General features: G+C 44.1%; 2 protein-coding genes across 2 annotated transcripts; both read left to right on the forward strand.

Moving 5' to 3' along the window:
- Positions 1 to 33,750: 33,750 nt before the first annotated feature.
- On the forward strand, positions 33,751 to 42,162 carry ppp2r2ab (protein phosphatase 2, regulatory subunit B, alpha b). The gene is made up of 10 exons (XM_083669846.1): positions 33,751 to 33,971; positions 36,085 to 36,162; positions 37,606 to 37,703; positions 37,903 to 38,068; positions 38,342 to 38,454; positions 38,772 to 38,949; positions 39,071 to 39,235; positions 39,496 to 39,665; positions 40,037 to 40,128; positions 40,314 to 42,162. Exons 1-10 carry the CDS (start codon positions 33,965 to 33,967, stop codon positions 40,591 to 40,593), a joined length of 1,347 nt encoding a protein of 448 aa, XP_083525972.1. The 5' UTR covers positions 33,751 to 33,964; the 3' UTR covers positions 40,594 to 42,162.
- Positions 42,163 to 42,787: 625 nt separating this feature from the next.
- Positions 42,788 to 52,687, forward strand: bnip3lb (BCL2 interacting protein 3 like b). Its single transcript, XM_083669530.1, is given in 7 exon segments — positions 42,788 to 42,941; positions 45,464 to 45,512; positions 45,514 to 45,711; positions 46,325 to 46,433; positions 47,038 to 47,141; positions 48,626 to 48,775; positions 49,673 to 52,687. Coding segments are annotated over 7 exon segments (735 nt in total). The 5' UTR covers positions 42,788 to 42,865; the 3' UTR covers positions 49,722 to 52,687.
- The last annotated feature ends 9,813 nt before the right edge of the window (positions 52,688 to 62,500 follow it).

The following is a 62,500-nucleotide window of genomic DNA, read 5'->3' on the forward strand; positions in this document are numbered from 1 at the left end:
GCATGCAGCCGACTCTGAGAGACTTCCTCCTGACAGTGAAGGGAAGTCTCCAGTGACTCCCTGTCCACTGATGTGTTTGCTGAGATCATCATGAGTAACAGTGCTGAATTTCCATGTTTTGACATCAGTGGAGACATTTGATAAATAGTTGAGGACCTGAGCACATAAATGAGGCATAAATAATGCATAAATTAAGTGCCATTTTATGGAGATATGTCAGTGTGTTTCTCCAGTAAAAGGAAGATTAATTACCTGACTGTGGAGGGGAGATACCGAATTTCTGAGCAGGAGAAGATCAAAGGATGTATCCCTAACGCCAAATGTATTCAGTCAATATGTCTCTATATTTACAAGCTGCAGATGGATTGCCTCGTTGAAGGGGTCATCTTTCTTTAGCTGCACTTTCTAAAGTATAAATAAAAGCAAGCACCAAAGACCTAATCCTTTTCTCTAACGCAATGTAGTAGGGGTGGGCCAAGTACTCGGAAAAAACTTAATTGTTACAGATTTTGGGCATTTTACGGATACGATCGTCATCCAATCTGTTACCAACTCCACTAGCCAGCCACCTGAGGTGGAATAGTGACAGGCGCTCCTAATGTCGGTTCTGACCGACTGGCACAGCTCGACTTGTGCGGCCCCATGATTTGAAGCATTTGAATCGCACTCCCAGTTGTCCGGTCTATCATCTGGATATGAGAATGAAGTCCTCATAAACAGATATGGATACGAGTATGACAAGGACTGCACAGCCATAGAGAGGCAATTATGTTACATTGTGCACAACATGTCCCTGTGATGCAACATCTAACATCTGCAACGTTCCTGTGATCGAACATCGTTTCTACTCCATGTCTGTCGTTGCATCACTTCTGAAGGCCTATAGGTGCTATATGTGACTCTGAGCCCCTTCTCTTTTCGGTGCTATTCCCACTCTGACATGCAGATGTGTGTCTGTGTGACTGTGGGGGTGGTGAGACTGTCACTCCTGCTAATATCAGTCGACAGTTGTGTGTGTCTCTTTGCCATTTCCTGTGTACCAGAGCATCTAGACATCGGCAGCTGTCCACTTTGGTTTCTGTCCCGGAAGCGTCTGGTGGGATCTGACACTTCCCCTCTCTGACAGACACAAAACAAAAACCCATCCTCCTCCTCCTCCTCCTCCTCCTCATCGGACTCCTCTCTGGTACAGAGGAAGTGATACGGTGTGTATTGCGTTGTGAGGTGTACGCCCGACCATTACTCATAACGGATGTAGCGATCACTGTAGCATAACTAATGACATGTCTAATCGACACTGCATAACTAATCATACACATCCCACAGAGGCCACAGAGGGTAGACTACTGTATGCCAGCAGATCTTGCTAAACACTTTGGGAAGTCTAAATGCACACAGCGAAAGGTGACCCATGGCTCATCTCATCTAAATAGGAGAATGGCACTTAAAATTCAGAAGGATATTCCCTGTAGTGAAATCCACTCAAAGTCCTTCCAATACACCAAGGAGAAAGGGATGGCAAATTGAAAATAATTGCAGTGATTATGGCAACAGCTGTAGTGTTTGATAAATGTAGGTCAAGAGCATATATCATCACTCTCAATAGTGTAATCAATGGCTTTCCACACTGTCCTCACTAACTTACACATTTGATTATTAGTGTACCATTACATCTATTTCATATGTTGTCTAAACAGCGTAAGGAAATGTATTTGACAATCAACTTTGACGATCCTCCAAAAGCCAGGGATCTATCTTAGTTAGAGATTGGCAAGAATATATTACATATATATATATATATATCATCATCATCATAATCATCATCATCATATATATATATATATATATATAAACATATATATATATATTGTAGTACGTCTCACCCACCAGTGATAAAATATGATTTATTATGTGAAAATGGGAGTCTGGAAAGTTTCTTGGTTGCATCATTGCTTTTGTGTTTACAATCTCAAAAAATAACTGCCTAGAACCCTCTGAGCAAAAACTGTTTTCATTGATTCCTAGTTTATAAAGGGCATCTTTTCCTCCCACTTTAGAAGGATCGATATTTGACCAGCTAAATGATCTGCCAAGGTCAAATGAAATAGAAGATATCTATAAGTATGTTTTGTTTTTGTTTTTTTTGTTTTTTTACAAACCGCTAACAGTTTATGGCAGCTGCTGTTTCATGTGAAATCCATAAATAACTCATCCAGACATTCTTGAAGATCATTCAAAGAGTAGAGGAAAACACATATAGGTGTAATGGCCGGAAAATACATAGAATACATGTACACAAACACAGCTGAAACATCGTAACATTTGTGGATCTTATCTCTTTGTTGTGCATAATGAAAAACTAACTGCTTGGAAAAAGCCACTACAAGAGGTTCAGAAGAGTTCACAGCAGCAGACTGTGCCAGACAGAAGACTAGAGAGACCAGTCTGCGGCGGGGGCACCAAGCCCTCCTCAAGGATAAAGTGTTTAATGCCCATCCCCAGACAGGCCAGGCCAGGCCAGGTTGCTGCTGTGTTTGGCACCTGGGAGTTAGTTGTGTCTCTCTGTAGGACTTGGCGTTGGGCCTGCAGCCTCTCTCAGAGACAGGTGTTGTTTTATTTATCTGAGAACAGAAGTGACCTTTATATCAGAGAGCTGCAGAGTGCCTAGCCTCCTAGGAGGTGTCTGTTCTCGCCCTTCTCTCACATCCCCCTCAGTGAAGGGCGAGACGGAGGGCCATCAAAAGCATCCATTTCTTAACTGTCAGAAAGACCCTACATTATCTATGACTGTGACAGCCTAGTGCTCGTGTTGAGTGTTTCTTTAGTTTCTGAGTGAGTCTCCCCAGGCCAGACAATGACCTCTATGTTCTCTGTTTTCACTGTGCACTGTGTTTATTCTACTCCATCAGGTGAACACTCATTCATTAATTTGGTCTAAAACTGTTTTCTGAATAGTTATGTCAACCCTCAGAATCACCCTGCAGCCATATGGAAAACAACCTAAGAGTCATGTCTAAATGGATATAGCTAGGCTGACGCTTAAGGGCTCATATCCTACTTCCTTAAATTTACATTTACATTTTTGCAATTTGTTGATGCTTTTATCCAAAGCAACTTACAACTAGTACATGTGTCTAAAGTGAGTGAATCATCTATACATCAGTCATCATAAAAACACATCTATGCTAGGACCAGGTGCCATTGACAGTCTCAATGCTAGAAGAAGGAAGAAGAAGAAGAAGAAGGAAGGATTACTTTTTATTTAATTTTATTAGATTTTAGATAGGGGGAATGGGAGCAGAGACCATAGTATTCTATAGTTTGGGAAAAGAAGATCTTTTCATTATGAGTGCACTGTTTTAAAATGAATTTGAGTGAGGGAGAGAGTTTCTATTGTGACATTAAAAGTGTCCTTATGTTCCTTAGCCTGAAGAATAAGCCATGTTTGCTAAAAGTGTTCATACAGAGAAGGTTATTCAGAAAGGAACTTCACAGTTTTAATCAGTTTATTGTTCTCTTAAGAAAATAGAAATAACATTGACGCACACACGCCCACACGCAGGCACCCACACGCACACACACACATGCACACCCACCCACACACGCACACACCCACCCACACACGCACACACCCACCCACACACAATAACGTTTCTTTCCTTTTCAAAGGTTATCCTCCAGAATTCTATTCAACGAACCTATCCACTGTTTAAACATGGTCACATTGCTTATTGTTCTCTGGGTCTCTATCACTCCATCAGAGATTCATCTACAGAAACCTTATTCTGTCCAAAGAGGAAGGATATCTGATGTCCCACTATCAGTCATCTTGGTACGCCTAGACAAATAGCTGCAAAAGCAGCAAGCAGGAGGTTAACCTCTTAAACTCCATGCCCTATTTGACTAAATTCCACCTAAACAGACCCACACAGTGTGTGTGTGTGTGTGTGTGTGTGTGTGTGTGTGTGTGTGTGCGCGTGTGTGCGTGTGTGCGTGCGTGTGTGTGTGCGCGTGTGTGCGTGTGTGCGTGCGTGTGTCCGTGGAGCTTAAGAGGTTAAATTGAAGTGTTACAAAAAAGTGAGAGAAAACTAGAAGAAGTGAGGGCATGAGGGGGGTAGTGTAGAGTTCATGAAGTAAAGCCAGAAATAAACAACTTTAGATGTTAAAGCTGAGTGCCTTGATGCAGCAAACAAGACACAACTGTAGTGTTTCAGACTACTTAAGTGTCCCATTTGTACGTCTTCTGCAACACTGCACGCTCACTTTCAAATCAAGACGAGTTAGCTGTGTTACAGCCAGTAAACATTGTGTTGAGTTAAACGCAAAACTTAAAAGTCTGTTATAATGAGACACAGTGTTACTCTACAGTACAGACAGTATATACTGTATGTTATATGTCCTGTACCCTGTGTCCACAGTGTTGGTTTGATTGAATTCCAGTCTCATTTTAACCAATGTGAGAGAGGAGGAATGTTCTAATGGCCCCATGCTTTACTCATTTAATGAAACAAAAAAGTCAGTGGAAGCTTACTTAACATCGGTTAAAAGTTGGTTATAGCGAAATAGCTATTACATTGTAGTGGCTTTTTAATACATGCTTTTATCTCCAACCATGGACACCTACTAATAGATGTGTGCTGTGCTTATTATTCACATTGTTGCCATGAATTGTCACTGTTAAAGAACCCCATATGCGCTCAGCAGAGGTAATTACTGTTAGTTTATGCTCCAAATTGGCAATATAAAACACATATTTTGGTAACTAGGAGGTGAAATGTATCAAATGAAAAATGTACCTCTATCATTGGGCGTACATTATCCTCATCAAGAGCAGATGTGAGTAGCGTTCAAAACATACTGCAATGTTTACTGAAGTGTTATATGAGGATGAAAAATAATAATAATAATTAAAGAGTGCGTTCATCCTTGGTGATTGACGTACACCACTTTATGACAATATGCATGTTGTCTATTCTGACGAGGATGTGATGTCCCTGCAGGAAGAGGAGAAAAGTGCCTGAGGGCTAGAAACACTGTGAAGAGCTCAATCCTGTTATGTGGGCTGTGCGTAACAGTCCATGGCACCATTCATCTGGAAGCCTAGGTCGAGTAGATGTGACAACAGTACTGCTCTGTGATCCGTTTCCTGTGCCTCGGAGTCCTCATGTAAGAGCCAGTGGTTGATATGCGTGAGAATGCCTCTCCCCAGAAGGGGAGCTGTCGCGGCTTCAACACACGTTGTGAATGTCCTTGGGGGAAGGGACGAACCGAATGGCAGAGTAAGGTATTCCTAAGACACTCCCAAGTGGCCGAATCTCTGAAACCTCCTGTGTGTCTGACAAACCTTGATGTGGAAATACACGTCTTTGAGGTTGACCGTTGTGAACCAATCGTTTGGGGAAATGGCTTCAAACAGGACACTGTGCATGCGAAACTGAAAGGTTTGCACGTGGCTGATGAAGTGCAGTGGAACCACAAAGTGACGGCGGTCGAAACCCATCTGGTCACCCATTGGGCTTGAGGTGTAGTTGTACTGTTTTTTGCACAAACTCTCTTGACCTTTGGTCCATGCTGCATCAAGTGCAGGTGAGGTGCCAGCCAATTCCAGCCGGGACATACTGGGCTGATGGGGCCGTGTGCTACCGCACGGTCAGGTAGGGGATAGGCCCCCACACCTCCTGGTGCTTACACCACCTGTGCTTTCCAGTAAAGGTGGTGCTGAGGGTTGTTTTGGTGAGGTCACTAGTCTGGGCTGGACCACTCCCTCGCCTGGTTTTGGCTGGGCTGAAGTGCACATCCTCGGGATCTTAAAGTGAGGAGGAGGGGGCCTTATGGTCACCACCCGGTTCAGAAAGAGCCACTTCTCTGACCTGGGCTTGTCCCTGAGGGGAAGGACTATCCTTCTTCCTCAACTAAAAAAGATCAACCAACCAAGGCAACACAAAACAGCCCAGCCACCTGTCCCCTGCTTCTTGGGAGTAGACAGGTTGCGCGCAAGCTCCGCCATGTAGATTGACAGGATAGCGTCCTGACAGCTTCCAGGATGGACATGTCCAACCTAGAGGGTGCTTCATCCTTCACCTCCTATGTCCCTATAAGGGGCTGGGCAGAAGGAAAGGGATGCAGTTCAGAGTCATCATCTCCAATGTCAAGTGTTGGAGGCGCAGCCAGATAGCTCACTAACTTCACAAACTTCAGCAGAGCCCATAGCTCATAGTACGAGGAGTCAAGAAAGGCAGTCCGTGTGTGGATTAAACCAAGGCATGGTGAACAGATTTTGTGTAACTCTGACTTCCACAAGGCATGACCACATCCATTTGTAGGACTTTGTACCTGAATCTGGTAGAAACCAGAGCCATGTTTTCTGTGGGAGAAAACAGGAGACACAGTGGTAATTAGGGAAGTTGATACACACACTACACAACAGTGGAAAAGATTCTCCCGAGAGAGAAAGTACTCGCCCACACACCAACAATAGTGCCTAAATTAAGCTGTACTAAGATGGCAGAAGATAGCTAGCGTGCCAATTGCCTGAGCGCAATAGGCGCTAGCCTTGTTCACACGAGGCGAAAGAAAGTAGCAACTGTCAGATTAGCCATCATTTAATAATGACGAACCCGTGAGCTAGCCAACCGTCCCAGTGGTTAGCTGAAGCTCACTAGGGACCTAGCTAATGTTACACAAGGTAACCAGCTAGGCATTACGTTGAACTAGTAAGGGCTCAAGTAGTCAACTAAAAGAAAACTATGAACACTTGACTAGCCAACCTTGGTGCTATCAGGGTGTTAATATTCTGGTAAATGGTGCGAAAACCTTGAGTCACTCAAGCTAGCTGACTGTCCAAGTGCTAGCCATAGCCTACATGAGGGACCTAGCAAGTTATAAGCCTATCGTTTGAGGAATTATCTTTGAGCGAGCTATGGTTCAAACAATTCCAAAGAATTGCAAGCACCAAGTTAGCTAATGACCCTCCTGCGTAAGCACACAAGGGAGAAAAAAGTAGAACTTGGCTTACCAGATTTGGCGAGCTCTTCCGTGATTGTCGAGCTGAAGCCGTCAAGACAACCGTAGAGACAACCTAACGCCCCGGGAGAATCATAGGATGTGGAACAATTAACCTAATTAAGTTGTAGCTAGTTATGAAAACATACGAAAGCATGCTTCAGACAGTCAGCGAGTGAAGAGTGGATATAATAAATGAGCACCCTATGCATAAGTCTTTATTAGGCCAATTACAGTAACCACCCCTATCTTGTTGCACGCAAAGCCCACTCAACAGGATCCAAACGGCAGCAGATGTTCTGAGCCACCATTGAAATCCCAAGTACATTTGACGATTCAGGGTTGTTTCACGGGCAGAAGTGTTTATATTAGTTGCCCACTCTGATTATCCACATGACAGGCTTTACTATTACATTAGATGGATAGTCATATCATTTTCTGGTAACACTTTATTTTAAGTGCTTCTAAACGTCATAGCTATAAAGTTACTTACATATTTTTATGTGTAGAATTATTCATGTGTACAAACACAATTGTCAGAGTTGTGAATTCTAACTGCCTCTCTTCCAGTTGGAGTCCATGAAATGAGTGTGCTTGGGCATGAAATGGAGAGGGTTATTTGCCACTATTTTTTGTTTTGTTTTTCGTTCTAAGAGGTTCTCATGTAAACCCTCAATTGGAATAACACCTGCAAACCACTGCCAAACTCCCTTAAGTTGGACATTTTACTGACTGTTTTGTGAACATCGTGTTTACAGGATTTTCCTCTTTTTAATGTGTAAATTGAAGCAGCTGTTGCGATCCCTGAGATGATAAAGAACTATAATCTTCACTGCTGTGAGTGCCTTCGCACTCGAGGTGTTAAGACTGATTTTCTCAAAATGGATGAAGTGCAACCCACGGATTTGCTCTCCTGTGTACGTGTGTGTGTGTGTGTGTGTGTGTGTGTGTGTGTGTGTGTGTGTGTGTGTGTGTGTGTGTGTGTGTGTGTGTGTGTATGTGTATGTGTATGTGTGTGTGTGTTGAGCAAATTAGCAGATGAGCAGCTCAACATGTATTGACAACGTTGGCCCTTTGAAACCTCAGGACCCACCACAGGCTCTGGGAGAGAGCATTAAGCCCAGGGCTTCATATCAGACAAAACAACATCTCTCTCACACACACTCATATAATCAAGCACACACAGTCTTAAGTTTTACATTTCAAAATTGCCGTGCCTTGGGATGAAAAACAGCGATGGAAACCCTCTCCTTATGTAATCATACAATAACTCTTCATGAAATCAACTTAACAGCCAATGCGGGACTCTTACTTTGTCTTGTCAACCTATTGCTTAACTAAGTGAATTGATAGATTTACTGTTCTATTTATATTTGGGTCAATAGAGAGTGGAAGAATTGGGTCCTCATACACACACCTCCTCTCACACACACCTCCTCTCCACTTCGACAGCAACCGGAGTGTGAAATATAACATACGAAGACACAGGACCTGTTCCATTTGCAGATGAGCTCACACCAAAAAAACTGTCACACTGCCGATCTAGTGGAGATTGTATTGGGGAAACCATGGAAAACCGTCCAATTTGCACGGTGAGTTTTCCCTCTGTTTTGGTAATGAAGTGTTGATTGCAAGTGTTGGCAATAATATGAGCTGTTTTGAGAGAGGATGGGCCTGCTGGTAGAGCGGGTTGTGTTGAATTCCCATCATCCCCGTGGTGTGGAACAAGCCCTGCCCCTGGGGATGATCTCCACGGGCTAGTGTTCACAGCAACCTCTCCATCTTCACTTCATTAACGGGAAATGGAATCACACATAAAAACGCACTTTCTTCCCTTCAGGAAATGTCTGATGTTCCTCAATGACAGACATCAAGGCTTGTTCGGGCCTCATACTGTATGTTTCATGGGATAAGTCCATTATTAGCAACCACTTGATATTTTGCATAGATATAAGAAGAGGAAATATATCAATGCATATTTTATATTGAATAGAAAAGGACACTAAATGATGAATAATAATATAATGTATTGTACAGGATGTTCTGTGACTTGAAATATGCATGTGTTACTTGAACCCTCATGTAAATCATGAATTTATGTCAAGGAGACGCTTGTTAGTCATCATATTGGGACCTATGTCTCGCCGACATCTCCTCTTACAAGCCCCCTAGTAGTTGTCAAAGTTAAAGGGATGTTAGGGGAGTGCAAAGTCATTTTTCAGCGCTGCTGGCTCCTTGTGGGCTTAATGAAGATTTCGTTCCCTCTTTAAATCCCTCTTCCAGGGGTTCATTCTCTCCTCTGTCTCATAATTAAGTCAGTATATGAGCCGTAAAGACTGAACTCTCCAGAAATAAACCCTGAGAATTCAAGACCATCTGCTCCTCCAGTCCTCTTCTCCACTGCATCCTCCCACCATAATAATTCTCCTTCTCCCCACTGCTCACTGCTACATGCTCAAACACACACACACACACACACACACACACACACACACACACACACACACACACACACACACACACACACACACACACCATACCTTATTGAACAATGAAGGATGCTCAGCCAACTGCCCTCATTAGGAATATAACCCACAAACAACTCCAGTGCAAAGCTTCTCTTACTTGCCCTATACCCCCCCACCCCCCACCCCCACCCCCCTCGTGGCTCTGTCTAATGCATAATTGGGAGCATTCATTGATTAATGATTTTGTGCATGCAAGTGTTCCCTCTGAGGGGGAGGACTGTGTATAATCAGCTGAATTTAGTGTCATTCTCATCTTTTAAAAAGGCGGTTGCCAGAATACAGTGAACTCACATTGGCAAATTGAATGCAATCATTTATCCCCGGAGACAAATGCAAATGTTTCATGAACCCAATCTAACCTCTTGCAAGATAAATGTGCAGTTTTCCTTATTTGCGTGTCGATGTTTGAAACCCACACAGACCCCCTGGGGGCACAGGAGCAGTTAAATGTTGAGTTTTGCTTGTTTTTTCTCGACCATATTTACCAATTCAACATCTAGCTACAGCAAAATCTGCTCTGTCATGATTAAGACAAATGCTTTGTTTTGTTGTACTCCTTACCCTTTACCTTAAAATAAATCATTTATCTCTTTTTCTTTTTCCAAAGACGGTGTAGACAGCATTGTTCTCTGGATGGATCAGCCACAATACCACATTCAGTCGAGTGATCAATAATGGAAAGGGGAAGTAGTATTTACATGACCAACAACATGACCCAGTAACAAAAGCATTTGACACAAATAATAGTTCATTAATGAGATCATGGCTGTTCCTGTGGACGCTTTAAGTGCTCTGATGAGAACGACCCAATGAATCAAGTGAAATAGAATAGCTCTGGTTGTGTTCAGTATTGTGGCCCAGAGTCACACAATGAGGTAGTGTTAAGTCCAGTATTGTGGCCCAGAGTCACACAGTGAGGTAGTGTTAAGTCTATTATAGGGGCCCAAAGCTGCACAGTGAGGTAGTGTTAAGTCCAGTATGGGGCCTCAGAGGTATACTGTGAGGTAGTGTTAAGTCCAGTATGGTGGCCCAGAGCTACACAGTGAGGTAGGGCTGTTTTCCTCTTCACGGTCCTGCTCTCAGTGAAGCAGCCATGTCCATGTGAAATATATCAATATCTGTGGGCTGACGGCCGTGTAAGCCTGTTCGATCTCTAGCCTCCCTGATCCAATCCCTCACCTTTATTCACCTCCCCGGCCTTCATCTGCTGCTGCCTGAGCAGCACCATTAATTACCCTGCAGCTGGAACCAGGCTACAGAAACAACAAGGAGCTCAGATAAAACACAAATGGAAATGGATGAGGACTTGCCAGACCTAGTGTTTTACTGGGATTCCATTGCCAGGCTTGTCAGGGGTTTTGTGTTTTCTCATACATCTAGTGCAAGATGCTGCTACTCCTCCAGCTACAATGTGAATCCTGGCTAATCAGTATTTACTCTCCTGGGTTGAAAGGCAAAGTGCATTGTTTGTGTATAGTTTACCAGAGGATGTACTAGCGGATAGAGTGCTAGTGGAAGAAGAAGAAAAAAAGGACTAAAAAGAATTTAAATGAAGTTACAGAACAAAGTAATGACATACTTTCTCTCAGTCCAAGGATAGCTTTCCATCTGATACATTTTTTTTCTCTCTGTGCACATTGCAGCCTTGGGTTTCGAAATGATTGTGCAAGGTGACTTTCACAATGTGCACACATTCTTTCCAGGTCAGTAAACAATCATAGCTTGACAATGGAGCTTACGGTACCCAATATAATGGTTATATCAGAGTAAGAGTACTGCTGTAAATATATAGTTTCAGGAGTGTGTGACACTGCAGTAGCATTACAGGTTCTGTGTGAGTAATGCTGGCTAGCATCCAGCATGTTCTTCCCTGCTGCCTCTCCCTGGGGTGTGAAGGGGCTGTTATAGTCAACGGATACTTAGTCATCCTAGTCTTCTTAGTCATATCCTCTCTGTCCTTTGTAAAAGTTTGCATGAGGCCAACACGACACAGTGGACATAGACTCATTCCAAGAAAGTAAACAGGTGTTTGTAGAGTGAGGGAGTGAGTGAGTGAGTGAGTGAGTGAGTGAGTGAGTGAGTCACACCGTGCCCCATGCACTGACACGTTATCCTACATGGTGCAGCTACTACCTGCCTTTGTCCACTCAAAGTAAAAATTGAGCATCTACATGCCGCTGTGGAAAACCATTGGTGCTCTGTTTAGATTGACCTAATGTTCTGAATGTACTGTAATTCAGTAAATGAACGCATTGTTTCTCCCACGTACGCTCTTTCAATAATTAACCTTGTTGTTTTTTTCTCTCATATGAATACATCAGCACAACCTTTGTTTATTAAAGATGTGATTGTGATGGTGAATGATAATGAGAGGAAGGTAATTGGGGCGCACTGCAGTAGGCTCTGGAGACATAAGGCCAGTCCTTTGAATAGGACCTTTTCTGACCCCCTTCATATCAACGGCATGTATTCTGTGTGGTCCTGAGTCTCCTCTGTTTGATATACACTACATCCACAACAGATGAAACACACTTGCGTTATAGCTGAGGTTTTTCTACAGGACGTTGGATTGTTATGTGTAAGTGAGGAGCTTTGATATGGAATCACTGGATGAGTTTAGTGATGAATGTCATTACCTTGTTCTTGGAATTACTCCCATAGTTCCCATGGTTAATGGTTGTGTTTGTGGCCTGTGCATGTCACTGCCTGCCCTGTGGCCTGGTGGACAGGGCAGACAGGTTTATTAGTCATTAATTACTGTATATACAGGCCTTAGTGTTGATGGTTCTTAGTGTCCTTTTCATCATGACCTGTTCCAGCATACCATGTTGATATGCGACTGATCTGATGATGTTGAGCTGTGATATACGCTTCTGCATTGAATCCACCAATCACATTCACTTTCAACAGATTAAAGAAGATATCTCCTTTCACTGCTTTTTAGGGCAATTATTTGTTCATACGGTTGGAGCACTGTGCTGTATCCCCTTCAAACTGGCTTCTCTCACCGTCAACCAAGCTTGTGTGTTGCTCCTTGACAAATAACAAAGCATATGTGGGTTTTCTCGCAGGGAAGAGTTGTGTTTGGCTTGTTTGTTGATGGTAGCACTGCCAATCAATGTTGCCCTGGCAAGGTTGTATATTTACAAAATGGTGTGTGTGAAGTGCTGTTTTCATATTTACAAAGACTGTGCCAGATTATTAAAACAGAACTCTTGAGGATACAGAACCTCTTCTGAGAGATCTGACAGATCAATAGATTCACAGTGGCAGAACACTGTCAACTGTTTCTGAGAGGGTTCGCTCTCAGGTTGCTCAGGGTGAATAGCAAAATAGGGCTTATAAAGTATCACAAACATGTAATTAACTATAGTGATTTTGGTGTTTTTCTATAAATATTCCCGCTTGTTCCTATTTCTATTCAAATAAGGCTAAACTAGTTTGCAGGCAGATTAGTCTAATGAAATATATGCTAATTCCATGGTTGTTATAAATAATACATTGAAGAACGTTAGCAAAGATAACCTCGTACTGTAGAACAGGTCAAAACAGGTTAAAACAATATAGAAACGTTTCCCATGGTCTTGTCTAGCTTTGATAGTGGTGGTTTTATTTTTTTTATTAAACTTGTGTGTCTGTCAAGTGCCATGGGTGTTTCCCCTCTCACATATCATTCTTATTCTAAAGTGTATGCGGACCACTAGTCATGCATTTCTCTAAAGTACAGTTCCTTTCACTTATTCAGCATTCTGTCAGAGAGAGCTGCATGCTGGAATTCAATTTACTGCTCTGCACAGGCTGCTGAAGGCAAAGAATGTCGCCTGTCACCAATAAATATGGATTTGGTCCACAAACTGCAATCAGAGCACTCGCAAAGCTCCAGTCTTTCCTCTTTCTTCTACAAGTTCAAATCCTCATGTGTGTTTATTCAGACGATGTTGGCACGTGTGAGCACATTTGAAAGGCAGGTGTGAGCGAGTAACAAACCTCAAACCTGTTTTAACAATAATATTGGTCACACGCTCACCCATACCGGTCATATACTGTGTTTTCCTCTTCACTCCAACCACATACCCCCTCACCAGAGCTGAGGTCCCAGCCAGCTTGGCAGACCACAGCAGATGGGACTGGAGGTTTCCATAGACACACTCCTGCTGAGTTCCTGAAAGCACCATGCGTCAGAAACAACAGGTCGTAGCACGATGAAGCAGTCTCGGAGAAGGTCTCCACACAGGAAGATTGTGGGTACGGAAGGTCAAAGGGTCATGGTAGTTTATGGTGTTGGAGGGCTTGGAGGGCCAGGTGGAGACAGAGGGGATGTCATGCTGATGCAGACAGGTCATTTCCCATCCATGCAGGGGGCCTGGACTGCAGACTCAGCAATCCTGGATTCAGATGATGATGACAGCTATGGATACACATGACCAGCTCCTCCACAAGGCCATTCCTCCTCATCAGCCTCTCAGAGGGAGATTTCAGCTGAATCAGCACAACACTGACAAAAATGTCCCTGTGTGGCCTCCCTTTTGGTTTACTCCTCCATTCTTCACTGTGGAAGAAGCAGAGAGACGGTCTATCGTCCGTCCTATAGAAACCACCTTAATCCCCCCCCCCCCTTCCCCGCCCTCTCCTACGTCTCTGCCATATCTCCCCGCCCCCCATCTCTCATGAAAATGCACTGTATAAATGTATGAGACTGAAATCTATTTGAATCTATTCAAGAATGAACTCAGTGATGGAAGACACCCTGCCTGGTCTGCTGTAGATATTATCATTTGCTGTGCTCCTGTATTTGTTTACCTTGCTTTTCTAAAAGAGATACTGTGGAGGCACCTGTTGTCTTCCCGTTGTGACATAAATCATACATTATAAGTAGCGGCAGCACTGTGGGTGTCATCTCGGAGCAGAGTCAATACAGGCGCAATAAACAGCGGTTGCATTGTATCACTGTATGCAGGCTACAGAGCGAGGCACTGTGTTAAAAGGTCGCAGTGTGTTTGTTTTTGAGTGGTCTTCCTTGTGTCTAAATTGTTTATTTGTCCTTCATTAGACACAACACATTTTTTCGTGTGATACCAGCTGAACTGGCTTTGTCACCTTAGGAATCCACAGAGAAAACCGGGGGGGAAAAGAACGGGCCCCTTGAGTTTTCTTGAGATATATGTACCACAATATCATGCCTCTAGTTCTGTGGTTGTTGATTAATGATCTGAACACACAGACTCTCTATGCTTAATAAAGGAGGAGGTGTATCTGGCTCCTCTCCAAACGCCCTGGGGACTGTGAATGCAGTGTCCTCCCTGGAACTTCTCTATATATATGATCTCCTTGGCCCACTCAGATAGGACAAATCTAATATCTCTGATTAGATCACTAATATCCCGTCTTATGAAGTACGAGAATGATAAAGAACCAACAGGGCGAGGATCCAATTGTTTGAGGAGAAGACAAATCTGTCCATAACACACTATTAAATGAATGAGAGAATCCGCCTTGATTTGACATGTGATATGAATGACAAGTTGATTAGCTGTCAGCGGAGAGCGTGTCTCTCATTCTGTGCATTGGGCTCCAGCTCCTCTGTCCCGGATCCTGGATCTGATTAATGAGAGGAAATGGCCAATCAGAGAGCATCGTCAGCTCTCTCAGAGCAGTGCTTGTGTTAGTAGAACAGGACTGAGCCCTTCACTGAGCCCACTCCTCCAGAGTGATGGAGCAGGATCACTGACGTCCATATTTGATCCAGTCTGATTACAGGACTGGAGTCAGAGAACAGGCTTCACCCGTTTGAGCTGAGTGATGCTGCGCCAATATCGACTGGGCCTGTCACGCACTCTGACGACTCATGTTGAAGGGCTTTTTGACTAACAGGATATATCAAAGCCGTGTCACTCTGAGAGAGCTTTTTGCCGACTCTATTCCCAGCAATGGGTCCCTCTAGATGAGAACAGTGAAACGATTATCTCTCCACACTTGACTTATTGACAGGGTCCTGAAATCACAGGATTGTAAAGGCATGCTAAATGGTTGTGGATGAGGGGTAAATGGAGGTTAGAGAATCAAAGCTTTTCAAGTCATTTGAAACAGTATGCTTCTGTGGGGCAAGTGAGATGTAGAAGTGAATGGAGTGTGGAATTGGAAAATGTGACTTATCGGTGCTGTGACAAGAGATAAAATTAGAGACATTATGAATGAAGACTGATTAACTCTTACTAGTCAGCTGAACTATTATAAATATGTTATAAATAAATAGATAGACAGACAGACACACAGACAGACAGACGGACGGACGGACGGACGGACGGACGGACAGACACCAGGAGGTTACATTTGCTGACTTTACACAATAGCCAAGAGTGTTTATCATAATAATTGAAGATGTAAACATATGGCATGTTTAAAAACAAAACTATACCCCTCAACCAGATGAAATGAACAGATGTTTGGTTGTAGTAACACTGCTGTCACTCTCACACACATTGCCATACGACGCCCTCTGACTCTGGCTGCCATCTTGGATTAGTGATGGGCTAATGCGCAGAAGGCCTTCCTGTCTCCCTGTCATCTCCAATGGAGACGGAGGAAGTGGATATTGCCAACAGCTTGTGCCCACATTTCACATCCTATCTGCCTCATCCCACACTATCCCTGGGTTGACGATACTGGAGTCACACTCTACATATGAAGTCAAGCTGAGTTAATAAACTTGATCAACCTCCCATTGCTCCTCATGAAACATTTAAAGTATTCACAAGGTCTGGGTGTGTATTCGGGGGTCGGAGCTTTGCTGACGCAAAGCTATAAATTGCTGTTTAATTGCTAGCGAGCACATTTACAGTCCAATTTTACAGTAGTGCCCTAAATATCTCCTAAGCTGCTATCTAGAGCACTGTGAATGTAGATGAGTTAACAGAGATAATAAATGTGATTTGTTTGGCCCTTCCACTGTTCACAGTGCAGTTCTTTGAGTGGGGGTAGAAAGAAGAATGACCTCTCATAAAATCCAAATTAAGGTCATGTATGAATGAGCATCGCGGCGCTCCATGGACAGTACAGTGATGAATGATCGTCCCCTCAAAGCTACAATGAAGGTGAAAGTTCAGTCCGACTAAAGTACTGCACTGTTTCATATCATCCCTGAAACAATGAAACAGCGGGGTTTGAGTTTGATAATACTCTCCCTGTGGAAGTACTATAAGTGTAACGTCTCGCCCTGCTCCTTAGTTTATGTTTGTCTTTGTTTCATGTCAGTCATTCATTGTTTCATGTTTTATGTTATACTGTTATACTCACCTCGTCTCTCGTTTCAGATACTTCACTTCCTGCCCTTGTGTGTTTCCTGTCTGTGTGATGTCGACCCCGCCCTGATTGGTTTCACCTGTCCCTCATCATCCTTCCCTGTGTATTTAGTCTGTGTGTTCCCCTGTCTCTGTGCCAGTTCGTCTTTGTACCTTCGTGTCATACGTCCCAGCATTTCCTAGTGATAAGTATTCCTGGTTTTTGATCTCCGAGTGTGTTTCTGACTTTGCCTTTTTGCCTACCCCTTTTTGGATTACCTGCCTGGCTTTTTGAACTGCCTACCTGTGTACCAAACCCTGCTGTGAACTACCCCCTTCTTGGATTATCTGCCTACCCATTGACTGCCTACCTGTGTACCAAACTTTTTTGAAAGTAAAGACTATTCTATTGGATTTAAGTTTGTCTCTGAATCGTGCATTTGAATCCTCTGCCTGCTTACTACAGCCATTACAATAAGTGTTTGTTATATGTATATTTCAGTGTGCGTTGGGAAAGGTATGCTGTGCTAACTATTTGATGAGATTTTGAAGAGGATTTGAAGAGTGTACTTGAGCAGTCACCTTGGCATTTCATTCCCTTAAAGACAAAAGTAATATTTCCATTCTCGCAAGAAGAAAAGGTACCATATTTGACATTTGAGCTGCGATTCCTGTGTGAAGCAACTTGTCTGTTCATATCAGGGGGGGTGAAAATGGGGTGTATCTGAGAGAAAAGTGCTCTATAATGCAGACATAGAAAGTATGTCGTAACACTAAGGCCACAAACAGAGCAGCTCCAGTAACTGTCAGGCAGATTTCCTCACTTTTCCTTACACCTCCGACAGAATGGGCTCCCTGTCCATGTTGCTGAAAGTTGAGTAAAGCTATTAAACAGCTACAATTGTTGGTGGTGACCCTGACTGCCTCTGTCCATGGTCCTGAATGTATCCACTTCACAGTGACAGCATTTCAACACCTAAGGTTTTACCAGTTTGGAGGTCCTTGTCACAGAGTTCCACTTCAACATTGATGCTGGTTGTTGAGTCAGTAACCGGTCCTAAACCTTGGTCTGACTGGAGACCTATTCACCCAGGACACTCGTCACAGTTTTGAGTGTTGATACAGGCCTACTACAGTATAAATCACCGATATAATCAGTGTCTTTCTGCTAGACAAGACACAAACTCAACATCAACAGTTCCCACAACCCCCCCCCCTCTCTTTGTGAGTTTCTAATTAACTGAGATTTTGCCTCGCTGAATCTCAAAAGGCCAACAGAGAAAACTGCTTTGTGTGGGTGGGAGTCACTCAATCTCCAATCAGAATTATGGGTTTCGAAAAGTCAAAGCGTTTTTGAGGCAGCCAAATCACAGAACTGAAATACAACAATGTGCCAATGGGGTGAAATAATGCAAAATGCATGAGTGGCGTTTGATGAAGAGGTACCTATTTTTCTTGAAATTAACTTCAAAGACTGAACTTCAAGGTGTTGGTGAAAAGCACAGTGCTTCTTATCTGATTGGCTGCATCTGTAAAGAGGGGGAAAATCACACCTCTCTTACATTGAAGCGTATGGGTGCAGATTTTCCAGCCCTTGACTTTGCACTCAATATATTCTGTACACAGAGGCAATCTCAACAGAAATCAGAAAGGTACTCTCTCTTGCAAACTTGATTTACTTTAATGGCAGAAGTGGATGCTGTATCACTAAACACCAAAACACATTGATTGGGACTTTCTAGAGTGGGACCGAATAAGTGTCATCCAGTGTGACTAAATTTTTCCCTATTATTTTGCCTCTCTCTCTCTCTCTCTCTCTCTCTGTCGGGGTGCTGTGAGATTGTAATTAAGACATTGTGATGTTCCTCACAGGCTAGGTTCGTGATTAAACGACAAACTCTAATTGTTTCCTGATTACCTCCATCATTCCTTTTCTATATTTTCCAGGTTTTTGTCACAGCTCATTAAAGGTTTACTGAGATTAGCAGACTGCTAGACAGTAGTATCAGAGATAGCTGATGGAACTATTAGCCTATGTGGTCAGAATCAAGTATTCAACTGTGTGTTTGTGCAGAGCCCATCCACTGAAATGTCATATACTGATGTAAATAAATATTGTGGGTAATACTATGCACTCTGCAAAAAGGATAAGCTATTATAATATGTCTGTATGTGATATCATGTTGTATTTTTCTTTTCACGGAATGAAGGGCAACTGATCACAGACCAAAAAGTGCACCTCAGCAAACCCACATAACCAATTCTATATCCTTGACATCTTAAACTGTTGCTTGACCTGAGCTCCACCTTCACACACTAAAGATTCAATACACCACTGCCTCTCTCAACTTCCATCCAGCCTCTGAAAGTCTGGGCTTTCACTGTGTACAAACATGTTCTTCGGTGAGGAACTCTGCACTGTCATACCTACTGGGCAAAATCAATTAATCAACTCAACAGAATCAGGTGGTAATAAAGAGATAAGCATCTGAGGGCAAAGATAAGAGAAGGTATTGTAAAGAGGTTTCCTCCCAAGCCCATTCTATCATTTCATATCAGTAAAGGACAAGGTCAAGGAGACCCAGTCACCTTTCACCAGAGATCACTGCAGGACAAAGTGTGACAGAGCAGCACCAGAACTAGCCCCGTACAGACACATTCACACCATCCAAAGTCATTCAACATTCAACACTCTTATGTCAATCAGGTGTCAGTGCATACTTACAGATGTTTCCCTGCAAGAGAGAGAGAAAGAGAGAGAGGGAGATTTTCTAATAGTGTATCTTCAGACCATACCTTTACCAACTTGTGATATACACAGGTAAAAAGTCCATGTCCATGTCCATGACATTAACATATTTATCTTGGGATCGGATGCACAGTTCAGTTTGGTTAATGCTTTGTCCATAATTATTTGTTTTCACACCACAAGCTGCTCAATTCTAATCGCTTTCTTTTTTCTGCCCGCCAGCCTGTCATCTTATCTTCTGCTGCCTCTGTGAACTGTTTTCCTCATCCTCTCTTTCCAAGCACAGCAGGGAGGGACTGAATGTCTTAGACTGGCCCTGATAAACACCAAACACTAGAGACAGGTCACACAGAGGCTGTGTGTCAGCATCACAGGCCTGGGGATGGGGCTGGGACTGGGACTGGGACTGGGACTGAGGCTGAGGCTGAGGCTGGGTCACACAGAGGCTGTGTGTCAGTATCAGAGGCCCTTGTCCTCTATCTTCCGTCCCAGCCTGGTGAAGCAGCAGAGTATGTGGGCATGTGTGTGTGTGTGTGTGTGTGTGTGTGTGTGTGTGTGTGTGTGTGTGTGTACGTGTGTGCATTCAGGTATTGCGTGTTAGTCTGTCTGGGTGCCTGTGTACACTCATGATTGCATGTGTGCAAGCGTGCCTGCATGCCCTTCTACCTGACTATGTGTATATGCTCTGTGCGTGCCTTTGCACAGGCCTGTGTGTGTACACAGTGCTATGTACTATGTATGTAAGAATGGTGTGAGATTGTAGGAAAACTGATGAGGCAACCCAGCCATGTGTCTTATAATGCACTACAGCTAAACACTATAGTACTTTCACAGTTCAGGCACAGATTGCGTTGGTCTTACATAACTCTCTATTTCCGAGGATAGAGTGTCTGTTGTTGATTAGTATATAATTTATTTCCTTTGCAATGTTCTGAACATTTCACCTTCTGAGTGTACAGCAGTACACTGTCTAGGTGCTGGCAAGGCCACATTGCCTTTCAACAAACGTTAACCATCTACATTTGCAGTCCTTGTGTGGGAGGTACATTTTGTTCTGGTTGCCTCCCACACACCAGGGCACAAAGACTCTCTGGAGTGGCATTCTGTTGTTCTCTTTCATCAGAAGTCTCATCCTGGGACAAAAGAATATTGTGATTTAGCAGGTAAACTCTCAGAGAGAGAGAGAGAGAGAGAGAGAGAGAGAGAGAGAGAGAGAGAGAGAGAGAAGGACATAGAGGCCTGTAACTGTTAATAACTGATATAAGCTGATGCACAGAGTGTCTAAATCCTTGTTTTTCTTCTTCTTCCTAGTTTTGCTTAACTACTTGTCTGTATCTCAACTTCAAAAGACGCCTTGAGAGAAGTGTTCATTAGTCTGAAGTTCACACAGTGTCTTAGTGCTGCTAACAGTCTGGGGAATGTGATACCACCTGCGGTGCTGAAGTCGTTTTGTTGCGTGATATTTACAAGAATGGTGCTAATGTATTGTTGTGATGAGTATGCATAGGATGTATAGCGTAGGTGTACGAAAACAACCATGTTCAGGCAAACATATTGTTTCATATCTGATTACATTTTTTTATTGTCTTGTCATACATAATTTGATTGTCTTGAAACTACAGTACTGTATTATGCATTTACACTTGAGGAATACACCATCAAAGGATACACATCTTGTTGAAAGATTCCTTAACTACAGCCCAGTATTATCATGTCAAAGAAATATTTTCTTTCATATTGAAGGTTCAAGTAGGGTTTTTCAGCTAGAAGTACGGGATCAGTTGACAAGTGCAGTAAATCAAGTTTTGCTCAGTGCATTTTTTTATTTATTTGGATTATTATAACTGTATTATTCGGATTCATTTCTATTATTTAGGGGGTGTTCTCTGCATTATTATTTTAAGCTGTAAAGGGAAGGGAAACTGAATGTTGTATAGAATCTTGTTTTGGCTGGGGTGGGGAGGGGGTGGCATGTGTCTTCATTCCGTTGCTTGTTTCTGTTGGTTTCTCTTCATTCTGGTTCATGTTCCTCAACTCGGGCTGTTTTTTTACAGCACACAACATGAGGAGTCTGACTGATGTTTTATTGAGTCTGTTTGCCTTTTAGATTTGTCTGACTCTTGTCTCTGTTTCCCATTGCGTTCCTTTTTGTCCTTGCATTTTCATCCCATGACGCCTCAGATCCGTCTGCCAATCACCCCTCCAGAGCATCAAACAGAGAATCTGGGCATCTGGACATCTGCCCAGTTTCCATCCTCTGATTTTCCTCTGTCACCCGCATTTTCCCTCCATCTCTGTGGATCTCTATGTATTTATTGTCAGGGATAGATAGATACATGTAGATAGATAGATACATGTTGATAGATAGATAGATAGATAGATAGATAGATAGATAGATAGATAGATAGATAGACAGACAGACAGATAGATCCCAGAGTGGAGTTGGCCATATTTAAATAGACCACCAATGAGTTCACAGGTTTTACTTTGGGTACTTTTTTTCTGTCGTTCAGAGTGTTCCATTTAGCGGATGCAGGCTGTCATGTGATCTTCCTGCCTGAGTAGATAGGCATGGCTCATGCATATCACATCTGCTCTGAACCACGGAGAGATCCTTAGAGAGACCCACCGTATCAGCATCCACAGACCTCCCACTCACCCAACTACTGTCTGGCCTGTCTGCTTTTACTCTCCAATCCCAGATTTGTAAATCTCCCAACCTCATAATCCAGACATTGTCTGATCCTATAATCAAGCCCTCATTCTGCACATTGGAGAGAGTGTAAGACAAGGCGGAAAGTAGAAAAAGCTGAAAAGGTCAAGCTTGGGACATATGTGAACAAACTTTAATTTCTTCACAAATTTAAACACACAATGGATATTAAATGACATGGCTACTGTGTATGGGGATCATTGGGATGAGTGAGATCTCAGTGATGAGGAGTATTATGATCAAATAATAACTCAAGGTCCTCGTCCTCAGAATCTCCAATAAAGCAATGAGTCTTGACAATTATATTTCACATCTGTTTTGTAGAAAAACACATAATCAATCAAAACATGATTTGAAAGTCTGGATACATAATTGTCTGAGACCACATGCATTAGGCATTTTTGGGCACTGGGCTGCTTTTTCTTGTTTAGCTTATCATCATGACTTGCCCGGGGAACATGGATGCAGGGGGTGAAAACAGACATCAAACAGACTACGCGTTGAGTCCTATCAGCCTGTGTGTTCTGCTTTGTGTCAGACTGCACTATCATGGCAATGTTTATCTCTCCGAGCACTGAGAGCTAACCTGCAGAATGAAGATAAAGAAATGGCTTCAATTTTCCCCCCCATCTAAAAAGTCTGATTGTTAGAGCAGAGAATCCATCCTCAATTTCCCTGGGAACTTTGATCTGGGATTACACTGGGAGCGTGGTGACGGGGGAGGCTCAGTGTTTGGCCTGTGAAAGCTCATGGAGGAGCCCGAGGTGGTCAGAGTCTCTGAAGTGAACAGTGCTGAGTCCAGCGTGGAACATCCTGGGCCAGAACTCACGTTAGTGGATTATTAGATGATTGCCAATTTGTGTGGGTTGGGCAAAAAAGCCAAACAGCGCATCCAAATTCTCTGGTGAGAAACTAGGCTACTGATGCAAGTAGAGATTTTGTCTGTGTTTGGGGAACCTACTCTGAAAATGAACTAAAACTAAATTACCAATGACTTCACAAAGGAAGTTCAGTCAAGACACTCACATCAGTTTAACCATGTATTGCATGAAAATGGTAATACATTTAAGCTTGGCCTAATTGGGTGGCTCCGCTCTGTAGAGCTCCCTGCCTGGAGTAAAACGACCACAATATACAAGCATACAATATGGCAGAGAGCCCATGACTTATCAACTGATCAACCCCCCCCCCCCCCCCCCCCCAGGCTACATACACAGTGACCGAGTGGGTGGAGGCTGGGGGTGGTGGATGGCTGACCACACAAAACGTACTCATTACCAGGGCAACCAGTGTCACAACTGTCGAATGTTATGGAGGAGCATAAACTCGGCTGCTTTTAAGCCTTGTCCGTTGAACATGTGATGGTGTTTCATCACATGTTCAAGGGACATGGTTTCTCTAAACTAAAGCTACAGTAAAAAAGTAGTTCACTACATTGCCCATCACACAACAGTCAGTTACTGAAAGATGACTAGTCCATATAACAGAAACTGACTGAAATGCTGTCAAATCACTGAGAAAGATAAAAACAGGTGAGGTGGAGCAAAGTGGCAAGATGGGAAACAGTGAGGAAATAAATAATTGGGACATTTGACGTTTGAGGGCTGGAATAATAGTTTAATTCCTATTTATGTTTGTTTTGAGGGGGAAATAGTGAGTAGTGACTACTACACTGCTACATGGCAAACAAGTAGTAAACTACCTAAAACACTACTTAGATTTGAATTTAGTTTAACTGCCACCAAGCTACTGGAAACGGCAGTTAAATTAATAGTTGAGCTACATGTAAGTTGATCTACTCCCCAACACTGGATTTTGTATTGCATTTCCTTGAAATCCATCAAATAAAATAGAGTTTGTTTGGCCCCTAAAACAATACAACCATATCCTTTCCCCTTACCAAGCTGTCTCTCTGTGCTCCCATGGTTGACTGCAAAAGGCAATACAACTACTGTATATCCAGGTGATGAATCCAACACAACATCTGCCATCTACAGTTTTCTCTCTCTGTTTGCAGAGATACATTTGTACTGAGCTGCCGTCATGAGACAATAGCAGAGAGCAGCATGATTGACAGATCCTGCCGGTAGACTCCCCAGTATTAGCCTGCATATCCCCAGAGAAGGCTTGTGTGCAGGCATAGTGATAAAGAGAATGTGAGTGTCTGTGAGAAGTGAGATTTAAACAGGTTAACAGGCCTTGGGAGCATTGGAGATAGATGGGTTTTTACTGGCCCTCAGCCTCTCATGGATTACAGGTATGACAGTCTAGTAAAAGCTCCAGTGTGCTTCTGTTCATATACTTTGTAATGCGTTGTTTCAAAAGTACTGAGGCAGACTGCGGTATACTTCCTGAAACAATGCGCTTAACCTTCAAAGTTTCTGTCCATTCATGTGCCAATGAATAACAGAATATAGTATATTATCTTCCTCTATCTCTCTCTCCCTCCCTCTCACTCTCTTCTCTAAGGATGCATGTTGTGGTCTTAGCGTTATAAATGGCTTCTCTGGCGGGGCTTAGATTAGATTTGTTTCTATGAGATTCATTCCAGCTCTAACTCTGGTTTCTGCGCTCTCGCGGCTTGTTTTTCTTGATGAATACCCCCTGCCCTGTCAACAGCTATTTGCTGGATCCCTTTTCATAAACTCCTCCTCAGAGAGAGGCCAAAAAAACCTCCTCTCCCCGCCAGTCTTCTTCTACCTTCTATGCCCTAACAAGGTCGCATCGACCCCCCCTGAAGCAACAGCAATAACAGGCTGCATTCATTTGAATAAGAAAAATGAAGAAGCATCGTAATTCATCATTCTACTCAATGTACATGTAGCTTGGGCGGGTATTCTGGATGCATGCTTTGATTGATATGTTTTGGACTATTTTAAAAGATCAGGAGCAGGCTTTGCAGTGTATTTAATGCCTGTTGCTTCATGTAGAGTGAAGAATCGATCGTCTGGGCCTCCATCTCATGTTCGTTGTCACAGTCCCCTATGCCTGACAACTCCCAGTGCCTGAGTAAGATGTCACCATTTCCCTTGCAGCGGAAGCCTTTTCCAAGTCATTGAGTAATATCTGTGTAGTCTGGTTTGCCCTGAGGTACATGAACATACGGGTGAGAGGCCCTGCAGGGATGTCTTCAGAGCACCATGTTCTATAACCCTAATGAGGAAACTCCAAATGGCCCCGGAAAGTGCCATAGCAGATCTCAGAGAGAAAAACATCTGTCAACAGCTGCTGCTTCACATGTTAAATTAGGTAAAAGGGAGGAATGCTTGAGCACTAAGCAGTTGTCTACAAGGTCAGGGGTTAGGGAAGGGTTGTTCAGTCCAGAACACTTTCTCATACAATGGAGAACAGTTCGAACATGCTCTGTTCTTCTCAGTGCCATGGCAACAGCTAGACAGTGAAATTGCATCATGTTCAAACACAGAACATACGATACTATACAAACATATTACACATGAAAGAGGCAATCTTACGGTCCACCTGCTTTCTATGTCTCTTGTGACTGATGAAGAGTTTGGGTTTGTGTGTGTGTGTGTGTGTGTGCGTGTATGTGTGTGTCTGTGTGTCTAGAAACAGTGTCGATAGAAATCTAGAAGATCCATTTCAGTCAAGGATTAGTCTTAATCTGTGTCTCTTGACTGATAAAGAATAAAAAAAACTAATTTGATTGTGCACACGGTGGAAAGACATTCTGTTGTATTTGGCTAAATAAAAATAGTCTGTGTATTATGTTGGCATGGAATGAGTTAAATCAATCAAACTCACGCAGCATAACATATCGGCAGTATAAAATATGCATTTTGGTGTTCCTATGTCTAACTGCATGTCATATCTGATATAAAGTGATGAGCCATATTGAGATGAATCTCCTCTTTATATTGGGAGGGGAAATTATACTAATATAAGCACTATACTAATATAAGCACAGAGGCAAATCATGTAGTTCTTAAACCATTACTGCATAGCCCCTGACACCCCTCGTCAGCAACGTGGTTAAGACTGTCAGTGATGGGCAGGAAGTAGTTGCGTGTCCAACCAGAGAACAGATCAGTAAATGAATAAGAAATAAAAAAGAAAGACACCAAAGATAGAATAGCACAACTGCAATAATTACAGAGTTCTTAATCAAACAGACTAAGAGAGCTGTGCATCTTGTTGTTATATTTCAGCCCCCCCCCCCCTTACCCCTCAAATGCTATATATCTTTGCCAGTGCTATTTGTGTGCTGGAATTTGTGTGCCACTCCACTTTCCCTTTTGAGCTAATGAGGTTAGGAGGGCTGCCTGCCAGATCTCAATGTTTCTGTAGCAATGGTAAATAGCACTTTGCAACCACACTGCCATTTTCTGAAATATAGTCTAGCTCCCAACGGGTCCCAATATTCCACCCCATATTGGATTAAACACCTCATATCATGGCTGATGGCATATAGAACACCTTATTGGAACTGCAGCATACACAGTTGGGCTTCACCCTGTGTGTCTGATCGTGTGTATTGCAGGTGTGTGTGTGTGTGTGTGTGTGTGTGTGTGTGTGTGTGTGTGTGTGTGTGTGTGTGTGTGTGTGTGTGTGTGTGTGTTCCCTTGAATGTGCATCAAGAACTAATACTAATTCTCAGAACCCCTTGTGACTGTGTATGTTTACAGATGTGCAGCACAATGTTCAATTTAGGTCATCCTCTGGGGAAAGCAGAGCCACAGTACAGCACTGTGTGTGAAACAAGCTTAAGAAGAAGGGTGTTAAAGAAACAGAAAACCCCTAAGAGGGTGAAATCATCAAGGTCTGCCATCACAGTGTCCTCAGGTCAAACCTCCACAGATGACAGAGACAGAGTGAGGTCTGAGAGACAATCACATAGGACTCCTCACCTGTAACAAACCAATTGGACAGCTGCTACCTCTGACATATTGCTTTTGACACCCTGAAAGGAATGTGTGGTAGATAAGAGAAAAATGGCTTATCTTTATACTGTAGCAGATGTACAAACATTGCATCAGAAACTATGCTAACCCTCATGGAAATGCATGTCACATAAACTACATAATCCTAGACTTGAAATGAAAACAAGAAGTAATCCCGCAAATCCGCTTCGCAGAATATTATCTGTTACCAGATCCCCGACAGTCAAGTAGCCTATTACTGTTATCACTTCCCCCCTATAAATACTTGCTATATGGAAATATGAAAGTATCCTCAAAGGAAAAGCTGCATAATGCTCCCTCTGTACATTAAGGGCTAGTTTCACAGACACATATTCAGTCTAGTCCTGGACTAAATAACATTGCCTAGAGGAAATCTAGAAGATCCATTTAAGTCAAGGATTAGTCTTTATCTGTGTCCGGGAAACCTACCCCAAGAGGTTTATCAATAATTCCTTAGTGTCTATCACATCATGCATACTCAAAACCCTGTTAATAGATACTACGCTAACCACTTAGGCATCTGTGACCATTGCTTGTATCTATGGAAAGTTTATATTGATACAAGCGCTGGCGGGACGTGTATTTTACACCTAGACCTTCAGTGCTATCCTCCCGCACTTAAACCGCCTACGAATAACCTCACCATGACACTAGGGCTATAGGCTAATGCCACTATTGTCAAAGTGGGGTACGTGGATCGATTTAGGGGGTACGCGAAATAAATCTAAATACCTTCCCAAACAGTCCTGTTGAATAGCCAACTGCAGTCTCAGTACCAAAAATAAATGCTTGCAAACTATCCAACAGAATAATATTATCACAATGTCTAATATGTAAGGGATAATGTTCATAGAATATCAATTAGGCTACAAAATAACCGACAGTGTGAATCGCGCAGGGTCGTCAAATTTAGCTGGAACGCATTTCTCGAATGTTGCCCGAACATAATCCCGCCTACACAATCCATTAATTATGTTAAATAAGAAAACAGAAATAAGAAAGAAAATAAGAAAAATCGAAAAGTGATAAATACTAACTGGAAAATCTGGTCACCACTGGTTTAATTTTTAAATGACAATTATTTTGGCGATTGAGTGCATGTAGACGCATGAGAAGGCATCTTGAGTGAGGGGTGCTGCCATGCAAAAACCCACCCAGAGTGCACATGCACACCCAGAGTGGCAACAGAAAATTATACTGGTACTACAAATGAAGCCCCTGCTGTTGGGACCAGCTGCTCAGGTCACTGGTATGACCACAAGTTCTGATGCTAGTTGTAGCTCTGCTGGTGCTGCTAGCCAAGCTGCCACCAATATGGACAGTGATGACGAAGCAGCCCAAGAGCCACAGACCCCAGCCCCAGGAAAACACCAAATTGACAGGGAGGTTGGAGTCTTAAAGAGACACAAATATAACAAAGACTATATTACTATGGGGTTCACTTACACTGGGAGTAAGGACTTCCCTCAGCCTCAGTGTGTCATATGTGCCCAGGTTCATTCTAATAATGGTTTGAAACCTTCGCTCTTGCGCAGACATTTAGAAACGAAACATGACCATTTGAAAAACAAGCCACGGGAGTTTTTTGAGCGCCAATTGAGACAACTTTCTAACACCAAGAAATGTCTAACAGCGACAGATACTATTAATAAGGCAGGTCTAAGTCAGGCAAGCCTCACACTATTGTGGAGGACCTCATTGTCCCCGCTGCTATGCACATGGCTGAGAAAATGTTGAGGGAAAAGGCCAAACTGACTTTTCGGAAGATGCCTTCATCAGACAACACTGTGTCACGACGCATCAGTGATATGTCAGCAGACGTTTTGAACTACTACTTTGCATACAAGCCAGTGAATTCTATGCATCACAGTTGGACGAGTCAATTGATGTAGCGGGCCTGGCTCAGCTATTGGTATACGTCAGGTATATTCATGGGGGGTCTATTCAAGAAGACATCCTCTTCTGCAAACCACTGGAAACCAGGACAACCGGGCAGGACATTTTTGGACTACTAGACAGCTTTATAACATCACATGGACTTTCGTGGACCAAATGTGTTGGAATCTGTACAGATGGTGCCATGACGGGGAGACACAGTTCAAATTGTCAGGTACAGTACAGTTTATGGCTATAGTCCAGTTTGTTACTGACCAGTTTTGTTGACCTTGTTATGTGTTATGTTGTGCGTGAGTTTAGGTGCTGATCACCTGTTTGTGATCCAAATAAAAAGCAGGAATTATTGGTTATTCTGTCTCATATATTTATAATTTATTTCTGTATATATATATATATATGTGTGTGTGTGTGTGTGTGTGTGTGTGTGTGTTTACTTTTTGTTTATGCAGCAGAATTACAAACAAAAAACATTGTAGTGATCTGTCCGTGGTGCTGGGGGTACTCAGTAGGATCTAGATTGTCTCAGGGGGTACATGACTGTTAAAAGTTTGGGACCCATTGGGCTAATGTCATTCGACATAACCACAGCATATTCACAGTGACAGTAACCTTTATCGAGTGGAATAAAGTGATTTAACACGAGGCTCAACACCTATGAGAGTTACAATACACTAATTGCAGAGACATGAATACACGGTGACTGAAACTATCAAGGATGTACCACTATTACACAGCATGACAAGATACTGATCACAAATAGACATCGCACAGCCCAAATCAACATCATTACCAAAGAAACAAGAACAAACTCACAACAACCAGTCACATTTACTCATACGACCACCAAGCGAGCAGAAATGCCGTACAAAAAATAACGTAGGCGGCTCGGCAAGCTGGAAGGCTCCGGCGTGTCAAAAAATACGCCCAACATGGCAAACTCGAAATCTGATTGGTTAAAGAATATGACAATCAACAACATTGTCACCATTTGCTTTAATAGCAGAGGGGATTCACTCGAAATTCTGAAGGCCTCAGGGTAAATGTTTCACCTGGAGACAGCACAGGTGGAAAATCTGATTGGATAAAAGCTCTAATTTATATGAGCTGCACTGGAAGCAGCGCAACTGAGGGAGAGAGTAGCAATGAAATTACGTTAATAGACTGATGGGAACGAACTTTGTAAAGCATTAATGAAAATATATATTAAATTATAAAAATATAATTTTCTGATTCTGACAATCTCTAGGCCAGCAGAGAAGGCCTTGCTGGCCCTGACTGGCCGCTCTTATAGAAACATTCACTACGCAATATTTTATAAGAGGGGATAACATGGGATATGGTTGTATATTTATATTTAGATATTATTTATGTGTATATATACACAAATATATATATATTTGCCCTACTTGGCACATTGGCTATTCAAACTGTAAGTAATACAGTCATTGTCTGTGGCATTTGGACTAATAAGGGGAGCAGTTATAGAATGCTTATTGTGTGTTGTGCTGTGTGTTGTGGTACATGGAAGGTGGGCTGTTTTCGTTAACCCCGTCCAGAGCCATAAACGGGTCACCACTCTGGGGAGGTGATTATCCTCTAGCCTGGTTAATGGTCCTTACTGACAGCACTTAATGAAAATTAATGGCCGTATGGCTTTAAGACTCCATACATGCAAGCAGGGGAACCACTCTCTCCATCAGGTTGTGTTTAATGGTGTTCTCACCTTATTTTTTATTTATGTTTTCCTCTTCTTCTCTTACATATTCGATGGAATCAACCCAAATATAATGATCAGATTATGGAAGCAAGTGGCAGTTCTCATATATAAAGTTCTTGCTTTGATCTTTTTTCCCCCTTTTCATCTTGAGTAAACCATTAAACCATACAGTACAGTGTAGTATAGTGAACACATTGTGCATATACTGTATTCAATTTGACTGGAGGCTGAAGAAGTGCTCTCTTTAATGTGACTGCAGTAGAGACAATAAGGGCATCTTCTACACTTCATTACTTTTCCATTATCATATTTTGCATTGGGGGATCAGCCAGAGTGAGTACTATGATCAAATTTGCTTTTTGCCGTCAGACATAAACAGACTGAAAAATGACACGATTAGGGGGTCATTTGGTTAATTGTGACTTAACTTGGCAAAAAGACTGCCAATAATTATTTTCCTTGGGAAAAAAAAAAAATGTGCCAGAGGCATAGCAATGCATATGAATCACATAAAAAGCAAGCAGAACAAGTTATGATTGTTACCTCGCCTTTTCTATTGTCTTTATCTCTATACCAGTACTTGTCTGTTGGCACTTATGCTGTGAAATTATTCCTGTGCAGTACGTGTGGGAGGAGGGAAAGCAAAGGACTTATGTAACACGTTTTCATAGCAATTGCTGGCTGGATTCGGATAAAAAACACAAAGCTAGGCAACTGGTTGAACTGATGCTAGTGTCAGGTGGCAGGGATGAGTCAACATCATTAGCTAGCACACCAGCGGGTGACACTCACAGTGTAATTAAAAGGCATTCCCTAGAAAGCCTCTCAACAAGGAAGCTGTCCAAGAGATCATGAGTGCCAGATGACAGCCCCCCCCGCCCTCCCCCACGACCACCACCCCCACCACCTCTCTTGGCCTATGTTGCATCCTTTCCTGTTCCACCCAGCTATCTTCCCCCTACTGCTCTCCTCTTCCAACCCCCTCAATCTCTGTTGTTCCCACGTTCTGTACCACTGCCTCATCCTCTCTCTCTCTCTCTGACACACCCCCAAACCTAACTGCCCTCAGCAACCCCCATATACTTTCAGTTCATTCCTCTCATTTGTTCTCCTTCACAAGCACGGTGCGACAAGACTGCCATCTCTTGTCACAAAATGTGTTTCCCTCTTTCCTCCTTCTCTCCTATCAGTCCGTCGCCTCCTCTTCCACCATCCTTAAGTGCCTTCAGATTGGCGGTGCCAACAGTGTCATGGTGGTAGACTGCCATCTACTGTCCTGGGATTCTTCTCTGTTTCTGAGCTGTGCTCTTCTGAGAGGCTGCATCTCAGCAGCAAGACAACACTGCCATCTTCTGTCTTCAATGTCAATAAGACCTCTCAGTGGATGTGTGTGTGCTGTCCCTGTGTTCAGTCTGTTCAGACACCACAATAACTGCCACAGAGCAGGTTTCAATGTCTGAAGGCATTCTTATGCGACAAGCTAAACATTAGAAATATGTAACATTGTTAGCAAAGCACATAACACCATAAAATATTATCTTGCTCAACTCCAAAGACTGTTTAAGCTAGTTCCAATGCTACTGTATTACTTGGTTGAAAAGCATACTGTAAATACAAAAAAGGACCAAAGTGGGCACAGGCATTGTTACACAAGTACTATGTATTGAAAAGTTTTGTTAGACATAGATTTAAAATTGGAGACAATATTTACAGTTTTTAGAGCAGGAAATAAGAGCAACATATTAATGTATGATAGTGATTTGAATGCTGTTACTGTTATGAAATGACATTTTTATATGAAATGAACCACTTCAATAGTATACAATTTGAAGTGTACCTGCAGCATTGTTCAATCACAAATAGAGAATATGCCCCTCTCATACTGCAGTGTACAATCTTCCTTTGACAGATTTCCTTTGACGCATTTAATTTATCTGTAGCACATTAGGTGGCATATAATGTTATTACAAATCTGTGTAAGACTGTATGTTCAGACTGTCAGTGTTGTTCCTTTCCTATCAGAGTGGAAAAGCAGCAGCTCATACAGCTCTACCTGGAGGCACGGCTCTGAGGTCGTACTCCCACACAATGGCACGGCACTTTCTCTCCAGCTCTCTCTATGGTCCTATTCTTACTCTCATAAAATAAAAACCCTCCTGCAAGGTTCTCTCCCTTCCACCCACATACACAAACACATTCACTGCCTTTTCGCATTATCACACACACACACACACACACACACACACACACACACACGCACACACAGATACATACACACACTCTCACACACACATACGCACACACAAACACACACACACACACACACTCTCACACACACATACGCACACACACAAACAGACACACACACACACACATATGCACACACAAACACACACATACACACACACACACACACACACACACACACACACACACACACACACACACACACACAGTTCATGGTTGTCCTTAAAATGCCTGCTACTGCACGCTTAGGCCACCAGATGGGAGGGAAGAGATTGTACCAAAACCTTTGTAGCTTTTGCTTTTGCCTCAAACGTGGGTGCACTAAACAAGTTACATCACTGGGTGTCAGTACACTCCACAAAAAGGATGTGCAGTGGCCACAAATTATATGGCATGCAACATTTTAGATATCCTTCCAGTGACATGTGCTCTTACAGTACCTTTCATCAGAAATGATAAGATGTCTGTTTTCACTCAAAATGAAAAGGACATACAATACAATATCTTAGAAATAAAATGAATAATAAATTGCATACAGCAGCAGAGGTGGAGATGTACTTTTGTTGGGCAAGTGCACTGTGTGTGTATGTATGTGTGTGTGTGTTCCCCCTCCTCCTCCTAAAGATGAGGCTGGTTCTGATGATGTCATTGTGGGATGGGGTAGCGCCATTTTGAATTGTATGTGGATGGTGTCGGAGAGTGGGTGGACTTGTCGGGCAGGGTGAGTGAGTGAGTAAACTAGCCGGAGAGGGAGGGAAGAGAGTGAGAGACAAGCAGGGAGGGTGGCCCGCAACGTCTCGGTTTCACGATCAAGCTAGCTCCATCATTTTAGAGAGACCGATTGCAGAAGTCCATATACCCGGCGAACAAGCCCGGGAATCGAGATCGCGACTGAGAGAATCCCTCCCTCGCCATGGCAGGTAAAGTAAAACGGGTTAGGGTGTATTTGCTATATTCGTTAGTTAAGATGCCATGAATACCTACAGTTTGCTACCTAGAGGTTTTATAAAAGTGTGTGTCCATTCAAACTTCTTTTGGCAGGTGCATTTAATAGATTTTATGATCAGATTCATTCACCAGCAACTCATGTGTCATCGGCCTTGCCGGACCCATCCTCCCTCCCTCCCTCCCAACTTTCTGTGGCGATTTTGTTGTAGCTTGCTGCTCCTAGCGCACGACTCACGCTCCTGTCAAAAAGATGCATCATAGCTGTCACTGCGCTGGGGAAAAATATATATATATATTGCAACAGAGATGGCTACAGATTGCTAGTCGTGTAGCTCCTTAGCTAGCGAAGTTGTCTAGCTAGCTAGCTAGCTAACGGTATCAGAAGCCCCGTCCATTCATTGTGAGCGTGACGTTAGCTTGTTAGCTAGCCAACTCGCAAGGCCTGAGAGCTAGCCTCAACTTTGAGCCCGACTGGCTGGGCGGCATTTGTGGCTCTCATGTCAGGCCAGTGCCGCCTGCTGCATCTGCTCTGTCAGCTAGTTTTCAATTAGCTAGGCCACCAGCACCGGTTGATTTTGTGAGTTTAGGAATGTCTGTCAGTTCCTAGGCAAAGTCGTATTTAATTTCAGGTCCAATTGAACAACAGCATCCGTTACCTAAGCCAGCATGTTGTCAGGCGGAGTGAGCGGGAGTCGTGATGGGGAAGATGGTGGGTGGGAAGCAAGCTGCGCTATTTGGCTTGCTCTTCACAATAATAGCTACCTTGCACCTGTACGCGACAATCATGTGAAATCAGCGCTTGATTTAGTCATAGTTATAGTCATGCGTCATCGTTATTATTGCCGGTTATGTGGGCACTGATTTAATAATTTCGTATTCTACGATATCTCCGCAATATTGCCTTGCTATTTTCCTCCGACTGGGATGATTGCATGGTGTGGGTCAAGTATGACTTGGCTGAAAGCAACCGAATGCACCTGTGGTGATGATGACTCAGTTTATGCATGAGGTTCAGAACCGGTAGACGGTGTTATAAAAATAGACCTGCCTGTCTTTTTGGGCTCGGCATCATTCAGGTATCACTGATCATGATGGTCCACCCAACCCAATTACCTATTGGGCAGTACTGGAGATCATGATGCGTCATTAAATGAGCTATTGTGACTTGTATTTGCACGGTGAAAGTATGACTATTGAAGCAGAGGCAGATGATAACTAACTTCATCAGATTTAACTGTGAACCATCCCAGATAGGCTATACTGGATATATACTGGCTCTAACCAGCTCCATCGCTAATCAATGTGACTTTTACAACCTCTGCATTGATGGGGAGAAACATAACATAACTGGTCCTCCTGCAAAGTTGTCATACCTAGTCCAATATATTTTAATCACCAAATCCAACCAGTTGTGTAAGAACTGGAATGATCTGATCACGTGTGGAAACGTGTAGCTCCACCTGTTCAGTTGAGCAATCAGAATTGGCAATGAAATGGAAAACCTGCTGAAGCCAGTGGAAGACTCATTCTAACCTACTAGACATTTGGATAATGACCTTTCTTATAACATATTTGGGATTTAGGCTTATACTGTTGACTTGCTTAAAATATACTCGAAACAAATCAGTTTGGGAAAGATTTTATTTTCATTGTGCATTGTAGAAGCTCCCCTGCCCTGACGTACAGTGAAATGTGGTCTTGTATGATTGGCGTGTTTGATCACTGTGACTTTTGACGTTGTCAGCTGTTGATCGTGAGCTGATTCCTGGATACATGTTGTCAAAATAAGAGACCACATCATTAAAATGGCATCTCAACACATTGTAGTTGAAGGCTAAGGGCTTATTTATGAGGCGTAGTGTGATATTACAGAGCGTTGTTGATTCAGAGTAATGATATTGAAATGGGGTAATCGCTTCATTAATATGTTGACAAGACGACTTTTCTCAACTCGTGACATTTCGATCTGCAATATCCCGTGTCATTGTACCTAATCTGAATGTTATCCAGGAGTGCATCGGTTCATCCTGACATATAAACATATATGCCTGGTCGTTTTAACTGGGTGTCATTTTGTCGTTACAGGAGCCGGAGGTGGGAGCAATGACGTGCAGTGGTGCTTCTCACAGGTGAAAGGGGCCATCGATGACGACGTAGCTGAAGGTAGGATCTCTCTCTCTCTCTCTCTCTGTGACTCTCTCTCTCTGATAGGTTGTGTGGAGGGAGGTATGCAAACATCTCTTGAGCAGAGTCAGCATACCTTCCATGTATTACACCACTAGCAACAATTAGTCATGTATAAGCTTACATTTTCAAAACAAAGCCGTAGTGCTGACTAAGTCAGTCTTGGGGGTGGGGGGGGGGGGGGGGGGGGTGGGAGGAGAGACACTCTTACCAACTTATTTCAAATTGTATCAATATTTTCCTAAACACTAACCTCAGAATCCAAGGCTACGCACAGGAGCTCCCACTAAGCAGTTTCCTGACACACTATGACTAATGCCCCGTGGCCTTGCACTCATGCTGCCGGCTAGTAGGAAAACACCCAGCAAGGTGCACTGTACTCTGTGTTCCCAAGCAGCTATCCTCTTCTACAGATCCTATACCAGTCCCTATAGCGGCATATAGGGAGCATTGTGGTTGGAATCTGCAGTTTCTCTTTCAATATCCCCTGAAGTGTGTGTGTGTGCGTGCGTACATGTGAGTGATTTACAATGAGGAAGGCCACACTGAAGGAATCTGTGGAATGGCGACAGACTGTACAGTAAGCAAGGCTGCGCTGCAGCGATGTCAGACAGTTGTCTTTTAAACACATTCCTTCAGAGGAGGAAGACCGGAGTGGCACCTCTGTTGGTGGGTTTGTGTGCACTTAGATTGATTCAAGTGCTCTCTCGCTGCTCAAGCATGGTTGTCTTGGTCTGCTGACACCTTGGTTGAGGGGGGGGGGACGGGTGGGACAGCGTATCGACAATGTAGCGTGATTCAGCTAACAAACACACACCCCCCCACCCTTTGCCCTGGGGAGTTCAGCCCAGACAAAGGCCTCCTGCTGCAACCTTTCTCTGCATTGTCTTTCTGCTCCAATGGGCCACAAAGGGTTAACTGTGTGTGTGTGTGTGTGTGTGTGTGTGTGTGCACGAGCATTCGTGCGTGTTTGCAACTGCCTCGGTCTAAAAAGCTTCCATGCTGCTGTCGGGGGAATGTGTGCTGTGGCCTGTAGAAACTAGGTTACCCATCTTTGTGTGTCTGCCTTCGATATAATGATATCCTCAGTGTGTTGCTGTGGCCTACCTACCTACCTACCTACACTGTTATCTAACCCATACAAGCTCCTAGACACCCAAACAAATCCAGGGTCAGTTCGTATTAGTTGAAAGCTGACTGACTGTCCCCTGAGGAATGTCACCAGCTGAAATTCCTCTCGAAATACCTACAGTATCCATTGGAATTTTAGATTTAGAATGTATAATCCTCCTGTACATGGTGCAATGAATGAACTTGTTTCACAACACCGATCCAGAGCCTTAAGTGTTTTTTTTGTTGTTTTTTAATGTCATAGGCTAATTGCTGCCTGTTTTTTTTTTTTTTTTTTTTTTGTCTGTGCAGCCGACATCATATCTACTGTGGAGTTCAACCACTCAGGGGAGCTGTTAGCCACAGGAGACAAAGGGGGCCGGGTCGTCATCTTTCAGCAGGAGATAGAGGTATGGCTGCCGGCCCGCAAGTTTGAATTGAAAAACCAGCATGGCGTTTGTACCGGACCACAGAGGTTGATGGGATAGAGTAGAAACTAACATGATCTCCTTTCTCTGTCTCTCTCCATCCCTTACTCCTATCTACCTCTCTCTCTATCGTTCACACTATCCCCCCCCGCCCCCCGCCCCCCGCCCCCCCACCCACTAGAATAAGAATCAGCCACAGTACCGATGCGAGTACAATGTTTACAGCACTTTCCAGAGCCATGAGCCCGAGTTTGACTACTTGAAGAGTTTGGAGATCGAGGAGAAGATCAACAAGATCCGCTGGCTGCCTCAGAAGAATGCTGCTCAGTTCCTCTTGTCCACCAACGGTTAGTCAGTCACTTCAGTCAAATGACTTCATTTTCCCATGGCAGCTAAATGACTAATCTGGAAAGGGGGTGTCGGGGAGGTTTCATTGCACTTTTTGGGGTGCCATAACCTCACATTTATACGGTCCTTATTTGACATTACTGGTCTGCTGAGGTTTGATCGGCTTTGTCATCATACATGTGTTCATTGTGTTCATACATGTGTTCATACATGTGTTCATTGTGTTCATACATGTGTTCATACATGTGTTCATTGTGTGGGGTGGTTTGCAGATAAAACCATCAAGTTGTGGAAGATCAGTGAACGAGACAAGAGACCAGAGGGGTACAACCTAAAGGAGGAGGATGGGCGCTACAGAGACCCCAATACTGTCACTACACTCAGGGTAAATGCTTACCTGCACAGGGCTATTACAGCCAAACCTTCCTACTGGTTTACCCTCTGACTTGACCCTGTATAACCGAGTTGAGATGGTAAACTCACTCCTCCAAGTTCAAATACCCCCCTCCCAAATCACCTGCGCTGTCGAATTGCTAGCTTTTCGACAGCGTAGCTGGTATACATCGGGTATTTGAGGAGACGGTCACGCGTGTTGGCAAGCCAAAGATCGCAAGTTCGAGGCTCGGTCGGAGCAAGTCGAATTGCGGGGTGACTGTTTCGCAACAACTTGACGCCTGTTGCGTCTGCCCTGTGTCCTCCTAGGTGCCAGTGTTCCGGCCCATGGACCTGATGGTGGAGGCCAGCCCTCGTAGGGTGTTTGCTAACGCCCACACCTACCACATCAACTCCATCTCTGTCAACAGCGACCACGAGACGTACCTGTCGGCAGACGACCTGCGCATTAACATGTGGAACCTGGAGATCACCGACCGCAGCTTCAGTATCCTCAAACCTCTCGTTATGGGATGGGCACAGGGGTGTGCGCGTGTCTGTGTACGTGCGTGTGTGTGTGTGTACCTTCCTCAGCAGGTTTTGTCCCCTTGACTCTACCCCCTTCTAAGACATTGTGGACATAAAGCCTGCCAACATGGAGGAGCTGACGGAGGTGATCACAGCAGCAGAGTTCCACCCCCACCAGTGCAACACTTTTGTCTACAGCAGCAGCAAGGGCACCATCCGTCTGTGTGACATGAGGGCCTCCGCGCTTTGTGACAAGCACTCCAAACGTGAGTACATACTCACTGTGTAACCATTGGTTGCTTTAGAATTTGATCATCAGAAACATACGCTCACTGTGTTTAATCGACTATTGCACTTTGTAACCAACCGCAATTGGCTAGGAAAATATTAACTCAGCCGCTACCTGATTGCAGCTGAAGTTCAGTGAGTGTGTGAAATGCTTCTAATCCGTGTTGGTGTGACAGTGAGTCACTCCTATGAACATTGCCTGTTCTAACCCATCCACACACTCCCTTGTCTCGTCCAGTATTCGAGGAGCCAGAGGACCCCAGTAACAGGTCCTTCTTCTCCGAGATCATCTCATCCATTTCGGACGTCAAGTTCAGCCACAACGGGCGCTACATGATGACCCGGGACTACCTGTCAGTCAAGATCTGGGACCTGAACATGGAGAGCAGGCCTGTGGAGACGTATCAGGTGAGACACGCAGAGGGAATCTTTAGACATGACTAGGAGGAGTGTGGAGAGATGACTGACCACACCTTTTTTATTTATTGCATGCTGTTGCAGACAATGTCCACCAGGGGGTAGTCTAAGACTAGTGTATCGCCATGCATCTGCAATGTGAAGCCATACACACACTAGCCTACTTTACTACCACTAATAAAATATTATTGTTCATGATTTCGATGGAGGCATTTGGCAATTTCATGATTTATCATCCAGTTCTTCAGGTCCATTTATTGAAATGACCCCTATGAAGTTGTTTGCATGTTTTACCTCTTGTGAACTCTGAGCTGGTTACAGAGTGTGTGACCTTTGTCATGTCCCGTCTCCCCTCACCGCAGGTCCATGAGTACCTCAGGAGTAAGCTGTGCTCGCTCTACGAGAACGACTGTATCTTCGACAAGTTTGAGTGCTGCTGGAACGGAAACGACAGGTAGGAATGGACCTCATTACCTAAATGAAGCATACAGACTAACCCTTGACCCCTCCCTCTCCCTCCATCCCCCATTTTACCCCCCCCCCCCCCCCCCCCACACACACACACACACACACACACAATTTCCACTGCAATCCTCTTCCCTCACTCCTGTTCTCTTCTCCTTCCCTCTCTGTCTCCAGTGTGGTGATGACAGGCTCCTACAACAACTTCTTCCGGATGTTTGACCGGGGCCAGCGGCGAGACGTGACCCTGGAGGCGTCCCGGGAGAGCAGCAAGCCTCGGCAGGTCCTGAAGCCGCGCAAGGTCTGCGCCGGCGGCAAGCGCAAGAAAGACGAGATCAGCGTGGACAGCCTGGACTTCAACAAGAAGATCCTCCACACCGCCTGGCACCCCCAGGACAACATCATCGCCGTGGCGACCACCAACAACCTCTACATATTCCAGGACAAAGTGAACTAGCGATGTTGTTGTCGTCGTCGTTGTCGTCGTTGTCGGTTGGTTGGTTGTCGTCGTCACGACGACATCCTCTACCCTTACAGCCTCTTAACGGAGTCCGGGAGGACCGAGTGTATCTAGCGATAACGTTGTCGCCAATAACGACTAAAAAAAATTGTCATTGGACAAAAAGAGACCATGCCATGTTCCAGATGTGGAAAACTGACAACCTCATTCTTGCCCGCCATCAGCCTCTGTGGCACAGTGACGCTCGCCTTGTTATTGTTTCGGTGATGTTGTGCCAATTTGTGTCCGCCGACCCGCCGCAGCCCCAGCCAGGGCTACGTGGGCAACAACGAGTTCCATTTATATGTATGTCTGATGACTATGTAGTAGAAAAACCAAAACACACCCAGAACCATCCCTGCCCCCCCCTCCCCCATGTTCAGTTCCCCCTCTCATTGTCTGGTGCCATTTTTTTTATTATTATGAATGAACTGCCAATCTGTTTTTGTTTTTCTGTTTTAATTCAGTTGCAAGAACCAGTGTTTGATTTCTATGTTTGTTCGTCTGTTTGTTCCTCCTACAGCAAACGTCCTTCAAACGTTTCCCGTTATTATATTCTAACACACCCAAACATACACACCCACCCACACACCCACACACACACACACACACACACACACACACACACACACACACACAAAGAGCTGAGCCACTAGGGCCTGTCTCAAAGCTGTTGCTGCTGTTTATAGACCTCTGCACCATGGAGGAACTCTAACTGGTGACTCACTGGTCCTAACTGTCCTGTGCACACACACAAACACACACACACACGATCTGAAGCCGGGCCCAGCGAGGACTACCACTGCAACTGTGCCTCTGGCTCTGGGTGGACAACTGGACAAGCAGGCTGAGGCTCTGGAGAGACTTGACCGAGTCTGGGAACCAGAATGTTCTTGTCTGGTCTTTTGGGGTTTTTCGTTCCTTCCTTTTCTGTCTGTTTTTTTCTGTTGTCAAAGAAATAGTCTGGTTATAGATATTCAAAGATGATGATGAAAATGATTGTCATATTTATAAATGGAACAAATGCCACAGCAAGTTTGTTCGTTGGTTTCTTTTAAGATAAACCTAGACCTCTGTATTATTTGGAATGATCAGAAGTAATCCCTCTCCACACAGTGCCCCATACACTGGTTTAAAATAATTTTCCTGTTGCAGAAAGGCAGTACTCCACAACAGGAAAACGCCATTCCTGTCGGTCATCCCAAGTGCTATAATTTGTCTGACAGTGGACTCAATATTGTGCCCTCAACTGACACCCTAGGGTGTGTGGCATTTTAAGATTGCTGACACGGTTCATTCATAGTCAATAGTTATCTCAGTTTAAGAGTAAAGTGAAATACACTCTTATCATACCATGCTACGATAGGATCTTGTTCATCAATAGATATGTCTACACCACTGGTGAAAATTTGACGGTTCACTATAGATCATCATGCCTCTAATCACGTTAGACAATATGACAAATACAATGCAGTTGTTGTAATCTATAATGACAATGACGGAAATAAAGAAAATACTTTTTTCTAATGTGTGATGACTTGGTTATTAATGCCTGTCCAGGTGATCAGACCAGATCATATTAAGTGAAGATGACATCCCTGATCTCACACCAACATGCACCAACATGCTGCTTTTGTTGCGCAAGGGACATGAGGTTCCTTGACACATACATGGAAACTGGGGGAAACGTGTTTTGGCAGTGCTACTTAGTTGAATATTTGTTTAAATATCTTATATGTATTTGTATAGGTGCATGTTATACACTATGCGTACACAGTTATTATACATAGAAGCCTCTGATCTAGTGTCCACATCACAATGTGTCATGGCATGTCGGGGAACGTGCAGAGGCGCACGTTCCCTAAATCAGCAATAATAACAGACAACTGAGTCAGTGAAAGTGGTGAACGCCCTTTTTTTTTGTAATAATTATTATTTATTCCGTTCTTGTTTTCTCATTGTTGGTGGTCCATTTCCAGCAGGTTACGTAATTCAGTCTGCCTTTTTTTGCATGCCTTTGTTATCAAAGAAGTAGCTCAGCCGACGTCATCACACAGCTCCAGGAAGATTGGAGCTATCCACTGGTTCTAGATCAGCGAACAAAATCAAATCCATGAACTGAAGCCTCTCCCTGCAATAAAGTAAAGGCGACTCAGGTCAGTTTATTGGTACGCGGTTGCGCGCACGTCCGAATGTGTGGCGCGTTGGCGCGGGTTGCATTGACAGTCTTATGCAAGCCACCCTGCACAGAGGCATGATGTCCGCTGCTGCTTCAGCAGACCACAACGGAGACTCTGGACTAAATGGTGAATATCGTCGAAATGCTTGATCATATTTTGCTGTCAGTCTTATGATGTATTAGAAAACTGTCCGGGTTCTATAAAAATTTGTCTTTTGATACTTTACCAAGTGGTTTTGAGAGTTAAAACAATGCAAATCTATTGAACATTGTGGTTAATTTTTTTCTATGGAGACATGGAGAAGGCTTGGGGGGTGGGCTTACGTTGGGAACTCAGTGTACTGTTTGGAAATGACAGCCAAATGGACCAATGAGCTTTCAGAAGGCGGTGGAACTGTATGACCAAAAGTAAATAAAAAAAAAAAAAAAACGAATTGCTGATCCATGCGGTGCTCAATAGGCGTGTAAAAGTGTATGTCAACAAGGCGAGATGGAAGAAGTCAGACAACTGAAAAATGGTGCTTGGGCAGCTGATTGGACAAATTAACATTTTTGTCATATTTCACATAGGCGTCATGCCCAGATGATGTAGCGTAACGATATTGGGTTTAAAATAGAGACTGTTGATGATGTAGATAATGTGTGCTCTATGCAACTGAATTGTAAACAACGTACTCATCAGACAGACAAGTACACTAATACACACATTCCAAACCGTGTGACTGTTGGCATGGATGACTTTTAATGAATGTGTATGCACTGCATGCACCAAGCTTTTTTTCTATTGTCAATTGGTATTGTAGCTTGTTTCTGAGGATCCTTGTTAGTCTTCAACAATGGTAATGCAATAATGCAGTTGTACTATGACTTGAGAAAGCCCCTACTGTTGAAGTCCACAATTTCAGCTTGTTGATCATGATGGATGGTGATACTTACTGTTGAGCCGTTTTGTTCAACTTAGTCTGTCCCCATGAGTGTCATTACTTGGAGTATGTCCTTCCGTGAGGTTTATGTTGGCATGTGTGAGCGATCAGACTTGTGTGGGGTGGTCAGAGTGTCACATGTACCATGCCATGTCTCCAGAGTAAACATGACAGCTAGTGTTGTCACTGTGTTGACCTGTGTTTATCGGGGGGGTGGGGGCTTCTGGGAATTCTGCTGGGCATTACCATGCCATGACCCAGGGAGCCTTGGTGACTGGGCATGCTGCACTATTTATGGACACAGTGATGAGGAGACAGACGTGTGGAAAGTGGAGGAAGTTTTTCAGGACACTGGGTTAAGAGGAGAGGAGGGTGGAGGGTGGTGGGGGGGGGCTGTATGGGGGAGGTTTGAGACTAGTGTGTCATGTAGGCCTACGTGCCAGATGCAGGGAGAGCCAGGGAACGAGGTTTGTTGTTTTTAGAAACAGCTTAATCACCATGTGTATATACTCTCATTTTTGCTGTGTAATTCTCAGTGTGGAGGAAGACATTACAGTAACTGGTGAACTAGCATGAAAGAGTTTGGACTTAGTAAGAAGAACCAAGAAAGCTGGAAAGTAATAGGCTATTGTTTGTGTATCCTTTTTTGTTCTGGGGTGCTTGCCAGCGCATGCTGTTTCATGGAACCCCTGCACAAGCCAATAAGCTTGGTGGAGACGAGTCTGCAGGAGCTTCATTCATTGTTGTCCTGTTGTGTGGTCTGTTTCAGCTTGACAATAAGTTTTGGTGGAGGTGGAAGGTCACAACTAACACTATGCACCCACTGTCTCCCTGGACCCTGGGCATCCCTCTGAACCCGTGTGACAGCTGATAACTGCTCCACGGAGCAGCCAGAACGTTCGGCTCAGTCGGTGTCATGGCAACCTTGTTTAGTTCCATGGAGCAGAGACAATGGGCTGTCAACAGCGGCTTGGCTCTGTCCACTGGGTAATCCGCACCATGAGTCTGTGGGCGCTGAGTCGGGGTGGGGGGGGGGAGCAGGGCAAGGGATGAGGACCGCTGTCATCAAGCCTAACACATGACCAGTGAAATGGACTGAAAGGCTGAGTCTGCTAGGCTAACATCATATGACCTGAAAGTTTTTCCAGGCGTGTGAGCTCTTCCGCATTTATTAAGGATGTGGGGCATTCGGCTTTGAAACCAGGCAGGCTTTGAGAGATATGATAACGATGACCTTCTTAAGTTGTGCCAGTTAGCTGTGATTGGCAGTGTGTGTCTCCCCTTGGCAGCGTCTTCTGCACTGTGTCCCTGTTTGAGCTCACGTAGGAGGGTGGGTCAGCCAGGGTCGTATATTACAGGGAGTGTAAACCACCACAGCAGCACACAGACAGGCATTTACAGCCCTTTCAGCATGCAGTAAAGAGAGACAAGGCTTACTTCCTCACTTTGAGGGCGGTGTCTCTTTCTGAGAGACTCCCCAGTCTCTTTCTCTCCCCCGTCATCTTTACTCCAGTTCCATGTGGTTTGAAGGATGGTTTTGGCAGTTGTGTCATCACAAAGTTACTATGCGGTGTGCAGAGTAAAACTCAATAGGGATAAATGATGTTTGCTACATGAAAGTGTCTATATCTGTGCGTATGTGTGTGTCTGTATCTGTCCGTGTGTGTGTTTATGTCTGTATCTGTCTCTGTGTGTGTGTGTGTGTGTGTGTGTGTGTGTGTGTCAGGGTCCTGGGTGGAGTTGGAGATGAACAGAGCTGCGGCGGCGGCGGTGGGGGGGGGGGGCGTCCCAGTCTTCCTCCTCGGGGGGTCAGACCCCCGGGCTGCTGCCCCTGCCCCAGGTCGAAGAGGAGGAGGCCATGGTGGGAGGGCTGGAGCATGTACCCTCCTCATCCTCCATCCATAACGGAGATATGGAGAGGATTCTGCTGGATGCACAGCACGAATCCAGTCGCAGTAACTCTTCCTGTGACAGGTAGGGGGCGCTGTTATGGAAGTTATGGAGAATTAAGAATGAAGGTAGACCTCAGGCTGCTTAGTCATTACTCACTGACATACTGTATGATATGTTTTAGTGGTAGGCTATAGCAGTCAGAATCAGTTGAGAAAGAGGAACAGGTTTCAAACCTCTGTATACACAGGGTGGGGTCTCCTACCGGACTTAAAACCACTCGCACTGTGTGTTTTTCCCTCTGGGCCATGAGGCTGCCTGCCATAAAGCAGCTTATCTGATTGCCCAGAGTCAGCTGTCAATGAGTCACCTGAGTATGTTTACCGTATGTGTTTTTGACAACAGCTTGCTTTAGCAGCACCCGTCCACCCGTACACTTTTAGATGCCACTGCCAGGCTCAGAGCCATAAGGAAGTCATAGAGGCAGATTCTGCACATGCATTCAGCTTTGAGTGGTGAGGTTCCTTTCAGAAACATGGAAGGATAAATTTCCAACATTACCCCATTATTGACCACTTCTATCCCCGACATTTTAACTACTGTTTGCAACTGTACAATTGGCGTTGGCGAAATGGCGTTGAGTGCGGTTATGGTCTGTAACAGGTTTTATTTTGTCATTTTTATCCCACTCCTGCAGTCCTCCGCGACCTCACAGTCCCCAGGATGACGGACAGATCATCTTTGACGCGGACGTGGCCAACAGGAGAGACAGCCAGGAGAGAGACAGCCATGAAAGAGACAGTCAAGTAAGAGCCTGCGCTTTGTCACCCTGCCCCATCTGCGACGTCACCACACCTGTTTCCATGGTGATATAAACTGCCGCTTCTGACTCTGCATATCCATGTGAATGACACACTACCAAAGCCTTAGTTTCCATGGTGATGTCAGCCGCAGCCTCAGGTTCCAGGGCGGTTGCACACACATCCCCTCTCCCTGTCTAGAGATGACCACAGAATCCTTGTTTATTAATGAATGGAGACATTAACAACTTGACTCTCTCTCTCTCTCTCTCGTGTCCATGGCAACCTCACAGAGGGTCTCTTGTCTCCTCGTGTGGTCAGTCATTGTCTCAGTGGTTCCTCCTAGGTTGAGGTTGCCATAACCAGCTGTACTGAGATGACTTTGTTTGAGGTCTTGGTCCTGCTCCGGAGGGGGGGGGGGGGGGGGGGGGGTTCAGATAGAAATGTGCTTTGTGGGACAGGTAGAACAGCGTGTCTAGTTATGTTAACGAAGGACATCAGCTTCACATCAGCTCTCTGAATTATTCATATCTGCAACGTTCTGAATGTTCATTGAATACACGCCTACTCTCACTCTCTCTTTCTCCCCCCTCCCTCGCTCCCTGTGCAGTCAGAGGAAGACACCCTTGAGAAGGAGAGAGACATGGACATACTCATGAAGGACTCCGACTGGGTGGCAGACTGGTCCAGTCGGCCAGAGAATGTTCCCCCAAAGTGAGCATCAGTCCCACACTCACACCCCAACAATGTTGAGCTCTGAGTGTATCTGTCTTCCCCGTCATAGGCTTCTCTGAGTCACCCTGTGAAAAGGGCGAGTCAACACCCAGTGCACGTACAAGGTTTTGCTTAACCTCTTAAAAAGCAGGAGCCAAAATAGCGTTTATTGAAAATAAATACTTCAACAGCTAAAATGCTAAAACAAGGATTAAAAGTTAAAGACCATTAAAAACAAGCACACACTCCCTCCCCTATCTGTCTTCTCCCCCGCTGCCTCACCTCATCCATATTTAATCACCTGACTTGCATTCGCAAAATTGGTGAGAAACTGACAAACAAACTGTTTAGGGTGCAGTGGTGAAAATAGATAAACTATGGCAGGGGTTTGATGATTGGGATAAACAACAGGATCCTGGATAAAACGATATACACAATCAGTGTAAACAGTTTAAAACATGACATGTATAAAAGTCTTTGATGGTGAAGATCACCTCTTCACACACCCCTAGTGTGCTTATGTAGTACTACACTATGGCTGAGCATGCTGATGACATGATAAGAATATTCATCCAATGATAATTCAATTCAAATATTCTGGTGTAGATTCATTTATTTTATGTATCCCTTATTTAACCAGAGAAGTCACATTGAGATTCTCATCGCTTTTTCAACTGAGCCTTGGCCAAGAAGGCAGCCAATACAAAAGTCACAACACCGTATGCAACATACAGTATAGCAATTTGCTTGGTAAAAACAGTGCAAAGACCATAAAAACAACTTAAAGGAGCTGGCTGATAGTTATGAAGGGTTAAAAACATGAGTTAAAAACATGTCCACTCCATGGCCAGCAGCCCTCCAATCTGAAATAAAAGGGTTTCAAATCCTTTTGTAAAATGTTCCATGATGATGGGGCAGCATAGCTTAAAGCACTCTTACCAAATTCAGTTTGTGTGTTTGGGATGTTATATAAGATACAGTTCTGTGATCTCAGTCTGTGATGATCAAGTCTTGGTAGGGTGAGTAAGGTGCTTATCTAAGTCATCAACTGCCTTAGAATGGCCTTCATATACTAACCTATACAAATGTGTCTGTCATCTTACAGTTAAAGATGGCCATCCTGCTGACTGACAGAGTGTGCAATGATGAGTTAGGAATCCAGAATGTGTGACCAATCTTAAAGCAGCATGGTATAGCATGTCTAATGTGTTTAAGTAAGTGCCAGGGGCATTCATATATCAAATGTCACCATCGTCCAGCAAAGGCAAGAATGTGGTGTAAAGGTATGAAGCTATTTTCTGGCTTGAAATTAAAAACAAGCCCTTCAGCATAGCTGGTTTACATCGGGTGTTTGAGAAGACGGTCACGTGTGTTGGCAAGTCAGTGGTCGCAAGTTCGAGACTCGGTTGGTTGAATTGCGGGGCTACTGCAACAACTTGACGTCATTGGGTAATGAATAAATAAGTGGTTGTCATGTCTTGTAGGGAGTTCCACTTCCGCCACCCCCGGCGTTCAGTAACGCTCAGCATGAGGAAGACGGGGGCGATGAAGAAAGGAGGCATCTTCTCTGCAGAGTTCCTCAAAGTGTTCATCCCCTCTCTGCTGCTGTCACACATCCTGGTCCTCGGACTGGGGTAAGAGCAAAAGTATAGCCTATACATGAGCGTGTCTCAGATGCATATGCACACACACTGACAGCCATTCCGGATAGACATGAAACCGATGCCAGAAATTGATGAACAGCCTTTATTTTCAATTTGGTTACAGTTTTGTTTACTTTTCATCAATTCACCCTGAGGAAAACCCACATCATTTGTAAAACTGTTTTTGACACACACACACACACACACACACACACACACACACACACACACACACACACACACACACACAGCAGTGGTGGCTGGTGCTGTTTACACACCCTCCACCCCAGTCTCCTTCTCTCACTTGTTTCTACCTTGTGCTTGGTGCTACCCTAGAGGGCGCTGTTGAGACTACTGTAGACCATCACTGCAAAACAGTGTGTTTTAATCAGGTATTTGGTGACATGTGAATTTATTGAGTATAGTTCTGAAAAGGAGAATGTATTGAAAGGTTTAATTATTTTAAATGTTTCTGAAATTCACTGAGTAGGATGCTCCTCACCTTCCTCCTCTGAGGCGTGGCGCGCCCACACATACACACACACACACTTCCATGCAATTGTGTGTAGAGTCCAGCAGAGAGTGTTTGGCAGCAGCAGACTGTGGGCAGCTGCAGTGCTCACTGCTTCTCCGCCCTGTTTATGTCTGTGTCTGGCTGGGAGAGCAGCTGCTGCTCCTCAGACGCCCTTGGACGGACCACCACCTGCTGTCCAGTACACCACACCCTTTAACACACTGTTTATCAATGCACATTTCAGCTACACGACAGGGACACGCCACAACCCCATATCTTATCAACCTACTCCAGGAACTACAGCATACTGTTCTCAAGATCCTTCATAACCTCCCTCTCCCTCTCCCTCTCCCTCTCCCTCTCCCTCTCCACAGAGTGTACATTGGGAAGAGGTTGACCACGCCCCCTGCAAGCTCATTCTGAGCGTGAACCTGAAGAAGTGCCTGAGGATTGGCCATGATTTGTTGGGGGGGAAAATGTTGCTGTTGTACGAAGAATGCCCCTTCTCCAACTTTCCCTCTCTATACAGTATCTCTCTCTCCCTCCCTCCTTCCCTTCTCTCTCTTTCTTTGTTCCCCCTGTTCTTCCCCTGCCCTGCTTTCACCCATTGCCCATCGCATCTCCTCTTTGGCCTGAATTGTGCCATGTTCTCAGGAGAGATGCCTTGCCTTTTCTCTCTTGCCCCCCTTCTCCCCTTTTCTCTACCAGTCTTTATCTGACTGTCTAGATAAAGAGATTCCCCTTTTTCTCCACCCTCTCCTCTTCCCTCCCTCCCTCCCTCCCTCATTTGTATTCGCATTTTTCACCTTGATTGGGTATAATTGTTTATAATGGGTGGTTTTTCTTTTTGGGAGGGGGGGTGCAGCGTTAAAACCAAACCAAACTCTTCTACACACTAGCCCAGCGCCCTGTAATTGCCTGGTACAAGACAGAGTTGTCTGTCCCACCGTTATAGATGTAAGTAACCCACGATCGTGCCACCTGTACAGCGATGGCTGGGTGAAACTCTTTAGACTAGCGCTCGAGCCCGAGAGAGAGAGCAACCAAATTCAGAATCAAGCTAACCTGAAAATGTGAGCATGCCTTTGAAAGTAGTCATTTTGTTCTTTACTATACACACACAATTACTGTAGATATTTTATATTTATTCATAACAAGACCTATATTTGGATTATGAAACACACAGCCACCTAGCGCTGAATGCGTTGTCAGAGGAGTCTGCTTTGCCCACCAGTACAAATATGTGGATATAACATGAAATGTATCTACAGTAACATGATGGACGATATCACATATTACAAATGTATCCAGTTGTTCATTACTATGAAAATTCCTTGTTTTCAAATGCATTTCCAATATGGACATAAATGACTGGAAGATGATGGATGTATTTGTGATATGCACGCAGGCAATCTATCCCTCCTATTCGATGTAAATTGAGGCAGTAGTTTTGTGGGTTGGAGTTGAGTTGAGCAGCACTGTGGGGTCCAGAAAGTTTGGGATGTGTGTCCGTCCTTTTGTGTCATTGTGTTCTTGTCTAACTGTTGCCTCCTGGGTTGTCTAAAACATATCGCAGGGTTTGTTTGAGCCTGTTTTCAATATACCTTGGTATACCTTATATGCATCTGCCTGCATAACTGCAACAGGTCATCACCCCACCTTAACAGCATGTATACAAGCAGACTGACCAACAAGCTCACCCTGGTGTTGCACCACACTGACCGAGCTGGAGCCGATGGGGGGGAATCAAGTCCAAAGGCAGATTAGAGAGGCGTGACCAAACGTATGATATGGGGCCTCAGCACTCCCTGCTCATGATGGCTTCATTCAGTTAAGATGCTGTCAGAGAGAATGGCAGAACCAACTCAAATGATGTCACTGCCTTAAATGTTCACACAGGTACCTAGCAACAATATTGGAATGTTGATAAGAGTTCCACCAGGGTGTTTTTAACAGAATGCTCCTCTGGGTGAATGACCTCTATTGTCTCACCGCTCAAACATGGACTGCATTACTTCTCTGAGACTTCAGATTCACAATGGTTTACTTTCACTCACAATCTGCAACTGGAAGTGTTGCAATGGTGACATAATTTTTATTTTTTATTATTTTGTTATTTTTTAACATAAATATCCTCCTACACAACTGCCAACAGGGACTGGGGTCACCTTGAACCTCAACTCTTTTACTGTAACCATGTGCCTCACCTCTCTACCTAAGTCTCCCCTGTGTTTCTGTCAGTCTCACTGTCTGTGATCAGTCTATTGAGATGTTCTTTGGTGCCACAAAGCTCTGTTTCTGCTCCTGTTTTGTACACAAGAGGCTACGATTTTTTGGATTATTTTTTAGTTTGTTTCAGTTTGTTTTGTTGTTTTGTCAGTTTTTTTGTGACATTGATTGGAGACAGAGTAGGCAGTACAGCTATGAGATGAGGTTGAACTACATCAGGAATTTAACAAAGATTATGTTTTCACTCCAACTGAAATGAAGGTAGGAAGAAGACACTTGTTTGAGGGCAGGGCCCACAGTGAAAAGGAAAAGTAAAGTGTAGATAAATTCCCCTCAGACTGCTATGGCAATGATAGTTTCTGTAATGATACACATATTTTTGCTTTGATTTTGTTTTGTTTTTCCCCTCATTGAAAAATGGAAAAAATACTTTGTCATTAAAATGTCCTGAATCAAGCTGAATTGTTGCAAAGGATGCATTTCTCTGTTTCGACTTTTTGAGCTGTACACAGACAGAATACACGTCTACACATTACTCATATAAACCCAATGTGTTCTGAAGATGTTATTATTAACCTTTATTTCAACAGGTACAGCACCGTACGTTGACAATTGTAGCTACAGTTGTATCTACCACCAGTGTTAACAAATACACTGAATTGTCACCTGCCATGGGATTTGCCAGCACCATTGCTAGGCCATAGTTGAGGACATTGCCCTGCAATGGTGGACAATGCAGGAACACCATTATGGGGAGTACAGTATATCATGTCCCATCCAGGTACAGTACCAACCAGAATAAACTCTGCTGAACGTCAAATGAGAGCCAGCTCAGCAGAGAGAGGGCCGGGCGGTATAACTGCTCTAGTCCTCATTCCCCTTCCTGTCACGCTCAGCCAGTTGTCACCATGTTCCAGAGCCTTATTTTGGAAATGGACCAAACACACGCACAATACCAAATGTTTAGCTGTGTGGGTGTCTGTCATTTGTCATGTGTTGCAGCTTGCTGTGTTCCTAAATGTGCCCTGGGGGGGCCAGAGGCCTGGTTGTGCTGACTGGCATTCCAGCCTCTTCCTGAACGTACTCAGTTGTTTCTCTTATCATTAAGTGTATGGTGTGAACACTGAAATGAAACTGTCGTTGTTTTATACTGTCCTTATGCAATCAATACATCTGGACAAACATTTGTTTTGCATTGTGTACTGTTCACATCTGCCACTGCATCATCGTTATAAAACTGTCCTTTTACTATGTGTGTTCAAGTTATTATCTTGTTATTATCTAGTTGTGGAGATGCTTATGTTTGAGCATGATGAATGAGTTTGTTCTTCAACAATCCCTGGTCAGCTCTTACTCCAGGGAGATAATCTCCTTAGTTACATGAGCTAACACGAACATTCAAGGCATTATTCAGCTCATTATCAAAAACAGACACACACACCCACAAACATCCTCTCACTAACCTAATTTCTGTCAGGACACTTACGTCGGTTTTAATAATGTTTAATGTAAATGGTACAATTAAGTTTGCCATAATTGAGTGGCTCCTCTCTGTATAGCTCCCTGCCTGAAGTTTAAACAACATCAAATACAAAATAACATAAGCACAAAGCGCATAACTATCAAACCCCCTCGTAGGTAGGTGAATACAGAGTGACCAGAGTGGAGGCTTGTTCACGCAGAAGTAAATTATTTCACACCCAAGTGAACCCTCATGGTCAGTGGCATTACACTGTTTAACCATGGTGGAGTGTTGCATCCTGGCTCTTTTAAGCCTTGTCCCTGAGACATGTGATGATGTGTTGCATACATGTGAACCAGCTGTCCGTCACCTGAAGGACGACCGTTCAACTTAAAGTGTCCCACCTGAACTTACGTAAACTTCATTCGCTTCAAATTATCATTCATTTGACCCAATTTGTGTGGGTGTCTTAACTTCCTGGTGGCACAAATCTAGAAATATCTCTGATGTCACAAGTGGAGGGCTCTTTCCAACAGCTGCTACCAATCAAAATCCCATGTTCTTCTCCGGTATTCCAAACTTTGACACCGTGGTCATGACACCTTGCAGTATGTAACCGGAGTAGAAGCGCTTTGCTTGGAAGACCAATACACAGAATTGATTTTGTGCAATTTGAAGCAGCTCACTGGTGAATTAGCTCCCACTCTCTCGTTGCAGCATTCCCGCAGTAACTCAACAGTGCCTCACAGCAGCAGTGATAGTAGTTGGATTTGTAGAGCTGAGTTGAGAAGGAGAGGAGGTTCAAAATGTTTTCTTTTTCAGAATGCTGCCCTCTAGTGGTGAATGTGTTGTTTGCAGGGTGTACTATATGCTGGGGGCTGATTTATATGCTTGTGTGTAGTGCAGTGCATTCTGTGTTTTATTGTTTGCCATATGAAAGGCATGTTCATCAGAAATGATTTGCTCTCTTGCATTCCTCATGCATTTTACTGTGTGTTTTGTGTTGACTGTGTATGCCTGCAGGGCAGGGTACCTTGGTATAATGATGGCCTCGTAAAGACTAATGCTGAGAGTCTTGATGTTATCATCATTGCACTGAACCCTTTAAACTTCGCAGCATTTCATGCATGTGGTAAGCTGATCTTAATAAACATTTAGAATGGCTGTCTGAATCTGCTGACTCAGCATTGGGCGGCATCCAAGAAAAAGGCATGCAGTCTCACTTACCCCCGTTCCTCTCTAACAAGTGGGGTACATGAAGCATAGAAGTAGCTTATAATTATCAATTATAGGGCTACATTTTATTTGCCATCATGGAGAAAACATTTTAACCTCTATACTAAGTTTTGTGTACACTGTCATCATACAGTTGGTAACACAAAGCAGTAAACGAAAGCATTAACATGGTCCTCAATCCCCATACACATCTATACACATATTTGGTGTTATTTTCTTCAGTAAATAACTGAAGGAAATAACAAATAATGTAATTTGCTCTATTTTTTTTTCTATCAGGAAGCCTGTTGAGAAATCGAGGTGCGGTTGTTCTGTTACTGGTACACTCAGAGCTGGCCACCACCCCGTAACCCATGGTAACACCACAAGCTGCAATGGGAGGAGCCGAGGAACTTACTGCCTCTGGATTGGCTGGAAGCAGGTGTTCTGAGGTTCCGTATGGGGAAGGTGTTGGATGAGAGGATGGGATGAAGAAGGAGATAGGAGAGATAGAGAGGAAGGAGTGTCTTATTACAGGATAGCCCTGATCAGTGTGCTGTAGTAAGGGGAGCACTGTTACCTGTAAGTCCTGATGCAAACACATACAATTTCTACCCTTGATAACAAGTGCTTTCTGTGACAGTGCAACAATTGAGCAATAGTGCCCAGGGTGATTGTGACTCCATGGACATCATCTTTTTCCAAATGCCAGGACCATGCCCGCCACATGAGGGTGGAATGGAATGTAGTGGGCAGACAAGGGACCGGAGGCCCCATTTGTTTTTGGGCAAACTGCCCACTTTTCTCCCCTATTTCCCCCCTCTCTCCCTTTTCATGATAGGGAAGTGCAATACAGAGATTAACTGTTCCTAAGAATGCCAGCTCAGTGGTGGGTTTTGTAAGTGCATGGTCATTGTTGGTATGTAAAGATAGCTACAGGCCTATATTTGCATGTGTACTTTGAAAGACCCCTTTCTATGTCCAGCCCTGTGTCCTCCCTACCATCCTAGCCCTCTCCTAGACAACCCTAATGCTCACCCAGACACTGGCCATTAGATCCCCCTTGGAGAGGGGAGAGCAGCCAGGCCATTTGCTCCCGCGTCGTTATGGAAACTGGGCCTCTGGCTCAGTCAGAATAGAGAACGTAACGGCCTTGTCATGTTGGACAGATTCTGTGCCTAATATAGTCCAACTGTGCCTATACTTAGGCCTACTGTTACTATGTTTCTGATTCACATGCAAAATCAATACGGATTAACCTACACAATTCAGTGAATAAATATCTGTTTAAAGTTGTTAAAAATGGATATCATGTAATTCTGTCCAGAAACTATAGACTGTGCTTGGTATCTTGGTATGGGAGCAAATCGTTTGGAGTGCTGTGAACAGCGGCAGTTGCTGTGATAGCAGAGCGATCCTTCCCCCCTCCCGGCAGACTTCTGCCCCGGCACTCGCCTGTTTGGTGCTGAAAGGACAGCGCCCTTTATTGTCAAACGGGGCGTGACCTAAACTCTTCGAGAGGTAGGTAGACTACTCTGATTGCCTTTTTGACCCCATTCTGGAGTTCTAAATTCCCCGTTCTGGAGAAATCGTGTTCTTTACCTCTTGTTCGCTGTAGAGCATATTCATATTTGATTGACATGATAGCCTAATCTGATTAAAGTACACTATGGGCAACAGAAGAGCTTACCTATGAACAAAGCACTGTCCTTCCATACCTCTGCACATTCATTTTTGGGCCATCAACGACGCATCACTTCCGGGCAGACGGCTATAATTTACTTAAGCCAGTCACTGTGGTAGAGTTTTCTGGCGTCTTGAAGGTAAATCTTGTCAGTATCTCTCCTGCTGTGTGTTACGGACTACATTATGTCCGTGGGTTTCAGACTACATTACGGTGTGTCGGATGGGGATGTAATATGGGGATAATTAGTCTACTAACTGTACACGTTCTTTTCATTGGATGAATCTATTTTATCAACAGGAGTAAGCAATTGCAGGAGCGCAACAGATTAGTGTTGCTCTTAAAATTGTGTGATGTAATCGAAGGATAGGATAGCTGTGCTTGCGGAGACGTCTATTCAGGCTTAATTCCAGTCAGTTTAATAGGCTACAGAAATCAAAATATGAGAGTTATGACCTCAACAGTTTTACTTGAAAATGCAAATCAATATGATTCTGTTTCATGCATTTGCTACCTTTCCTATTGAATTGTGTCATTCTGTGTTTCAGCTCTGAGGACAGAAACAGTATTTTCATGCAGCGCTAACAGGGTATAGACTGTGCGACCACCTGCGTTGGAGACCGACTATAGGCGGTGGCTGTCCAAGCGCACGGAATCCAAGCTACAAGCAGCGTTACAAAGGATCATTAGTACAAGCAACCCCTGTCTTGAAACATGTCGAATCAGGATGTCCCTGCCTTTTTCCAGAGTATGGGCTCTGGTAGTCCCAGAGCACGTCAGAAATTCTGTGGCATGTTCTGTCCAGTTGAAGGCTCCAGCGACAACAAGACATTGGATTTCGAGTCACTGCCGGCGGGCAAGGGAAAGAGTGACGGCCGCATCATTGACAGGCAGAAGGACATCTCACAGCCCAGAAAGGTTGAGATAAGGCAGAGCACAGGAAAGGAAGCCCTGCAAAACATAGATGATAAGGTAAGGGCTGCAGATTTTGTGCTTTGTCACGCTCAATGTATGGCATTCTCAGAGCCATACAGCTTTAGGCTCTGGTCTGTCGCCTAAGCCTCACAGACAAAGCATGAATAAATCATTAGTCATTGTTTCACCATGAAGGTAATAGGGAATTCTGAAGCTATATTATAAAGCAATAGGTCTATACTCACTACTGTAGGGAAAAAAAATAAAATAAGCTCAATGACATTATTTGTTAAACATGTAGGAATGTAAAAACTGCAACCACAGCCTTTCCTTGCCAATCAGTGAGAGTTCAGTCTCTATGCAGATAATTTCTCTAATGCACAATCAATGCTGCATATGTACATTTAAATCTGCCAGCCCCCTTGGCGCCCTGCCACTTGAGTTTTGCAAAGAGCTGCGCAAAGTAACTTAATTATTACGCTGCCATTTTAGTTGTTTTCCAGATTCCCCGCCCCCCCATTCCTCCCCTGCCTAGACAGGCCTAGAGACACTGATGTCAGGGTCCTGCATACGTCTGTGGTGAAGAGCCATTATGAAGCATAGTATGTCAGTAGAGTAGGGCTGTGGCCCAGTTCAGAGCTGGAACTGATATAGGTGGAGTTTGCCTGTATTTCTCATGAAGCGCTGTGATGTAATGGGCCATTACTGCTGATGTGCTGAAGGGAGGACCCAGGTCCATCAGAGGCAATAGTTCCTGTAGTGAGCACTCTGTGGTACTGATTAGATGTTGATTTGATGTTCATATGCTACAGTACAGGGTCCCTCTGTCGCTATGAATAATCTATGGGTGGGTGGGAGTGCGACACACACACACACACACACACACACACACACACACACACACACACATGCTATGCTTTGCCATTTTCCCTGTGCTGCAGTCAGGCCTGATCTCATCCTCTGTGCATACTTAACAACCAGAGGCGTGGAGCTGATCGATAAACTGCTGCGGCACTGTGACCACAGCAAAACACGTCAAACGCCTGTAGAACCGGCACTCTCACAGCCCCGCTTCAGGCCCGCATACCTCCAAAGATGATAGAACTTCATGCTGTTGCCTACTGATGTCCAACTTTGCTCTCCACTTTAAATAGTTGTGTAATTGAAATGGCCGTTGATCCTGCTCCGCCCTCATTCAAAGAGAGAGAGAGAGAGAGAGAGAGATTGAGAAATAGAAAGAGAGAGAAAACAGAGAGAGAAATAGAGAGAGAGAGAGAGAGAGAGAGAGAGAGAGAGAGAGAGAGAGAGAGAGAAAGAAAGAAGATCATATTTGCCATTCCCTGTGGCTTGGCCTCCTAATAGGCTGCCCTGTTAGCTTCTCATGTTTACTCGCTCATGTCTGCAGCAGACCCTCCCTGCGTGCTCTATCCTAGCCTTGTTATTCCTCTCATATCTCCTCTGTATGTTCACTGAGATGATCAGATGATCTGTCAGACCTCTGTTATTGCATCTTGCTCTCTCAAAAACGCATCTGGATGTACCTTCCAATTGCGGAGGGAAAACATATTCTCATAACACAATCCATTCATTTACATGTGCTTGATTTGGAACAATCATTTCTGGTTATCTCCTCAATAATCACTGTTTCTTCATGATCTGTTTTATGAGAGTGAACACATTTCTTTGCATGAGGTTGTTTTATGTTCACATAACTTTCTGATTTGGGCTTTCAGATAGGACTCAATAACATAAGAGGTATTGCTCTCATAGAAAACCAATAGCCCAACCATATACAGTAATATAGCCTCTATGACAATTGTAGCCGACATGCAATTTATATTCAGGACAGGCACAGTGTTGTACTGTACTCATTCCCTAATCCAGGCTGATATATGGATAGCACACTCAGTGCCTGACTTCTCAATGGAGCAGGGCGGGGCGCTGCGCATGCACGTTGGGCCTCATGGAGAATATGTGTCCCTCCCTCCCTCCCTCCCTCCGTCTGGGTCCGTCTGGCAAGGTTTGGTGCATCGGCGGAGAACTGGAGAGAGGACGTGATTTGGAGCTGCGATTCTTTTCCCTCGATTCCGCGAGCTGTGGCCTCTCCTTCTACGACACACGACTCCTTTTTGGAATTCTACATTCCCTCTCCTGTCTATATTTCTTAACTTCATATTCTTAACCGGCCTTATACACCCGGCAAAATCGCAGTAGTCTGAACATCCATTCCATTGATAGCGGTCCACAAAGCGAAGCAAGAACAGAACGGCGAAGATGTCCGGCTATCAGGGCAAGAAGAACATTCCCCGCATCACAGTGAGTTAGGACAACATTATTCCATTGAGAGAAAACGAACAGTGTGCATGTAAACTACAAAATGCGCTGTTGACCATTCATGTGCATCGCTGAAATAAGGCTATTGTGGAATGTGGTCCTAGTTGAATGCTCTCTCGAGTTCAGCTCAGAGGTGAACGACCTGTTTGCATCAGCTGAGAAATGCAGTCTGCACAAGTCCTTTAATGGGTAATGACTGCGTAATAAACGAGATTATTTTGAGCAACTTGGTGGAGTCATTTTATTTATTTATTTTTAACGAGAAATCAGCTGTCAAGGGGTTGAGAGGATGTAGGGTTACATCACACAGGGCAATGTTACTTATTGACGAAAAGGCATTTAAATAATTGTGTTTGACATGAAAGCCTGTCAACCTTCGAATATGACCTAATATAGGCCTATGTCTTCATCCCGTGGTCATTGCATGATTATCCTTCCAATCTATGTTGTCCATGAATAATATCCGTGCGTAAATGTCAGGGGCATGCTTTCGCCGTCGGGCATTATCACATTTACACGCCGATGTTCTTTGTTAGGTAATGTGCCTGGCCGTTTATCACCGCTCGCCAACTCTGCTGGAGCAAATGCAATAGCTTTCTCGCATCCGCCCATCCGCTCCGATGTCGGGTCAGGGTGTTTTCTGCACAATGCCCACTTTGGAAAATGCGGTTCGATTTGTATTTATTTATAGAGCGGCAGATCGAGGCCGGTCGTTTGTGGTGGCGAATTTAGTGTTGCCGTGCACAGGGGCAGCAACCGTGTCTCTCTCCCCCCCGGATCATCTGAGAGCCGGCAGAAATCATGGCGAACTGGGAGAGAACAGCGGTAGAGGATAATGGAAAGAGGAGAATGGGAGGGGGGCGGCAGTAGCTCCAATTTCCTTCCTTGTCTCTCTCTTAGCCTCAACGATAATGAAGGGAAAACGGCAAAAACGATATAATAACGAATTCTGTCATACTATATTGCGTATCTTAAACATGTGTAGCTGTTCTTTCCTCTGTCATAGACTAGCCTGTTTGTTTATCCTCATGGTCATGAATTACAGAGCCTTACCGGCAATAAACCGTTCATGCTTTAGCCTAACAAACCGTTATGTACAGGCTTGTTAATGTCATATAAAAGCATACTTCTCCATGTATTGGTGGTATTTCTTTAAGACTGTTAACAGACACATATCTTTTTTAGGAGAGTGTCTCCATTGTGTGTGCATGTGTGCCTCTGTTCTTTGTGTACAAAAGAGAGCCATCTGAAAGGGGCCATGGCTCGCAGCCTGCATGAGTTTCTCCAGCAGGCTGTCAGGCTGCCTGACACAACTGGAGCAGGTTTGGCCTGCTTTAAACTCCTTCCCTGTCCTATCCAACATCCTGTGGACACTGCACTGCAGCCAGCCATCTCCAAGTATTACATAGGCCTACCCGGGCTATAGGGGGCTATAGGGCTAACCCACCTCATGATCTTTTCATGCACTCGCACAGGCACACACACAAGAACATGCACACACACACACACACACACACACACTGTCGTGCTGCGGTGCACAGGCTTCCAACTGAGCATGCTCAGTGCCTCCCTCTACCTCTTGCTTAGCTCCTGTTGCTAAACTCAATGGTGCCGCAACATGAGGAGGATGAGTGAAGAAGAAGAGAGAGACAAGTGATAATATGATGGTGCAGAAAAGAGGATGGACAGAGAAACCAGGGTGATTGACAGCTTTAGAGGAGTAGCAGCCGCAGTGTGTGTGTGTGTGTGTGTGTGTGTGTGTGTGTGTGTGCCACACCCATGTGCCAGTGAGCATGGCTCTCTGTATTGACTAAAGGCAACCTCAGTCACATACAATCACAGGCGCGCTCTCAAAACGTAGGCATAAGCCTCTAATGTTCTGTAACTCCTTATCAAGTGGCAGTTTTGCTTAACTCCTGCCAGGATAGCACTATCTTTTTGTGATCAGCATCATCAGTCATAACTTTGATATCAAGCAGGCATAGGGATATGTCAGTGGTCAAACTTTTGATGTCTGTGTGTGTGTGTGTGTGTGTGGGGGGGGGTTGTGTGTGTGTGTGTGTGTGTGTGTGTGTGTGTGTGTATACTGTATGGGAAACAAAGTCATTAATTCTCATCCTCATGCTTTAGGCTTGGCTCTTCAGCCAGTTTCTGTCATATCTTATGAAAGCACAGTGGAAGATCTGAGGATTAGCAGCAATAGTAGCCCAAACAGTGATTAAGCCAACACTAAATGGATATAGTATGTTTATTCTTGACTGAAGAGAGGGAAAGTCGTGGGAGAAGGAGAGATGAGAGAAATAATGATGAATAAAGTGCTATAAATGTAACTGACCACACAATTCACTTTAACACATCAAATATTCATACAGTACACACACACAAAGGGCATGATTGTCTTCTACTTTCTTATCTGCAAGTTAATCCAATTATGTCATTCTTTTTGGATTATGACATAATTAGATCTGAATGACCTCATCCATCCATCCCCCCTCCCTCACCCTCCACGACAAACACGCATACACACACACACGCCCACAAATGCATACCCACCCATATGCACACACAGTTGTTCAAGATGCATGAGTCAATGGATAATGGTCTAACAACGTGCCGACTGCAGTGCAGTACAGGGCTGTCCTGACCAGCTGGAGTAGTCAGCTGCAGACACAGGGGTGGGGGGGGGGGGGGGACCTCAGGGAGATCTCATCAAATATGAATGTCATCCAAAATTCACCACCTGGGGTTGGGAGTCCAACTCATCCAGATTTCTCATGGATACGATTTACAGCCAAGCAGGCTTTAACCTCAAAGTTGGTTAAAAATGTTTTTTTTTTTCTTCTGTGTGTTTTTATGACTCAAAGTGATGATTTGATGAGTATGACAATACACCACCAATACTCATGTACAAACATAATAACACAGAGACTGCACGACTACCATGAACATGCTTTTAATAAGAAAGGTCATCCTGTGATTCTCATGAGGTCAGCATCGATGCAGTACCTGACATTGGCCACATTGGATGCCCTTGTACCCAGAGGACCCTGCCTGTATTGCACATGTTCGATCAGTCACGGCAGGCAGTCAAGCCTGGCACTGCACATCTCCACCCCAGCGTCCTCTGTTTTTCCATCCCATGATGCACTGTGTCCTCAGGCGCTCAGTGTTCACACATTCACACAAAGCAAACCTCTCAGGTCCACCATCTCGCCTGCAACAATGTTTTTGTTTTTTCTGAGATAAAATCCTGGATTTCCTCCATTCACAAAGCCGACTGTGTGTGTGCAGACGTAGGTTTGTGTATGTTCTGTAAGCTTTAGCCGCTGAGCACAGGGAGAGAAGCAGCAGAGCAGCCCACAC

Source organism: Argentina silus (assembly GCF_951799395.1).
Source record: "Argentina silus genome assembly, chromosome: 5".
NCBI lineage: Eukaryota > Metazoa > Chordata > Actinopteri > Argentiniformes > Argentinidae > Argentina > Argentina silus.

Coding starts and splice junctions, on each gene's coding strand:
- ppp2r2ab (XM_083669846.1), top strand. Junction 36,163..37,605: donor CGATGACGACGTAGCTGAAG/GTAGGATCTCTC, acceptor TTGTCTGTGCAG/CCGACATCATATCTACTGTG. Junction 38,455..38,771: donor ATACTGTCACTACACTCAGG/GTAAATGCTTAC, acceptor GTGTCCTCCTAG/GTGCCAGTGTTCCGGCCCAT.